Here is a 72,089-nt window from a genome sequence, read left to right as displayed (position 1 = left end):
GTGCCTCATATCATATAACAGGAAACAAGGTATTATTTATTAGCCTAAAGGAGAGCGATCTCAAATTGAACATAGAATTTGGAGATGATGGGAGGTATAGTACCAAAGGAATTGGTGTTTCCACCTTTAAGAGGGAGTTAGGCTCCCATATTCATCTGAAAGATGTTATGTATATACCTGAGATGAAGAAAATTTTGATTTATGTAGTTTTATTGGAGGACAGAGGTTATGATGTGTTGTTTAGTAAGGGAAAATATTTATGAAGCATGTTTTTACTGGACAAGTGAAACAAAAAGGATTTACAGTGGAAAAACTCTACAAGGTAGAGGCATATTTCACCATGCATGCAATGATATGATCCATGTGGATATTAGTGGCCACCTACCAATTCCACTTGGACCCCCACCATTGTTTCTTTAAGTCTTTTAGTTTCCTTAATTGTAGCACAGTTTACTATTTTTAGCAGTTTTTCGGGTTCTAAACTTCCCGAGCCATTTTGAGGCCCTAAACGATGTTTTTTTGGTAATCTAACATTAATAGTTTTGCAAAAAAATCATGTTTTCCTTAGTAGCCCTCAAAGAGATCTTTCCAATGGGGTATCATGTGCATCAAACGGAGATAATATGACCAATTCATGACCCCGGGAAGTTGGTTGTACAACTAACCCCAACAAGGCCCATAAACTCTTGGTGTTACATCTCCTAGGGTTAGGGTTTTGGTTGTTTAGGGTTTGCTCTTATTGTTCAATAATAAAAAATTCCCCTGAGCCTCATTCTAAGGTAGTTTAGAGGCATGTAGCCTTCACATCTCTTCTTAAGGATAAGCTACTGTTGCTCGAGCTAGTTTATTTCCATTTTTATTACTAGGCATATTTCAGTATTTTACATTATAAACTGAAGTATTATTTCTACTGCATCTCTGTATTTATGGTTATATCTATAATTTCTTGCATTCCTGTTTAAATCTGGATCAGTGGTATCAAAGCGGTCTTCTCCTTCTCTGTTTCTCTTTGCATGTCCCTAACGAGGTCGGGATATAAGGAGTTAGGGCTTCAACTAGTCGAACCTTTGTAGGACTAGCCTCGCAGATCTCGACGACCTCCCATGTTGCATGAAAAGAAAGACAAGGGGGCAGGAGATCCTATCAAAATCTTGCTCAAAGAGGCCCTCGAGTGACAAAGGAACATGATGATGGACAACTTTTCCCAAATCCTTCAACAGCAACCCAAGGGCGACACATCTACTTCCAGTAGCTACTCTGGAAGTGCCACACCCTGTAAGGTACAAGTTAACTTTGACATTCCCACATTTGAGGGTCAGATAGATGTAGATGCTATAGATATATAGTTAAATCTACTAGAAGGGTATTTTTTTGTTCATTATTTTTTCGAATGGGAAAATATTTCTTTTGCTCTTCTCAAAGCCGCCCTCCACATCTAGGACTGGTGGGAAACCTACCGCGAGCTGAAGGATGAAATTATGACCTCATTGTTTTCAGCCGCACCTGCTTGGAATTCATTCCGGGATGCCATCAAGGAGCAGTACTACCCTGTCAGAAGCTATGAGGATAAATACATAAAGTGGACCATGTTGTGGTAGGGAAGGGACCAAGATGTGCTGGAGTTTACCAATATTTTTCATACCCTTCACACAAAGTTTGGTATCAAGGATACTGAGCAGCATTTGGTACCTAAATACCGCAGCTGCCTACATAAGTACATCTAGGATGAGATGGAGTTCTGGGACATCTCCTTGCTTGGCATGGCATACAGATATGCTGTCAAGGTCGAGCAGAAGTTTAAACAGAAGAAGCGAGACTTTGGATCTGTGAATTCGAAGCAAGGGAAAGGTGCCCCCAAAATGCATAACAAAGGACAAAGCCAAGGCGAGGTGGACTAGGAAAACTTGCCAAAGCCATAAGCAAAGAACAACACCGTGAAGCCGAAGAAGGAAATAGGAAAGTGGTGTGAGTTCCATAAGAGCTCCACTCACAATACAAGTGAGTGTCGGGCCAAGAAGTCACTAGTGGTTGAGCTAAAGGCTTCATAATCAGATGCATGTTCCAACTTTGAGTCAGAACCCAATAGGGAGAATGAAAAAGGGAAGCAGATTATCGACACAGAGCCCAATGCCATTATTGCCACCATGAATATTGTGAAGGAGGAACCCGAAGATCCAGAGGAGGAGGAGTGCCTCTTCCGCTCCTAGATGTGGCTAGAGGGTTCCTCGCTATAGTTCATTGTCAACAATGGGAGCCAAAAGAACCTTGTTGGATAGGTAAATCCCCTCTGCGGACAGAGGTGATCCCACTAGCCTAAAACAGAACTAGCCACAATCAAACCACGCTGCTACGCAAGTTCCTAGTTATGCATCAAAGGTGAATTAAAAAGACCAACCTGGAGTCCAACGCTATGATTGAAGCAGAGTTGATATTCCCGCTCCCTTGCTCCAGCAGATCATAAACGGACACCTGCACATGCAAAGGAAGGGACAGATACCAACATAAAATCTACCAAGGCACAACTATATTTCAGTCAGAAAGGAAATAAATCAACACATCACCATAATAGACAATGGGATTGGAACTATAATAGCAGTCGCTCATTAATTAATAATAAACAGGAAAAGTTACAACCATGGTTCTGACGTTGAACCTCTCTTGGCTGGGCGAGTAACTATATGTGTCTTGCAATGCATCTCCTCTCCGGCAGCATGACCTCTCTAGCATTCACTAGCATTCCTCCAAGAACTCAAGAACTCAACATCTAGCACTCCATGACTAATGACTCTCACTCTAGCTTGTCAAATGCATAAGGACAAGCTTATATAGATGAATAAGGGAGGAGGATACGATGAACCGGGACACCTATTGTGGATTAACATTATCCCCAAAAGCCATTAAGGATGGAGATAGGATAGAGCTCGACATAAGACTGATTTTTTATCCTCAAAAAGCTCCATGTAATGAATGAAACAACAGTCGGACGTGCGTTAAGGCAAAAAGCATGACCAAACTTGGTTGGTGCGACTGCTGCTCTAAGACAGAGCGCCAATGATCGCGCCTTCTTTTGAGGATCTCCATGATTGGCGCGGGTAAGATACTGTGGACATGCGCCAATGGAAAAAGAGCACTTTTCAGGGATAATCTGTAGAAGGTGTCTTCAGGGAACATGAAGTACATACTCAGGGGAACATAATACGAGTGTTTTCAGACTTTGTCACTTCTTATAACTCCCGGGATGAGTCCTCCAAGGTACAACAAGAGGAGTAACAGGGATGGTGACAAATTACTGTGTAATAGATGCCCCCTAAAGCATGAAGTCCGAGAGGTGGAGAGGGGTGAAATGCTTTACAAGAACACATAAGAACACATAAGAACACATATAGTTACTGCCGCCGAGGATCTGTGTTAAGAGACATGACTGATAGTTCAATTACATGATGTACGTGGTATGGTCGCAGCCATCCATAAAAGAGTACATAAATAATCTAGATCCATAGTATGGACGCAACCATCTGGTTAGGATCAATGAATTGACTCAGGTATGGTCGCAGCCATCCAGTGAATGAGTCAAGTATCAAGAATCACGCCTAGATTACAACAGACACAATCTAGGGTCTTGCGCTCCATCTCGTCTTGAACAAGAGTACAAGTTCAAGCATGTGAATATATGAGCTGAAGTCGAACATGCATGAACATCGTCTGATTACCAGTCAATAGTGGAAACTGTTAACAGACGCGAGAGGTACCACCAATAATGACAATGGTCCTCAAGGTACTATAGGTACAATCTACAGTGCGTGAATTAATGATCTGAAGTCGAACGCCCGTAGAATCATTCGATCGGAGGCCAATGATGAAAACCTCACGTTGAACACGAAGAACCCGCCATTGAGGCATGCAGGCTCCAAGGCACCGGGAAGGAGTCTCTAGATCAACTTCCTGGATAATGAGTTGAAGTCGACAGGAAGTGACCTTGATCGAAGGTGGGCCATAATGTTTCCCACATCATCGACACGAGACAGAGAGATAATGTTGTGAATCAAGATTATGCGAACTATCAGAGGGAGGTTGTTTCTTTGCAGAGGTCAACTTCTCTTGAACATATCGGCGGCACATTAATGGAATTGGCAGTATTCGACATCAATGTATCAAAGGTCATGATGACGAGGCAATGAGTGGATGAGAGGTCAAATAAGGTACCCAAGTCCATGGAAGCAAGTGAAAGATATGAGATGAGATATCCCCACCCCTGACACGAAAGCAGAAAAGTGCCATGTTCAAGAGCGACATACTGCCGTCACGGTAATAATTATGGTTCAAAAATTTTCTTTTCCCTCGCCATTTCTGGCGAGTACCCCAGTTATTTTTATCAAGCTTGATGGGGATAGCATATGCTTGTGTTGTGACAAAATCCGATGTCATTAAGTTTTAACGAGTGTGACAAAGGAGTAACTCGACATCTTTTCATGTTTAGAGAGTTTGAAAAGACAGCAGAAAAGGAAACTCCAGGGATGTCCATTTTCGTAAAGTTGTGTCTCTCGGGCCCGAAAAAGTATAAAATAATACCCGAAAGAACCGCCCGATCATTATGATCGAGGAGTACTTTTCATAATTAGTGATTTCGACCTGAAAAAGTAAAAAAGTGGTCAAAACCACGTCGTTTTGTAACCATTAACGAGTTTGAAATGACAAAAACCCGGTAATCTTTTTATGTTTTAACGGTCGACGAAAAGAACTTAAAACGACTGCCCCTTATCAACATTTACCGAGTCAAGAGGAGCGACTCGGCAATCTTTTCCTCTTTTAAATGGTCAGAAAAGAGCTGAAAGCAGACCTCCATTTTTATTTTCTTTAACGAGTCAAAAAGGAAAAATACTCGGCAATCTTTTCATATTTTACGAGTCGGAAAAGAGCGTAAAGATGACTCGTCCTGAAGGAACGAGTGGTATAAAGGGTAGCGACTGGTTCCGGTAATGGTGGAACTTGCTCGAAACATGTAAAGGTTAAGAGGCTGGCTAATAAAACCACTCATTGCTGCGGTTCCTCAAGAAAGGAGAAACAACCAAGTGAAAGCATATGATCGGCCAAAGAGATGGTGGCGATGGAATGTGTTGGGTCCCTATAATACTAGTGATTACCCCATTACTATTGTAGTTATACCCCTTATTTATATTGATGTACCCATGTAGTGCCCATATTGTTACTATTGTGCCACATAGAAGCCCACTATTGTTATTGTTGTGCCTACAATATTATTGTTATGTAGGCTTTGATTGTATTGGGACCACTTAGACTCCTATATATAGAAAGGAGGTATTTTCATTTGTATCATTCAAGAATTGTTCATTTATGTAATGTAAAGGAGGTTGCCCCCTCGAAGAGGCTGAATTCTAAGTCGTGGATCTCTCTTTTCTATCTTTTTGTGAGCTGGTTTCATAACATTTGGTATCAGAGCTTTGGATTCTAGGGTTTCGCTGCTCCAAACAGGTCATCGTGGCATTTTCGCTATAACTTTTTTTCTGTGACGTTTCAGAAGTCGCAAAAAAAAACCCATTTGAGAAGAATTGGCGCTGAACCTTGGGTCTGAATTTCAGAACTTTTCTCGCGATATTTTCGGAGATATGATCTGAGGAAGTTGGTCTTTTTGCAGACTCCTGAATTACATTCAAAACAGGTGACCTGGGGAAAATCGTCATAACTCTCTCTCTGAGGATCGGATTGAAATTTCGTAAAAAGGTACATAAAGAGGACGGACTGTAGTTTCTTGTGGGTGAGTTTCAGATTCAAAGGTTGAAACAGTGACTCGTGGCACGTCGTACAAGTTCGCTCTACTGAACCAGTCTAAAAGCAAGTCACTGTGGGAGATTTCACATAACTCTTCCTTGGAGAATCCAATTTGGCTCAGACTTGTGGCATTGGAAAGAGGACACAGAAGGCTACTACAGATAGCAATTTCAGAACTGGATGATCCGAAATTACAGAGATACATCAGATTCAATATCAGGCTTCTATAAAGTGAAAAAAGGTGTGTAGTTTTTTTTTAAATTTTTGTGTAAGCTTGGTTTAACGGAATTCAAAGGGCATAGTAAAGCATTATTATCGGTAACTGATGCCCCGAGGAAAGAAAATGCAAACACCTAGTAAGGAACCTGAAAGCTCTAGCATGACTCATGAAGAAGAGGAAGAAATGCTACATGATATATCAAAATTACAAGAACAAGTGCAACAAATGTCACGCTCACAAAAGCTAACAGAAGCTAAGATAAGTGGCGTGGAATCTAAGATAAATGGCGTGGAATCTAAGGTAAATGGCGTGGAATCTAAGATAAAGGGCATGGAAGCTAAGATGGATGGCATGGAAGCTAAGATTGACGCTAAATTTGATGGCATGGATGATAAGATGGATGAATTGAAGAAGTTGCTACAAGAAAGGGTCACTAATGGTGAAAAGGTAGTAAAGGAAACTCATGATGAGAACAAAAGAAATGTTAATCATGATTCCATAGACTCTAATGTTGGATCGAAGACTCACCATGTTCCAAAAATCGATATGAGGAAGTTTGATGGCAAGGATCCCGCCACATGGATATTACAGATGGAGCAATTCTTCGATCTCAATAATGTGCAAAACACACAAAAGGTACGTATGGCAACTTTATATTTGGAACCAAATCAGTTTGTATGGTATCAATGGCTTTGTTCTCGTAAACAATTTATCACTTGGGCAATTTTTACGGAAGAATTGATAGCACATTATGAGGATACAAAAAGCAACACTTTTTTTAGCCAATTGATAAGTCTCAAACAAAAGGGTTCAATAATGGAGCACATTGAGGAGTTCCAAAAATTGAACATAAGGGTAAAAGATATTCCAGAGGAGCATAGGATTGATGTGTTCATAGGGTCTTTAAAGGATAATATCCAACATGATGTGCGCCTTTGGGAACCTGATTCATTAGAGAAGGCATTCAGGTTAGCAAGAAAAATGGAAAGCAAAATTATGGCAACTAGGAAGCATACCATTCACAACTATAAAGATGGAAGTGTTGTTGCCCATAGTCTTCCACAACCTACAAGGTTGACACCACAACAATTGGAAGAAAAAAGAGCAAAAGGGCTTTGTTACAATTGTGATAGCAAATACACAAAAGGTCATAAGTGTGCTGAGAAGAAATTATTCTACATAGATTGTGAAGAGGAAGAAGAAAAGGAGCAAGAAAGGTCAAAAGAAGAGGATATATTCCAGGAACAAAGCCTAGATGAAGAACAAATAAATCCGACCATATCTTGTAATGCATTGGCGGGAATTACCACTCCTCAAACCATCAAGATAGAAGGACAAATCAAGAAGAAAAAGGTAATAGTGTTGATTGATTCAGGAAGCACCCACAATTTTATTCATTGTAGGGTAGCAAAAGAATTGAATTGCTTCCTATATCCAGCACCAGAGTGTCAAGTGATGATTGCAAATGGAGGAACAATAAATTGCTCTGGAAAGTGCCATAATATCAAGCTATCCATGGGAGAATATGTATTGACTAGCCCAATGCTTTCCATTCCAATGGGAGGTGCTGATGTTGTACTAGGAGTCCAATGGCTACAATCCTTGGGTACAATAGCTTTTAATTTTCAAGAACTTTTCATGAAATTTTCTATGGAAGGAAAGGAAGTTGAATTAAGGGGTATTGCAGGGAAACCAGGAAAGATAATCAGCTCTAATGGTATGACAAAGCTTCTAAAAAAGGAGCAAAGAGGTGTAATTGCACAATTATGTTCGCTAGATGTTTCCACATTGGAATCATCTATTTCTCCAGATCTCCAAAAAGTCCTGGACAATCATTCCAAGGTATTTGAGACTCCCAAAGGTCTCCCACCTATGCGTGATCATGATCATGCTATTCATCTGATTCCAGGAAGTGTTCCTCCAAACATCAGGCCGTACAGATATCCCTATGTCCAAAAAAGTGAAATTGAACGTATGGTTGCAGAAATGCTAGAGGCTGGTATAATTCAACCGAGTCAAAGTTCTTTCTCTGCTCCAGTAGTATTGGTGCACAAGAAGGATGGATCATGGCGCATGTGTCCGGATTATAGGGAGCTCAACAAGCTCACTATTAAAGATAAGTTCCCCATTCCTGTCATTGATGAATTACTGGATGAATTGCATGGATCAATTTACTTCACCAAGTTGGATCTTCGTTCAGGATATCATCAAATCAGAATGAAGATTGAAGACATTCCGAAAACGGCATTTAGAACTCATGAGGGTCATTATGAATTTTTGGTCATGCCTTTTGGCCTTACCAATGCACCTTCAACATTTCAAGGTTTGATGAATTCAATTTTCAAACCATTCCTTAGAAAATTTGTGTTAGTATTTTTTGATGATATACTAATCTACAGCAAGTCTTGGAAGGATCATGTTGAACATGTTGACAGGGTGCTACAACTATTGGAGGAGAAACAATTATATGCAAAAAGATCCAAATGTTTCTTTGGAGTCCAGGAGGTGGAATATTTGGGTCATATTGTATCTCATGAAGGAGTTAAGGTAGACCCTAGCAAAATTAAAGCCATTAAGGAATGGAAAATCCCCACATCCATAAAGCATCTGCGAGGATTTCTTGGGTTGACAGGGTATTATCGCAAGTTTGTTAAGAATTATGGGAGAATAGCAGCACCTCTAACAACATTATTGAAGAAAGATGCATTTTCATGGACTCCGGAAGCAACAAAGGCCTTTGAACATCTTAAAGAGGCAATGTGCCAAGCACCGGTCTTAGCTACACCGGACTTCACAAAAACCTTTATTGTGGAATGTGATGCTTCAGGAAATGGAATTGGTGCTGTTCTAATGCAAGATGAAAGACCCATTGCTTTTGAAAGTCGTCCAATCAAGGGAAAGTTTTTAAGCAAAGCTATTTATGAGAAGGAAATGTTGGCAATACTCCATGCACTTAAGAAATGGCGACCCTACCTAATGGGAAGACACTTCAAGGTAAAAACGGATCATGATAGCCTTAAATACTTTTTAGAACAAAGATTATCCTCTGAAGAGCAACAAAAGTGGGTCACAAAGATGTTGGGTTATGACTTTGAAATCATCTACAAAAAAGGGAAGCAAAATGTGGTGGCAGATGCACTCTCAAGAAAGGATGAGGATGTGGAAGCATTGTTGTGCGCCATTTCTATTATCCAACCAGATTGGATAAACGAAGCAAGGGAGGAATGGAAGAATGACGAAGAAGTGTGGGCACTTATTCGAAAGCTACAACAAGATTCCAGTACGTCTGATACATTTAGCTGGAAAAATGATTCGTTATGGTACAAAGATCGCTTATACCTCTGTAAGAATTCCCAGCTAAAACAAAAGATTCTTATGGAATTGCACACTTCTCCCTTAGGAGGGCACTCAGGATTTTTAAAAACTTACCACAGGGTTAAGAAGGAATTTTTTTGGGATGGCCTTAAATCAGATATTCAAAAGTTTGTGGCAGAATGTTTGGTTTGCCAGCAAAATAAAGTTGAAACAATTAAGACACCGGGTCTATTACAACCTTTATCCATTCCAAGCCAACGTTGGGAGGAGGTTTCAATGGATTTTATCACAGGTTTACCCAAGTCTGAGGGAAAGAGTGTCATCATGGTGGTAGTTGACAGACTTACCAAGTATGCACACTTTTGTGCATTATCACATCCATTTAAAGCCAGTACAGTTTCTACTGCATTTATGGAAACAATTCAAAAGCTACATGGAAACCCAAAGATTATTGTAAGTGACAGAGATCCCATTTTCACTGGAAATTTTTGGACAGAATTATTTTCTTGTCTTGGTACTCAGTTAGCTCATAGCTCATCTTATCATCCTCAATCTGATGGGCAAACTGAGATAGTAAACAAATGTTTGGAAGGATATCTTCGTTGCTTTGTATCTGATAAACAGACACAATGGGTCAAATGGTTGCCTCTGGCTGAATGGTGGTATAACACTTCCTTTCATACAGCAACAAAAATGACCCCATTTATGGCACTTTATGGGTATCAACCACCATCCATCACATCATATTTAAGAGAAAATTCTAAGGTTCAGGCAGTGGAACATCACATCGAACATCAACAACAAGTCCTCCAACTCTTAAAGGATAACCTTGTGTTGGCACAGAATAGAATGAAACAACAGGCAGATCAACATCGCAGTGAAAGAAGTTTTGATGTAGGTGATTGGGTATTCCTACGGCTACAACCATATAAGCAAATGTCCCTCAAGCAAGCTAAGAAGGATAATAAATTATCACCAAAGTATTATGGTCCGTACAAGGTGTTGCAAAAGATTGGTACTATGGCATACAAATTGGAGCTTCCTGCAGCTTCTCGATTGCACCCAGTTTTCCATGTTTCATGTTTAAAGAAGGTTATAGGCGACAAGCTCCCAGTTCAAACAATATTGCCAGAACTTGACGAGGAAGGAAAAATTATATTGGAACCGGAAGCAGTCACAGAAACAAGAACTCGACAGCTACGAAATCGATCAATTTCAGAGTATCTTATCAAGTGGAAGAACTTATCCGCTGAAGATTCCACATGGGAGGATGAGAATTTTATGCAGAAGTATCCAGAACTACTTAAGCGTTGAGGACAACACTTTTTTGAAGGAGAGGGGCATGTTGGGTCCCTATAATACTAGTGATTACCCCATTACTATTGTAGTTATACCCCTTATTTATATTGTTGTACCCATGTAGTGCCCATATTGTTACTATTGTGCCACATAGAATCCCACTATTGTTATTGTTGTGCCCTACAATATTATTGTTATGTAGGCTTTGATTGTATTGGGACCACTTAGACTCCTATATATAGAAAGGAGGTATTTTCATTTGTATCATTCAAGAATTGTTCATTTATGTAATGTGAAGGAGGTTGCCCCCTCGAAGAGGCTGAATTCTAAGTCGTGGATCTCTCTTTTCTATCTTTTTGTGAGCTGGTTTCATAACAGAATGAAACAACCAAGGCTCATCTAGCAGAATTTAGCAGATAAAAGGCAATCACGAGATGCAAATCAGGTATGGGTTCATTTTTACACAAGATTGAACCATGGATAACTTTGCTTGTTAAATTTTTTGTTGCATGCCCCCAGCATGATAATACAAAATCGAGGTTATATATGCCCCCCAAGCTTCATGGCATTCACGGAGTGGATGGAATGAAGGTTTACGTGGAAAGACTCGATTTTGAAGGAGGATGCATGCCCCCCCCCCGGGCCTCAGTCACACACCCGAGTCAGCTGCCGTCATTAGAATGATGGGGTGGATGCTGGGGCATTTCCTGTGGAAATAAGACCATTTAGGAATGGTAGATGACTATATGTGAAGTGTGAACCGGGGAATGAAAGTTGGTCTACGACCTTGATCGTCCTTCCTTCATGCGGAAAACACATCACTCTGAAGAGTGATGACACAATTGCACGTATGCGATAAATATAGTCTCGTCCAAGGAGTAAATTGTAATCTAATAGACCTTGGACTACCATGACGCCCATTTTAATGGTCTTCCCTTCTAATGTGATAGGTACATTGGGAAGAATTCCTAAAGGTCGAGTGGTTTCTCGATAGAAACCTGTAAGGTTTCTCATCTCAGGCAGAAGCAGTGGGGAACCAAGTGCTTCCCAAGCTGTTGAAGAAAGGATAATCACAGGAGATCCCTCATCAATGGTTGTACCGGCCATAACCATACGGTAGACTTGGACTATAATTCGAAATGGTATGGAGGCTGGTAACCGAGGATTGACTAGTTGATCCCAATTGAAGGAAACAACTAGGTTGCTTGGAGGTGGGACTGGATAGACAGCCGGATATGATTCTGATGGACTTTCTTCCTGGTGTGAAGGAATGAAAGGGATGCTCACTTGATCATTAGAGTCTATGTTGATGAATAGAATTTGAATGGTGGGATCTTCATTCTTTGCAGTGATAACATCATTTGAGGAGGTAACTTCTGAAGGCAAAACCGGGTCACTTGTAAGCTGGACCTTTTGACTTTTGTCTGGTTTGGATTCAGGTGTAAGATCATCTAAGGATGGAACTTCTGTAGGAAAAACCGAGTCACTTGTAAGCTGGACCTTTTGAAAGACCAGGTCAACTGTAATCTGTAACTGTAGACTTTCATTTGGTTTGGACTCAGGTAGTTCATCTTTGATGATAGAGTGGTGCGTAGATGATGAATGTAAATCAACACTCGTTCCGACCAGGAACTAGTCTGGAACAGGCGGAGCGCAGCTAGGTTCAGGAAGAGAAGGCTGGACCAAAGAGGAATCATGCTTGATCACTTGGTTAGTGGAGAGATGATCTGCAGTTGCAAAAAGACGCTGATATCCAGCGGGTAGTTGGGGTAAGGGAGCTGACAGACTTTCCAAAAGACGGGAGGCTTCATCCATAAGTGGACAAAGGCGAAGGAGATGATTACCTTCACAAAGTCGACAAGGGAAACAAACCTTCCCTTTTCTCTTACCAACTGACAAGGTATCGTCGATTTGCGACGACAAGGGGTGAGTCGGGTCACGGGACCACATATCTAGGATCTTGGGAATACCAGGGCAATCAGAAAGAAAATGGTCCTCCTTGCATAATCGACAAGGAGACTTAGCCTTCCGCGGAAGAGCAGAAGGTGGTTCCACTTCAAATATTTTCGTGGTAGATGCGACCTTTCCTTTAGGATCTTCTTCTTCTTAGCCACCTGGTTACTGGAATCCAAGATTTCACCAGGCGAAGTAGAAGCTGAGGACGCAGCAATGGGCGAAGAAGGGAAGGGGTCCACCTTAGAATCAACATGGTTTTGTTCGAGTGGAGGAGGTGGTGGCAGAACATGAGTTATTACACTTGAGACCACCGAGTTTGAAAACAACCATACGGGTAAACCAATGGTCAACCCAGGCAAAGACAATGTTGCGATATACTGAACACCGACATTTCCAACAGAAGGAAATGGACGAGGGTTCCCATCAGGAGGAACACCTTGGCTGGTGGGTGCCGGGAAGGTTGCCATCGAACGAGAAATAATCCTGCTCAAGCTAACACAAACATAATCTAATTGGGTAGATGTTATCGTGGCCAATAAATTTTAAGACACTGAACTTAACCTTTTCATTTTTTAAGAGTTGAGAAAAGGATAAAAGATGACTCTAGTCTCCTTCGAATATTTAATGAGCACGAAGTGACAAGACGCTCACAGGCACCTTTTTGTTTAAGGAGTCCGAAAAGGATCAAAAGTGACTGCTCTGGAATTCTAGGTAGAGGGTGTGCCAAACTTTTCGCAAAACCACTGAATACTTTTTAGGGTACGGGTGGTCAATCTTCGTGAATGCTGTGTTCACTGCATTGCGGATCGTAGGGTGGCTGACACGGCTTCCTATGGATAAAGGCTTTATTCCTATAGGGGTCTCCCAATATATACGCGACGGTACGTGGGAGCACAGTTTGTATTGGCACCTATCGTTTCACCGTGGACGAATCACCCAACCACTCGACGATAAACTACCAGGTTTAAAGACGCCGGAACACGTCTCTAACCTAGACCTCTAGAGTATTTACGTTATGTTCCAATGCGTTGTTATGTTCATTGAGTTTATTTTAAAGTTTATCTTCGATTATGTTTCAGTTTTTTGGTCCTACCGTATGTGATATCTCCAAAACTTCTTAAATGCAAACTATATGCCAAAATTATATCATTTGATTCGATGAATTCTATCTACAGGAGGGTTGAGATTTTTACACAGACGAAATGATCACTCAACAAACAACAAAGATCCTAATGCAGCTAATAACAAGAAATGAAATTTTTTCTTTTTCTTTTTAATAGCAACAAACAACAACAAATGCTAACTAATATGATGCAAAAGGTTTTTTGTTTTTCTTTCCTTTAAGATGGCATGATGCATTTAAACAGATTTTAAGAGATATGCACAATCCAAGTTCACTCAATGAAATAGAACCAACTCTGAAACACCAAAATGAACTATGCAAGCAAGGAAAAACACAAAGACTTTCACTGAACCATGTAATCTAAGTTCGAATGAAGTCAAGTGAAATCCAAAGAGGTTAGAGGTGAATCACTCAGAGTATAGAAGATCAAGCTTTAACAAATCACTGGATAGGTGCAGAACACAACCAACAAATTGACTGGATAATCAAGAGATCAAAACTTCCCACAGAAGGCTAGACATGCAAAGTCACTAGATGTCCTAGGGCTGAGACGAAAATCAATAGAAATAAGCAAACAACTAAAGGGTAAAGGCTAAGACCAGTCAAGCAGAGGTTCAACACACTTCCAGAGGCTGTAAGAGATATAAAGAGAGACTGAAAGAGCTTTCCACCCACACACAGGCAAAATTTACAGGGCTGGCGCGATTGTCAGCCTACAACTTGCGCTACCATAGGATTGGCGCGAGTTGCTTTCAAGCAACATGCGCCAACTGGCGCGACTGTCAGAGTAATAACCGCGCCAATTAAGCTTGCCGGCTAGAAAAATAAATGATACGACCTCAGGTCGGGTTGACAGTGCTCAGATGGGTCAAACAGTAAAGAATAAACTCAAAACTGACTCAGGAAGCTCATTCACTCAAGCAAGCAGAAGAAAATTAACATGCAAGACAAATTCCAAATAGCGCTTCCCCAGTGGAGTCGCCAAATTGTTGGATAGGTAAATCCCCTCTGCGGACAGAGGCGATCCCACTAGCCTAAAACAGAACTAGCCACAATCAAACCACGCTGCTACGCAAGTTCCTAGGTGAATTAAAAAGACCAACCTGGAGTCCAACGCTATGATTGAAGCAGAGTTGATATTCCCGCTCCCTTGCTCCAGCAGATCATAAACGGACACCTGCACATGCAAAGGAAGGGACAGATACCAACATAAAATCTACCAAGGCACAACTATATTTCAGTCAGAAAGGAAATAAATCAACACATCACCATAATAGACAATGGCATTGGAACTATAATAGCAGTCGCTCATTAATTAATAATAAACAGGAAAAGTTACAACCATGGTTCTGACGTTGAACCTCTCCTGGCTGGGCGAGTAACTATATGTGTCTTGCAATGCATCTCCTCTCCGGCAGCATAACCTCTCTAGCATTCACTAGCATTCCTCCAAGAACTCAAGAACTCAACATCTAGCACTCCATGACTAATGACTCTCACTCTAGCTTGTCAAATGCATAAGGACAAGCTTATATAGATGAAGAAGGGAGGAGGATACGATGAACCGGGACACCTATTGTAGATTAACATTATCCCCAAAAGCCATTAAAGATGGAGATAGGATAGAGCTCGACATAAGACTGATTTTTTATCCTCAAAAAGCTCCATGTAATGAAGGAAACAACAGTCGGACGTGCGTTAAGCCAAAAAGCATGACCAAACTTGGTTGGCGCGACTGCTGCTCTAAGACAGAGCGCCAATGATCGCGCCTTCTTTTGAGGATCTCCATGATTGGCGCGGGTAAGATACTGTGGACATGCGCCAATGGAAAAAGAGCACTTTTCAGGGATAATCTGTAGAAGGTGTCTTCAGGGAACATGAAGTACATACTCAGGGGAACATAATACGAGTGTTTTCAGACTTTGTCACTTCTTATAACTCCCGGGATGAGTCCTCCAAGGTACAACAAGAGGAGTAACAGGGATGGTGACAAATTACTGTGTAACAAACCTCATTTAGGTAGAGGTCATGAAGCAACTAGGCTTACCCACCACAACACATCCCCAACCATACATCATCGGGTGGCTTCACCAAGGATGGGATCAGCCAGCAGTGTCACTTTCCATACAACATCAAGCCCTTCATGGATGAGGTATTATGTGGTGTTGCTCCCCTTGATGTTTGTGATGTATTATTAGGCCAACCATACTTGTGGAAACGACATGCTGTGTATGAATCAAGGCCTTGTGTTGTTATTGTTACTTTGGGAAATAAGTTGTACAGGATACCGAAGGTAGCACCGCCTACTACCATCTCTTCGGTCACTACAAAAGAATACAGTAAGTTCATTTCCAAAACCGGGAATTTTTTTTTCCTAATGATATGCCGTCAGGGAAAGAAGAATGTGGTGGCCACAGCCTCCAGACAAGGCCCCTCCGCATGACAACTATAGATGGTCAAGGTCGTGGAGGAGTACGACGACATCTTCACGTCCCCCACATGGGTTCCTCTGCACTTCTAGGTCAAGCACTCCATCGAACAGACCCCAGGTGTGCCACTACCCAATGGACCAATCTATTGGCACTCCATTCTGGACAACGATGAAATCAAGAGGTAGATTCAGAATTTGTTGTAGAAGGGTCACATCTTGCAGAGTTTGTCACCCTGTGGGAGCCTAATCATGTTGGTACATAAGAAGGATGGGACTTGGAGACTCTGTATTGACTATCGAGCAATGAACAAGATCATTATCCAGAATAGGTACCCAATCCCACGGATTGATGGCCTTATAGACCAATTTGAATGGGGAAAATATTTCGTCAAGATCGACTTGAAGTTAGGATATTGCAAGGTACCAATTGAACCCTATGATGTGTGGAAGACGACCTTTAAAGCAAAGGAGGGCCTTTTCAAATGGTTTCTTATGCCTTTTGGGTTGACGAATGCTCCTGCAACCTTCATGAGGCTGATGGATGAAATCTTGTGGTCATTCACCAATTAATTTTTAGTGGTATACTTGGATGACATCTTGATCTTCAGCCAGAGTTGGGAAGAGCACCTCCACCACATCCGACATGTTCTGCAAACACCATGACAACACAAGCTATGTGCCAATTTGGAGAAATGCACTTTTGGCATGACCCAAGTTTAGTATTTGGGATACGTTATTGATGAACGGGGGGTGCATGTGGATCTAGCCAAGGTCCAAGTCATTCGAGATTGGCCATATCCAACCACTCTGACAAAACTCCGCAACTTTCTGGGTCTTGCCCATTTCTACTACAGGTTCATGTTAGGATTTTCTCATATCACTTGGCCCTTGAGTCAAGTCACCAAGGGAGGAGAAAAAGAAAAATTCCTCTGGTTTGAATCTCAACAGAAGGAATTCATAGAGTTGAAACATCGCCTCTGCTTAGCACCAATGCTTGCATTACCAGACTTGCAACAACCATTTGAGATTGAGACAGATTCCTCTGACTATGCTATTAGGGTAGTCCTTACTTAACATGGGCATCTAGTGGCATATCACAGTGAGAGACTTTCAGACACAGTCCTGAAGTATCTCAATTATGACAAAGAGATGTATACCACTATGCAAGCCTGATGACAATGGAAGTATTACATTTTGGGAAACGAAAAGGTCATCCACATAAACCACCAGCCCCTGCAATTCATACAGATGTGAGGGAAGTTGAAAAATGATTGCCATCAAAAGTGGTCCACATACCTGCAACAGTTCCATTTCAATATCAAGTATAAGAAGGGTAGGACCAATAATGTTGTAGATTGTCTCTGTCGACCACCAATCATAGCATCAACCACCGTGCTCAACTCTTGTGGGCACAAGAATTCTGATTGGCCACTTCTCTACAAAAGCGACCTAGAATTTGGCCACACATACCAGACATTCTTGGAGGGTCAACATGTTCTATATCTTCACCTCAAGGATGCCCTGGTATGCCACCTGGGCCACCTTTGTGTTCCTTCAAGTGAGCATGCCAAGATGATTTCGAAAGCACACTACAGTTGGACTGCTAGGAATTTCCAGGTCGAGAAAATGGCGTCATTACCGTAGAAGTATTTCTATTGGCCAAACCTTTTACAGGATGTCGGGAAGTACATGAGATCCTACACTGCCTAGGCCATTTCCAAACGCACCATAAAGAATAAATTCCTCTATACTCTATTGTCTACCCCAAAGTTACCATGGGAATCCATCTCGATGGATTACATTTCAGGCCTTCCTTCTACTAAGCATGGAAATGATTGTGTTTTTGTGGTTGTTGATAGGTTCTCGAAGATGGGCATTATGTCGGCTTCTAAGAAGAATATCATACCAGAAGCCACTGCTAAACTCTTCTTTGAAAAAGTGTGGGTACACGTTGGGATCCCACAGTCTATCATCTTAGATCAGGAAAACATGTTCCTCAGTACATTTTGGTCCAATCTCTGCTCGATTGTGGACACTGAACTCACTAATTCCATAGCCTTCCATCCCTAAACTAATGGCCAGGCAGAGATTGTCAACAGATTGATCGTACACATTTTGCACATGTACAACTCAAATAATCCACGCACATGGAATAAGACCCTCCCCTATGTTCAACAAAGTTATAATCGGGCTCTCCATAGCTCGACTGGCCATAACCCTTTTCCGGTGGGCTTGGGATTCCAGCCACTATGTCCCATTGATGTGGCCATGCCATTTGCAGCTACTCAGGCAGATTCGGCTCATGTTTATCCCGAAATAGATAAGGCAAACAACTTCATTGAGCACATCCAACATATCCATGAGTAGGTACACAAAATTATGGAGAAATCAAATGCCAAGTACAAGCAGCGACATGATCAACATCGAGTGCCACACAAATTTCATATGGGTGACAAATTCGGGTTGCATTTGCAAAAGGAACACCTTATTGGAACTTATCAGAAACTCAAACCACTTTGATATGGTCCTTACACCATTACCAAGGTTGTGGGAGACAATGAATTTGAGCTCAACATTCCCCCATTCCTTGGCCTGCACCCAGTGTTCAATGTGGACCGCCTTCGGCCATAATTTCCACCATTACTAGACACGTCCGACATTTGCAGAACAACTGACACCAACATAGTTAAATCTAGACTGCATGGAACAAGTTGTAACTGATCGGATCATGGACATGCAGATCAAGCACACTTGCCAGCAGAAGATCCAACTATATTGAGTTGTCAAAGTAGGCCAACTCTTCGCTAGGGCAAGTGGCTCACGAGGGACCAAGTTCAACAGAAATTTCCTCATCTCATCAAGGAACTCAACGCAATGGGGAGAATTGCTTCCTAAGGGCAGAGGAATGATTCGGGTGGATATTGGTGGACACCTACCAATTCCACTTGGACCCCCACCATAGTTTATTTCAGTTTTTCAGTTTCCTTAATTGTGGCATAGTTTACTATTTTTAGTAGTTTTTCGGGTCTTAAACTTCAGGAGCCATTTTGAGGCCCTAAAAGACGTTTTCTTGGCAATCTACTGCCAATTATTTTTTATTAAAATTGTCTTTTACGTTGTAGTCCTCATATAGATCCTTCCAACGTGGTATCATGCACGTCAAACAGAGATAATATGACCAAGTCATGACCCCGGGAAGTTGGCTCCCCAAATAACCCCAACAGGGCCCATAAAATCTTATTGTTACATCTCCTCGGGTTAGGTTTTTGATTGTTTATGGTCTACACTTATTTTTCAATAATAAAAAAATTCCCTTCAGCCTCATTGTAAGCCAGCTCAGAGGCATGTAGCTGCCACATCTCTTCTTAGGGATAAGCTACCATCACTCGAGCTAGTTTATTTCTATTTCTGTTACTAGGCATATTCCAGTATTTTACATTAATTAAATGAAGTATTATTTTTGTTGCATCTCTGTATTTATGGTTATATATGTAATTTGTTGCATTCTTATTTAAATCCAGATCATTATACCTTTAGGAGAGAGGTGAGGTCATGTAGGGCCTTAGTCCCAGAGTTGCAAATATTTGGGAAGGGTCCATAGGAGAGTAGAAACAATTGAATTATACTCATCTCATGGATCATTAGCCTTGCTATAGGGGACGATAGTATTCAGTAGGAAGAGAATTAGTGTCATTTGATGCAGTTAGATCTTAGGCAATAGTTGCAAGCTCGTAGAAGTCAAGGACTCAAGAGATTGTTGCAGCTCAAATACATAGATGATTCAATATTTTCAATGCTTCTTGGTTGCAATTTTTGTAGTAGCAACAACAAAAGTGAGAGGGAATTGTCTTACAATACATTCCTACAAGAGCATGATTGGGGTTGTGCAGAACCATTTTATTGCTAATAGGGAGTGCTGAAAATTATAGCAAGAAAAGCATTTATTTGGATTTTCCTTAGTCAAATGGAGAAATTTGATTTTCCACATCAACAGGATGACTTGGATTGCAATTAGCTAGATTGGCATGACCTTGTCTACTAGTGAAGTTTGTAAATTAGATTTTGTAGGCTAGAAGTAGGGTTGTGCATGAGTTGATTGCTAAGATCTAGTAATCTAGGTGAGTTATTATTAGTTGAACTCAGTTAACTGAGCTCTACTCATTAGTTGAGTCAGTTTAAGGTTAGTTGATTAGTTATCATTATTGTTAACTCACTAATCTCTCAGTCAAATAGTTAATTAGCTAAAAATAGGCACGTTCATGCATGGAATTAGTCATGTCAGTTGAAGTTTAGTTGAGTAGTTATGACTATTGTTAACTCACTGATCTCTTAGTTAGCTAATCAATTTACTAAAAGTAGACCCAGTCATGCATGGAATTTGAATTCCCTAGTTGAGTGGAGGGAAAATGTATAGTTGTATTTATTATCGTACACTATTGAGTATACAAAGTTTGTATGTAAAAGATGAGCTAATTTCCTTAGAATTGTGCAAGGAAATAGGAGTGAATGGAGGAATGTAAGTACCAGAGGGACTAGTGTAGGAATGAAATCACAGGAAGTGAAAGTGTAGGTTCAATGTATTCCAGAGTAATCTCAGAAGGAGGAGATAAATATTGCAGTACAGGTTAAATGTCAAGGATTGAAGTTGTCATAGTAATAGATCAATTGTCTCATCTCATATAATACAAATAGAGGAGGGTATTTTCCTAGTTGGGTTCCTTAGTTAAAATATTTTGTTCATTGTGATTGAATGATTTCATGTGTCCCTATTGTATTTTTTCCCTTCCACCGATTGAGTACAAGAAATTTGTCTCTCTTGTGTTTAGTTCAATTTCAATAACAATAGCAAATTTCCTGCAATTTCTACGAATTTGAGTTGTTAAATGATGTTTTTTGGTGTAAAATCTCCCTTACAAAAGTGTTAGACATCACACCTTTTTTATACACTCAATGAAATTTCCAATGGTGCAATAATAACGTCAATAACAAAGTTTATCCAAAAGGCCTTCCTTTAAGAATTTGACCTACCATGTTTAGAAAACATGGTATGAGTGCATTGTGCGCATTTCATGAGGGGATAGATAAGTGGTGACTATGAATAAAGTACATATGGCTTAACTTTGTAATTATATTTGAGAGTTGAAGGAGTGAAAGATTACCGCTAGTTTTCCATTGGTGTATGTGAAGGCCACACCACTAGTCGGAGAGGGGGTTGCATTCTATTCACTTGTATCTTCATCCATAGTAGCAAAGAAATTGGGAGTGTGAGTGAGAGAAAATAATATATTTATTTATTGTTATGTATTAGATGAAAACGCCACATGTGTTAGGATACTCCAGGAGAGTGTCTTCTCCTCTATGCATACATATTTCTATTTTAAATAGGAAAGAGAGAAAAGCATTGGCACCTTCTATTTTCGTTTTCTAGCATAAAGGATTCCCATAGAAAATGTTTCTTTTCATTTTGGTGTTGGGAAACATACTAAGAGTGGTGAGGCTGGGGGGGAATCAATATTTTACTTATCTTTAACTTTTGTTTTCATACAAAAAAAAAATTTTACATTGTTATTCTTAAAGAAACATGTGTATGTACGTGACCTCAAAGAAAGAAGATAATGTATATGCAATTTACTATTTTTTCATGTGTTCCATCAAATGATTGTCATTAACTATTCCATTAGTAAATAAATAAATTTTAGGATGCAGTAAAGATCTGAAAAATCATAGTATATAAGTAACACACATAAAACACTAATATTTTTTTGTGGAAACCAAATGTGGGAGAAAACCATCATTGTCATTATCTTTTTCTTCTTTCTTATTATATAAAGAAAATATTCATCAAACATTTTTACTGATCCATACTCTTACCAGTGTGCAAGAACCCACCTACAAGAGGCTACAACCTCATAATCTTGTTTACCGATACTATTAGAAGGGAGCTCTTACTCCCTCACCTGAGGTTGCAACCCTCAGCTTCTTGTGGACCACTCTTTAGAATGTATTAGATTGGATTGACCTATCAATCATAAAACAACCTGTAGGCTGCCTTTCATCACATTTTCAAATTGGACCCATACCATCATGTTGTAGCACCTACAAAAACCCTCCAAAATTTTTCCTATGCTTTGATTTTGGAGCCTCCCTTCTTAACCATAGTAGGTCATCTCTCACTAATCCTGGTATTCATGCTTCAATTGAGACTTATATTTTCATTTTCTCTTGTGGTTGTTCACTTATATGATTATTCTAAGTCACAAGTTGATCTCCCAACTTGGTCTCACAATAGTTCTGGGCTTTCCCCCAGAAACTGCACAATCCTTGAGGGTAGGGAACATTAATGATAGGAATTCCATAGTCCTGACTACCAGTGATCCTTGAGCTCAGAAACTACACAGTCATGGGAGGAATCCTAACACTTAGCCCAAAAATTGTGCAACCCTGACTAAGCTCAAAAAACACGTATTTCACTAAGACGAAACGTTGCCCAGTTCCCCAGAACTATGTAGCCTTTCCCAACAGTGTGCATAGCATGTTTCCTTGGAAAAAGAAAAAAGGTAAAAAAAACCCCAAAAAATAGGGATCTATTTTTATTATCTGGAAGGAGGCACTTTCACTATTTTTAGAAACTTCTGTCAAGTGTCGCTTTTTCCTTGATTTTAGGGATGCACATCAAAAACAGTCATTTTTCCAAATCTATTTAATCAATGCTTCTACAGATAATTTTCACATTCAATCTTGGAGCCATAGCATTCGTGAGGAGGTCATGGAACATTCGGTGCGATCATCATTGCTTTTTCGGGTGAGTTTTGCTTTTGTTGTTTTTTGCTGCTTTTCTATCAATTTTTGTTGTTTGCCTTATGTGAGTGTTGTTTCACTTGTTTCTCTTCATGTTTGTCGGTGCTTTAACTTGTAGAAGTGTTTCTTTAAGTTTTAGATTACCTTTTCCAAGTGTCACATAAGTTTTCTTGTTTTTGCACCAATGGTCACCGTTGAATTGACTCTCCTCACATACTTTGTTTTCCTTCGATTTGATTAATTGTTTCACTTGTTTCATATGAATTTTCTTTCACCTAGTCATATATGCACTCATCTTCACACTATCTCTCCATCTGCTCTTTTTCCACACTTCCCTTGGGAAGATATGCATTCTCCTTTGTCGGTTTTTAATTTTCCGAGTTGGCACTGCATAATCCTAAGGCTCAAGCAGCAATATTCACCTTTGGACTTTCCCAATACATAATCCAAGCTGGTTCCAACTATGCACTACACAGCTCTAGGACCCAGCCTTCCATTCTTGGCTAGTGAGAGTACGTAATGCACAGTCTCTCCTAGGCCTTTGCCCAGGCTGAACTGCGCATTGTACAGTCTCAACTGTCAAGCTCCCATCTGGATACTAGGACTATGTAGTACAAAATTCCCACAGGCAACCAGTCCCTCCTATCAAAGAAAACTGAGGAATCCTCCCCATCTAGTGTTTGGTTTTCTTCTTTAACTTTCCTTGTAGTTTTTCTCTCAAGACAGACATTTTCTTTCCATGAGTATCCTTTTTTCCCACATGTAAAACGATTGTTGATAACCTATCCAGCAGTCACTGTTACCATGTGATCTAAGAGAGATGCATCAAAGTAAACTATTTAGAGCAGTACTAGGGAAGAAGTTTGAGAAAACATCAGTTGATTTTCCAGTGTATACAGATACTCACCTGTTTATAGAGAAAGGATCATCACTAACATGGGAGTAGATTAATTATGATATTGCAAAGGACTTTGAAGCAAGATTAGAGGACTGACATGTTTATCTCAGCATCCAGTAGTCAAGGCTATACAAGGTTGCACGGAGGTATCAAGCCTCCCATGTGCAAATATAATTAGCTAGATTGTCTCACACATGGATGAGAAAACAATGATATTGATCACTTCAAGTGGGAAGAAGCTTTCCACCATCCCGGAAGAATAATTTTAGCAAATGTATCAGTTTCCCGAGTCCATGGAGTGCATGGACTCACACTTCTATGCCACTGACAACTATGTGGACACAAGGGACATTTTCATATGTTTGCTTAAAGAGCCATGGATGTTTTGACAAATACCCACCCATGTGTAGAAGACAAAGTCCCTTAGGGAGGCTTACCAAATATTGGTTATGTTTACTTGCATAATCCATGGTCAAGAGAGCATAGAAACCTTTCCTGAAGTGTGGGCATTCTTATCGGACCAGTTGGTAAATTATGGGCTACCATTCAACTGGTCATATATGTTGGCTAAACAATTGAAGGCCCATGTATCACTTGCTTGGAATGCACCCAAGGGTTAGCAAGAAAGTTTTAATACGTATTCATACTAACTAGATGCAATCTGTGTAGAACATAAGTTCCCTAGCATGAACTTGACATTGACACCAGAGAGACGTATGTGTACATCCATTGCAAATTTATTTTAGAATGCAGTTATTGAGGAGTAGTGGCACAGTTAACTCACCACTACATTATCGTGCTATACAATCTTATCTTTGAATAAGATTCACCTTGCATTTCATGAGAAGTAATGGATGTGATATTAGACATTGGAGATTGGTATGCCTCACCAGGTGGCACCTTCATTAGGGTGTTTGTTGGAAAGAAGCCTTTGCATGTCTTACCAAGGTATGCCACACAAAAACTAATCATGTATGAAGTAACATACCATCTCACTACAGGGTTGTTAGCAGCACTACACATGAAGAAGAAAGCACCATGGCCCAGTGTTTCTTTGTAGGTTGGATTGTACGAGATAAAGAACTTGAAAGTCGCATATGTCAAGGCTAATGAAATAGTGAAATTCAAATTCATCACTAAAGACTTTAATCCATATGATCCCTACAACATTTGCAAGGACCACTATAAAAGAGTTCACTTTCCGTGGATCAGTAGGGAATTTCATTGGACAGAGGAGGACCCTTGGAGGTACTACTACAATTCCTCCAGACATAATGAGATGGTTAGTTTAGCACGGGCTTGATAGGCTCCTTAACAGACAGCAACAACTCTAAACGAAGCAACAACAGAAAGAAACAATCCCTTGTAGGACAAGGGGAAGAGGAAGATTGTTGAAAGTCTAGAGGGAGAACAAATATGCAAAATGAAAGAAAATCATCTTCCCATGAATGAAATGTTGGCAGCAAAAGCAAAGAGGAAGCAAAGGATGTAGAGAGAAAAGCAGAGAAAGAGAGAAAAGAAAATATTGCGGGAAGAAGAATTGAAGTGGCAAGAGACAAAGAAGAATATGAAAGAAGGAAAAGAGTTGAGTTGGAAGGAAGAAGAAAAGAAGCAGAAGCAAGAAGAAAAACATAGGCAAGGTGCGATGACAAAGGAAACAATGTCAATGTAGATTGAAGAACTCGAATGTAACAATCCTGGTTAAAATTCCGTGTAAAATATATATAAGGACACAAATTACGGGACACGTATTCCAAGATGAATTGTGGGGGAAACATCCTAATGGGTGTTGGTTAAGTTTATTATGGCTAAAGGAAATTGGGAAAGCCAATGGAAAGGGTTTTGGAAAGGCATGAGGAATTTATTGGCATTTTATTTAGGAAAATAATTGAAATTAGGAGAAAAGGAGGGTTAAAGGTCACAAGTTGCATGTGAGGAGTAAAATGAAGGAAAATAAAGAAAATAGAGGCCTTATTAATAAGGCTTATCGGTATTAGTGGGAAGAGCTGATCAGTTCAATTTTGGAGCTCTCTCATTATTCTTTCTCTCTCTCATACTCTTGGACACTTAGAGTTTTCTTGGAGCACTCTTGGAAGGTGTGGCATACTTTGATTTTTGGAGAAGGAAGGGAAAGGAAGAGTAGGAAAGTGCAAGAGGGCATTAGTATCAACAGTTATAATAGGTTTTTCTTGCAGGTATCAAGTTGCATGTGTATTTTCCTCGCTAGTTTCTGCATGCATGGCACATGCATGTGGTTTCTTCGTTATGATTTCTCATTGGCATGGAGGATTTCCTAGATTGATAGTGGATTTTCCTACCCTTACCATTTCTTGGTTAGCCATGGTGACTATCATTTTACTTCCTTGTTTTTTGTTGGTTGGTTCTCATGTTTCCTTAGCTTGGGTTGAGTTATTACTTCTTGGAAGCCTTGGTTGGACAAAATCTTTTAAAGCCCTGTAATGACTTGGGTTGAGTTACTAGTCCAGGAAGACTTGGTTGGACAAATGATCACAAAGCCCTATAAAATATTGGGTTGAGTTACTAGTCCTGGAAGCCTTGGTTCGACAAATGCTTTGGAATCCTAGGAAAAGTTGTGGGTTAAGTTACTAATCCTGGAAGACTTGGTTGGACAAATGCTCTGGAATCTCGTAATAATATCTAGGTTGAGCTACTAGTTCTAGAAGCCTTGGTTGGAATAAATGCTTTGGAAGCCCTGAAAGGCTTGGATGGAGACCAATCTCATGATGTTTTTGGTGATGTTCGACTGTGTGGTAGAATCACTCTTTGATGGGTTGAGATGCATGACCTCTGGAAACCCTAGATGAATTTTCATGGATGTGCTCTATGAGATCCCACATCAATGCTTAGCATATGGCATGAGGGTGAATGGTTGAAGAGATATTTCGCTCAGTCATTCTATGGTTGGGTGGAATGTGGGAGTCCCATCCTGGGTTTGATTTCTACTTCATCAATAAGAGGTTATTTCTCCTTATATCCTTATGAGGATTATGATGGGATATATGTGGTTTATATGTATGTGATTTAAATGATATTTATCTCCCTATGACGTTGTTTATGTATACCTTTTATGACTGAAGCTATGTATGGCTCTCATGATGTTTTTAGTTGTAAATGAATGATCAATGTATCTATGACCTAATGGATGAAATGATAGCTAATGTAATAATGAGACAATTCTTCACAACGAATCTCATATAAGCATGAGACCCCTATGCTTAGATATGTTATTTACACTTGTAGGCTGCATATTTACTATGTGTTTGACAAAATATTTTTCATGGCAAGTAGGAGTAAAGTCAAGGTCTTGGACAAGAATTTTCTTCGATATTGTCATTTCCATGTTACTTTACTAATTTGAAGAGATGGTTCAATTTTGGGCAGTCACTTGGGCTATGGACCTGAAAAAGGGCTCAAATCCTAGAGTCGTTAGCATAGCACTAACAACTTGGGTCTTTGGTCGCTGGAAGGCAAGAACATGAGAGTGACTATAAGGCTACAGTCACATGCATGCCTTGTCATGGGAGAAACTTTGGGTTTAATTCATCTAAATTTTAGGTTAACTTAGGGGTTAGGCACCTAGAGTGGTGGATTAGCTCTTGGGGGTCCGGAAGCACCTGAGAGACATCTCTATGTTGTGTTTCCATAAACTCCATTTCCTTAAGGTTTCCTAGGAGGTTGAATCATATCATAGTAGCCTCTCATCACATGTTTACCTTGGTTGGCCGGTTGCTTGGGTAGATGTGGAAGGAGGGTGTTAGAGAGGTATCACAACGTGGTTGAGCTCTCCTTGGGTTGTGTGTTGATCATGCATTCATGTTGGTTGCATATGTGTTTTGTATGCATGTATTCCATGTTCTTGTTGCATTTCCATTGTGTTGATCATGGTTGTAGTGGTGTTTCCATGTGAAGGTTGAAGGTGTCATCATGGAGTATGTATTCTAATGGGTATGGTTGATTATGTAGTTGGCATGCATGTATGGTCTTCGTTATAGTTATGCATGAATAGTAGGTCAAACATGCCTTGTGAAGTCATGGTATGCAATTTAGGTCATCATGATGCTATTGGTTATTATGATGCTAATGTGTTGGCTGAGATAGAGCACGAGATGCAAATCATTGTAATGAGGCTGGAACATTGGACATTGGGGTAAGAGCAGATCATCATATAGGTATTGTATGTTTGGCATGTAGGTATGTAAGCTAAGGATTGTGATATACATTAGGTTTATGTAGATGTCTTTTGATGTTATGTTTATGTTCACGATAGATGTTAGTTGATTAGTGTAGTTATATGCACATCTGTCAGATAGTCAAGAATTATAGTAATATGTAGTTGTATGCATTGCTATTCTTGTTTTATATTAGATAACCTGATGATTATGTTATGAGTTGTTGATGAGTATGTTATAGGTTAATGTGTTTTTGTTATATGAAAATTAGCTTGATGATTAGGCTATATGTTGTCGATGAACATGATATATAGCTTATGGTTGTTATATGGTAGTAACTTGATGATTCGGGTTATTTCGTTAAGATCTCGATGTGATATGTATGATGCTAAGTTGGATTGGAATATCCAGATGGTTAGGGTTATGACCTTCAGGTATGAGTTGACTTATTGAGTTGCATTGTTTTTTACTAATCTAGATCGATCATACATATGTGATTTCTATCCACAACTGATAAATTCTTATGAGTTTATGATGTGAATGTGTTAGTTAGTTAGTGTTATAGATATCATGATATTATTTATGTTTGAGTTGGCATGTTGTAAAGTTGTATCTTGCTAACTAGATTGATTGTGCAGAAAAGATAGCCTCCCATGAGATACATTAAGGTACAAGCTTTCATATGTCATTTATTTAGTGTTTTAATATTAGATTATGCTGTCTATTTGGTGTTTGATTGTTTTGTGTCTATTATGTCACCTAGTTGATTTATTTAACATGGTATGTTTTCAAGTTGGTTGAATGTTCGATGAATTACATAATATGAGTATGTGTTTATAAGGTTTATTTCCAAAACGATCTTGTTCTAAGAGGATTTTACTAATGCATATGTGTTCAGACAGTTGATATGTACTTGCGTATAGTAGGTGAAAGTTGTAGCATTGTGTTTGAGGACTATGAGTTGACTATGAATTATGGCATGATTGTTAGTCTTGGTAAAGGTTGATTTAAAATTCATAGATATGATTTTCTTGATATTTGGAAAATATGGTTGATATCTATAAACAATTGTAGGGTAACATGTTAGGTATTAACGTGAAAAGGTAAAACTTGATGTGTTTATATAACTAAGAGTTTTGTAATGTGATATTACATAGTAAGCCTCGATTGAAGCAAGGTAAAAAGGGTAAAATAAAGTAATTGGATAAGAATTCCTTTGGCTATGTTTGGAAACCATAATTTGAAACAAATGAGTGCCTTTCCTGCAGGGAGTATTCTTAAGTTTGATTTTGTGTGACATTATGTGGACATGTACTATAGTAATGAACAGGTACTTGAGAGGCATATTAGTCAGTCTCTAGTTCCAGGAGGATTTCTCAAGGAAATTGGAGTCCCTTTAGAGATGGCGTGTATGTGTTCAGTCGCAAGAAATGTCCTTGGCACAACAAGGTAAGGTAACCAATGTACTATCATGTTTATTTACGCACTGACAGTTATGTGTTGATGGTAGTATGATATAGGGGATTCCATGGCAAAGAGATTGTGACGAAATCTTGAAGAAGGCTTAGGTTGAGCTTTCCTTCGGAACCATGGGGATTCAGTCATGGTATTTTTTATCAGTATTGTGATTTCAATATTTTGTGATTTACTGTGCTTGATTGATGGTTTTGTTTATGTCTAGTGTGTGGCCATACCACTTTGTTTGCGGAGTTATATTGTTATTGATTTTCAGGGTTTCCTTCTTCGTTGTTTCTTGTCTCACCTTCTATGTTTTGGGTGTCTTGGGAACTGGTTTGGGAAGAGGAAAGTTGATGGAACTCAGGGAGAGATATGTGGCACCCAATAGGTAATGTAAGAACTCAGATGAAGCTTCGTGCATGAGTAAGTGTAGCGGAAGGTAAGACTGCAATAGTCGGTTGGATTGGTTGGGTACATTGTGGTAAATAGATGATGGTAATATGGACATGAGTAAGGTAACCAGAAAAGGTTAAATATATGGATCTATGGTGGGAGATGTATTGGCTATGTTGGGAAATGTTGTTCTCAATGTTTTGCATGTTGTACATGAATAAAGGGAGTTCTCTTAACCTTGACCTTGATATCTAGTATCTATGTTGTGATCATGATTGCTTTATGCTAATGATTATATGAATATATGTATGTATCTATGTTGTTATTTGACAACTTCATCATGGATCCTGATTGTTTATGTTAATGTTTACATATAGGTATGTATGTGTTTGTGTATCTACATTCTTTTTCGACAAGGTCATTAGGAATCATTCTTGTGGAGGAATGATTGCTTATGTAGACAAATGACATGAGCAAGTTCTTGGTGTTACTAGAAATCAATTGGGAAGAGTAGTAAGGAAAAATATATGAGGAAAATATCGTGTGGATATGAATTGTTATTGTATGTTTGTATTATGCCTATGTTTATGTTATGATAGGTAATGCTAAAGGATGCATCAAAGAAATGAAAGTAGTGTGGTCTCTGACATGTTGGGACAAGCATGGATAAGACACCAGAAGAATGTTTTCTTGGTAGAGAGAGTGTGATTTTGGATGTGAGGTACTATTGTTGTGCTTATGTTGTATATGTTGTAGATGTTGCATCTGGGATGACTTTGCACATGGAATATTGTGCATATGTAGTGTGTGTACATGTTGTTTATGCAATATTATGTACAAAGTGTTAGTACATATAGTATTGTATGAATGTTGTATATTTAATGCTTAGATATACAGTGCGGTGTACATATTTTACTGTGTGCATGATGGATATGCAGTGTTGTATGCATATGGTGCCCTTCATGTGTTGGATATGCGGTGTTGTGTACAAATGATGATATGTACATGTTGGATATGTATTTCTATGTATATGTAGTGTTGCATGCATGTTGTACATGTAGCGTTATGTACATATGGTGTGGTGTGCATGATTATACAAGTGGTGTTGTGTGCATGTGGTGCTATGTAAATGTTGCACAGGTGGCGTTGTGTGTAGGTGCTATTGTGTACATGTCGTGCATGTGGCGCTATGTACATTCGTGTTGTGTACATATCGTGTATGTGGTACTATGTACATGTGGTATTGTGTACATTTCGTACAAGTGGTGTAGTGTACATGTGGCATTGTGTACACGTTGTGTAGGTGGGACCGTCTACATGTGATTTTTTTCACACGTTGTGTAGGTGGTGTAGTGTACAGATGGTACTGTTTACATGTTGTACATATGGTACTTTTGCATTTTTGATATTGTGTCCATGTCATACATGCAGTTGTTGGGCCTTAGTTTTGGTCTTATTTTTGCTCAAAGAAACTTACTTATCCATCTATTTTCCATCCATTTTCCCTTCATTTATCCCATTTTGATGTATATTTGATATCCATTCAGGTATTTAATTTTCATTTTTCAATTTCTAAAGTTCTTATGAAAATTTGGTTTTTTAGTTCAAAATTGGCAGATTCAGAAATTCCCGTAATAGCTCTATGGTTGATATGGTTGCAGGACACTTGGGCATGAATGGAATGCATGGATGAACAGCTAGGGAACTAGGACTAAGCCAACAATGCTTAGTTAGAATAGAACAAGCTTTATTAGGCGCATTTGGTGCTAGTCAATCATGACTAGTCATTCAGAAATCCCATAGAAATAGGGCAGTTCTGAGATTCTATAAGATTGGTCATCTTTCTTGGGATGGGAGTAATGAATTCAACTTAGATAGGTGGATGAGAGTAGATGGATTTGTTTGAGTGAATATAGGTCAGTTTTTTCATGAGACTTCTTATTTAAAGCCAAAACTTTGATGGCTTATGTATTGACTTATTATATACTTTTATGCTATGACATCTTTGGATTGAGGAGTTAATTTGAAGGCTTGTGTTATTATTATTTGTTGTTCAATGCTATGGATGTGTGACTGAATTTAAGTTTCTGATATCACCTCTCAAGTGTGCAAGGCAAGGGTGGAGGGCCCCCATTCCAAGCTAAGTACACTTCCTTGTTAACTAGTTTTATTTCCTTGTAATCTGGTTATTGTAGCACTAGTTTTTCAAAGCTTTAGTTCAGATTTCTTTATGGTTCATGCATATTGATTGATTTCATTAGTTAATAGCTTATTCATCACTTTAATGATTTGGAAAAACAGGTGTTCAAGTTGGGCATCCCTTCTACTAAAATGATGAATCAAAACTAGTTTCTTTTGTTTGCATGCAAGTAGTTTCTTATTGAGATTTTGATATTGAGATGAATGAATTATGATGGAATACCTTATGTGTCTCTTAAGTTAAGAGCTTCTTTCATTAATAATTTATCCATCTTAAGCTTTTGGTTTCAATCTCTGATTCATTAAGTGGTAATTGAGGTGAAAGTGGACTTCTTGAGTCAAGAACCATTTCAATGTTTTTCCTTTTTTTAAATTGATTGAATTAGAGTTATAGAATGTATTACTTTTAGCTTTTGAATAAATTACCTTTCAAGGTTTGATTACATCTGATCTTCACATATAGTGAACTTGCCTCAAAGCATAAACAACCCGGATTGATAAGAAATAATTGTGTTAATTTAGGTACACAAATTAGCTCAACATTTTGGCGTCGTTGCCGGGGAGGCAAATATCGGCATAGTCCATAGAAAGATAAATTTCAAAACAACAAAAACATTAGTTACATTCATTTTTAGTTATGTTTCTTTATGCCTAGATATAGAGATCCTCAAGGTAGATTTATCAAAAATCCCCCACAAATAGAGATAGGATCATCAAACACCCCAGTTACCAGTAATCCAATAATTGAGGAATTGGCAGAAAAACAAAGAACTGGACAAAGATTAACCTTGATTGAGAGGCAAACTTTGTTAGCTTGGGAAGTAAAGCAAAAACAATCTTCAACTTCTGGAAAACAAAAAGAAATTATCAAAGGAAAACAACCTGTCTTTCCATCCATAAATCCTCCTATCTTCCAACAACCTGAAACTCCACTCAAAATTGAAACAAATCAACCAATGGCAGAAGAGGGACATGGATCTGTTATTTTCACTCCTGAACAAAGAGCTGAATATGAAAGACAACAAAGAGAATGGAGAAGAAAGAGAGAGGAGGAGGCAAAACAAGAAAATGATAGAAAGATAGAAAACGATTGGAAAAGACAAGAAGATGGTAATGATCAAGAGACTACCTTTGGCTTTCCAATAGTAGACACAAGTGCAATATTAGGAGAAGAAGTGAAAATGAAAAATATTCCACCTTCTGTATTGCCAAACTTTTATGGAATGTCCACAGAAGATCCTGATGCATTTATGTTTGAATTTGATATTCTATGTAGAACATATGGATATACTGATGACATTCATAAACTTTGTCTTTTCCCTGCAACATTAAAAGCAGTAGCTTTGAAATGGTTTATGGGTTTAGGAGAACAAACAATAGCTTCTTGGGATGATATGAGATCCGTCTTCCTTAAAAAATATCAGGCTTATTGTATATCTAGAGATTCAAAGGAAGATGTTTTTAGAATGACACAACAAGAAGGTGAAAGTTTAGAAGAATATTTGGAAAGATTTGTATATAATCTACAGAAATCTAAACAACACTCTCTAAATCAAGAAACCATTCGAACAATCTTTCTCAAGGGTGTAAGGGATGAATACCTTGACATTTTGAATGTGATGGGTAAAGGAGACATTTCAAACTTACCATTCGATGAAAATGTTGAGTTATGTCAAAAATATTCTAGAGGAAGATCAAGAACAGGAAGAAGAGAAGCAAGTTCAAAAGCAGCAAAGTCAGCTGCAGCAGGGATAACAAGAGCTGAAATAGGAAGTTTATTGGAAAACTTCAAAACAGATCTCTTGAGTACATTAGGGACACAAGTAGATGTGCTAAAGGCAAACAAAAAGAAAGAAGAACAAGAACAAGCTCTAGCAATCTTTTATTCCAAATGTAGAAAGAAACATCCATTGAGAGAATGTCCTTTGGATAGTATTCAGGTTTGTGGTCTTTGTACAGAAAATCATTCCACAAAAACTTGTCTAAGATTGAAAGAATTACAAATGAACTCAATGGAAGAAGTGCCAAGAATAGAAGGTTTCTATTATGTAGCACCACGAAGACCATAGCAACCTAGGATGCCTCAACAAAATCAGCAGCAATTCCCTCAACAAAATTACCCCTATCAAAATCCTTGGACCCCTCTAATGCCATGGCAAGCTTGGCCTCCACAACAATATTCACAACAACCTGTACAAGGTTCGAGAGGATATGGTTATGGAAACTAGCCACCTCAACAGTATGAACAACGATACCAGCAACAATACCAACAACCATTTGCATATCCACAATATCCACAATCCATACCATTTCAACAACAACATTATGCATATCCGTAATCCATCCCATTTCCACAGCAGAATCCACCACTGTTGTTGACCCAACCACAACAGTTACAGCTACCCATAAATCAACCTAGACCAACTCAACTACTAGCCCAACCAATGGCAAATCCAAATAATAAGGTGGACAAATCTGCATACACTGTAGAGGAAGTAGCATGTTTTCCCACATATTCGATTCTTCCTCTTAATGATGTCCATCTAAGGTCTGGAAAAGTGCTTAAAAAGGATTCTCCTCCAATCATAGAAGAACCAACTGAACAAGGAGAATCACCTGAAACATCATAAACTGAGATACAAATTCAGAAAGGAACAAACATTACAACACAAACACCACCTTATCCTGAAAGGTTAGTGGAACAACAAAACAAAATAACCCTTCCTAAATTTGATATCTTAGATGAGTTAAAAAATGCTTATGTAAAAATTCCTCTGTTAAAGGCAATTAAAGAAATACCAATATATGCTAAAACAATAAAGGAATTGTGCATTAGGAAATCAAAGAAAAAGAAGGATCCTACTACAATCCAAGTCATTGGTAAATTAGTAAGCCTCATGTCTACACAAACCATAGTAGAGAAATATATTGATCCTGGTATCCCTATGGTTACTATATCAATAAATAATTTCTCAGTACCAAACACATTAATAGACTTGGGAGCAGCTATAAATGTAATGACAATGGAGACAATGCAAACTTTGCATTTAAACAACATTAGATCAACTTCTACAATCTTAGAACTAGCAGATAGATCTAAAGTTGTTCCTAAAGCAATATTAGAAGATATCATAGTCTCTTGGGATTCATGGGAGTATCCTGTTGACTTCCTTCTCTTGCAACCAAAAACAAACTTGGGAGGACATCCTCTAATCTTAGGCAGACCATGGTTAGCTACCGTTGATGCCTTCATAGGATGCAGATCAGGAAGCATGATTATTTCACATGGAGATGAAAGGAAACATATTGCTCTTTATTCACCTGCACAATCAACTTCTTTAGAATTAGTACTTGAAACTCAAGAAAAACAACAAACTAAATCAGTTTTAAGTATAAATCAATTCTTTGATTTTAGAGAAGAAGAAGAGAATGAAGACTTAATGGATCTTTTCATTTCAGAACCAAGTATTTCAGAGCAGCTTAGAGAAGTTCAATATGAAGCTGCAAGTAACCTTTTGAATCAATGCTTTCAGGAAACTTGTACTATTCAAACTCAGCGGAAATCTTTTATAGACATATTTCTTGTAAACAAAATCTCCAATCCAACAATAAAAACAATTGAGGTATATCCTGGAAAACATCTAAACATTGGAAACGAATTGCAATCAGCACAAGAGCAAGAGGTAATTGCATTATTACAGAAATATTCAAAAGCTTTTGCCTGGGATTATACTGACATGCAAGGAATCCATCCTAGCACATGTATCCACCACATCTATATAGATGATTGAATTAAACCTGTAAGACAACCTCAAAGACGAATGAATCCCATGATGAAAGAAATAGTGAAAGAGGAACTGCAAAAATTGTTAAATGTTGGATTCATCTATCCTATTTCAGATAGTCAATGGGTTTCTCCACTGGTTAGTGTACCAAAGAAAAATGGAAAGTGGAGGGTATGTGTGGACTATCGGGAACTAAACAAAGCTACACTAAAAGATCATTTTCCTTTACCATTCATTGATCAAGTGTTAGACTCATTAGCCAGAAAGAAATTTTTCTCCTTCTTGGATGGGTTTAGCGGATACAACCAGATAAGAATAGTAACAGAAGACCAGGACAAGACAACATCACTTGCCCATGGGGAACCTATGCATATAATGTTTTGCCATTTGGTTTATGCAATGCACCTGCAACTTTCCAACGAGCAGTGCTTGCAATATTTGCTGATCTAATTCATGAATGTGTAGAGGTTTATATGGATGACTTCACAGTTTATGGAAACACATATAATGATTGCCTAAACAACCTTGAGAAAGTTTTGAAATGATGCATTGAAACAAATTTGTCATTAAGCAATGAGAAATGCTATATGATGTTGACAGAAGGAATAGTTCTGGGACACCATATTTCTACTTCAGGAATTAAGGTGGATCCAGCAAAAATCCAAGTCCTAGTAAACATAATGCCTCCTACAACACAGAAAGAGGTAAGAAGCTTCTTAGGCTATGTAGGCTATTATAGACGATTCATTGAAAACTTTAGTAAAATAGTCCAACCACTGTTCAAACTATTAGCAAAAGATATTGAATTTCACTAGAAAAATGACTGTCAAAATGCATTTCAAATTCTGAAAGAGAAATTGTCAGTTGCACCCATTATTCGTGGTCCAAACTGGTCTTTGCCATTTCATATATCAACTGATGCATCTGATACCGCGATAGGTGCCTCTCTTGGACAAAAAGAGAACTTGTTCACTTATGCAATATACTTTATAAGCAAGCATCTAACACCTGCAGAATTGAACTACATAGTCACAGAGAAAGAAATGTTAGCCGTTATACATGCAGTAAACAAATTCAGGCACTATATAACAGGATATCAAGTTTTCATTCATACAAATCATTTAGCAATCAAATACTTGATGAATAAACCCATCACCAATGGAAGAATAACAAGATGGTTACTATTATTGCAAGAATTTAATATCACAATACAAGACCGGCTAGGCAAAGAAAATCAAGTGGCTGACTTTCTGTCCTGCATACATTCACCCAACGATCCAAATCCGGTTGTAGATAACTTTCTAGATGAACACCTGTTTGCCATCACAGTAAAAACACCATGGTTTGCAGACATTGCAAACTATTTATCTTCTGGAAAGTTTCCAACTCAATTCACTAAAAAGCAAAAATACAAAATTGTTAGAGAAATCTCTAGGTATAGTTGGGTAAATGGTGATTTATTTTATACTGGTTCAGACTTGATAATTAGAAAATGTGTGCGAGAAGATGAAATATTAGACATTCTAAGAGCATGTCATGATGAACCATGTGGTGGCCATTTTGCAGATAAACGAATAGCATATAAGGTGCTGCAACTGGGCTATTACTGGCCATCCATCTTCAGAGACTCTAAGAAATATGTCAAGCAATGTGACAGCTGCCAGAGAACAGGGAGACCAATCACAACAGATGAGATGCCGCTGAAGCCACAGGTCCTCATAGAACCATTTGAGCAATGGGCACTTGACTTTGTTGGACCTATCAATCCACCATCAAATGGAAAGAGGTACATCTTAGTATGTACAGATTATGTAACCAAATGGGCCGAGGCTAAAGCAGTAAACAGAGCAACAGAAGATACAGTGGTCACCTTTCTTTTTGAAGAAATCTTTGTCAGATATGGAGTACCTAGACAAATTGTAACAGATCAAGGAACACAGTTTACATCAAAGCTGGTACAAGATCTAACGGAGAAATACAAGATCAAACACAGGAAATCTACACCATATCATCCTCAAGCAAATGGGAAGGTTGAATCAACAAATAAAGTCCTAGAAAATATCATGACAAAAATAGTACAGATGAACAGAAAAGATTGGTCTGAAAAATTAAAAGATGCATTATGGGCCTACAGAATCACATGGAAAACTACAACTAGTTTTAGTCCATACCAGTTAGTATATGGGAAAGAGGCCTTATTGCCTATAGAGTTTCAGATACACATACAGACTAGCAGCTGAGCTAGGACTAGACTTGATAGAAGCACAACAGCGGTGGATCATGGAACTGAATCAGTTGGATGAGCATCATCAACAAGCCATGGAACATACTACACTGGTGCAACAATAAAGAATGAAGTGGCACGACAGATATATCAAAACAAAGACATCTTGCAAAGGAGACTGGGCATTGCTTTTTGACTCCAAATTCAAAGACTTCAAAGCAAAGTTCACAACACACTGGCTAGGCCCATATGAAATTGATGAAATCTTTGACAATGGATCAGTCAAGATCAAGACAACCGACCAGGACTCCACCTCATTTCTAGTGAATGGAAATATGCTCAAAGTTTACAATAGGCCTATCAGTAAAGAAGCATTTATGAAACAACTGATCGAAGATACAGAACTGGAACTCATGGCACACCAGGATCAGCCATCTTCCAGTCTTGTAGTTGAATAAAAAAAAAAAAACCAAAAACAACATAAAAAAAAAAAAAAACATAAAAAAACAAATAATTTGTTTGCAAGTGAAAACCAGGCAACTGGCACTTAGCAAACACGAATTCATAGGGGAAAACCAGGGCAACTTGGACTCTATGAATTCCTTATTCTTGTTCTATTGTTCTCAGATAATTTCAATGCAGGCACTCTCCACCACCAACTGACTTGAGGACAAGTCATATCTTCAACAAGGGGGAGACTTGCATCAGCTCTTTAGCTGGAAAGCTGAAGTATAGAAGGAACTTGTATTGTCAAACATCAGCTCTTTAGCTGGAAAGCTGAAGTATAGAAGGAACTTGTATTGTCAACAGAGGTACCTGACATAACGAATCATTGCCGAGGGACCTGCAAGACCTGCCAATGTCAAAACAACATGTGCATATTTTGTAAGCAGTGCAGAGGGACCTGAAACAAAGAATCATTACAGAGGGACATGACTAACAATTCAAGAACCAGAGCATGAAGAACAAGGAGCAGCAATAAAGTTTACTTTTTGATCCATCTACAACATCTGATCAATTGATTTCATCCCACTTGTACAGCCATCATCTAGGGGAGTATATGTATAGTCATTTTGTGCTTGAAAATTCAAATTTTTCTTAGAAATTTTTAGTTTTTGTTAAGTTGAAATTAGTACCTGAGGATATTCATTATCATTCATATCCTATATTCCTATAACCCTTATACATCATAACCCTATTCCCTTTCATTTCCATACATATTCCCTATTTTCATTAACCCTATTACCCCTAAGTATTTTTATTTAAGAGCTTAGAAAGACGAAATTGGGACAACTTTCAACCTGCACATACAACTCAAGCATTAGTGATGGTGATAATTGTAAATATGACCCAAATGGTCATTTTAAAATTATAAAGATATGCTATACAATTCAAACAAACCTCATGCGCTATATGGAAATCAAAGTTATTATATATCATATCAAACTATATACCATAGTTCAAATAATGTGAATGCGCTATAGTCATCTACATAACCCAAAGCACATATGATACAGGGTTAATACATATGGTATATGAAACAATTGTGCATAACATATAGTATATAATATAAGTTATAAGTGAAGGCATATACAAAGCGCATATGATATGATATATAGTGGACGGCCTCGCACAAACCATATGGCACGACTGTGCATATAAACATTGCGGTGGGGTGTTGAAATGTAATTGCATACATATCATTGCAAGCACATGACGGTGGCAATAATGGTAAACATAACAGCAATGAATAAAACGTTACACCCCAAACAACAAACAGCCTGCACACAGGTACGAGCTCAACACGGTGGCATGGCAAACGGTTGTCATTGGGCAATACACTGCGCAAGGGTTATGCATATGAAACGATGATTTGGCCATCCTCATGACACAGTCGGGCGACTGGTCAAACAGGACGGCCATACCAACCACGCATTGTAAACACCGATGAATATGAAGCGCAGTACAACCATGAAATGGTCATGTACTGACTGAGCTTTGTGCTGTTTAAACCATACTCCTCATTGCCGAATAGCTCAGAGAGATGGTGTTTGGAGTTGCAGCCTAGTGAAAAGGAGGAAGAAGTGAGTTTAGGCGAATTTAAAGAAGGAAATCATCTTGGTTTTAACGTTCAATAATCACCGATTTTCGGGATTCAATCAGGTAATGCAATAGTTGTTTAAGCTCGGCACACAGTGGAGTAGAAGTTATGAATTATCTGTTATTAATGGTTACGATTGCTCTGCCCTTGCCACCAGTCAATTGAACGGTTGAACAGGGATTTGGAGTGCCGGATATTCCTCAAGCGCTCATTGATAACAGGTAACGCTGAAACCACAGCATCAAATCAGTTGATTCACTGCGTAAATCTTGGTATAAACTGCTAGTGAATCGCGCTGCACTTAAATGAGAATGCATTGCATGGTTAACACGTTAGGGTCTGGCATTTTTATGAGGAGTTTTAATGGCGTGCCGTGTTAACAACAACATCTATGAACAGAGGAGGCACGAAATTTGACTGTTATGGTATGTTTATGTTGCATGGCGGTGAGTGTTGATTGAATTGTGCGTGTTGTTGAATGCGCACTGTGCCTTGTTTGCTTCCACACCTTGTTTTGGTTGCGCGTCGTTCCATTAAATTTCAAACAAACAGTCAATCCGATATACCATATGCATGAAACGACATGGTCTTTGTTATGAACCCTTGCTGCGCGTTGTTGTTTTCGTTTGCACCGAAACAGGGGATTGAAATGTCTGAGGGCTGAATGAACAATGCCATGTGAAATTTTTGGTTGCCAAAGGGAGTTTGATTGCCGAGCCATTTAGAACTAAATGCGCTGTGTTTTTGTTTTATCATCTGTGTTTTGAGGCCGAGAGTATGTGTATAATCCTCAACCTTTCATGCTGAGGCCGAGAGCCTTCTTGCAAATGTTTATGATATAGCCAAGCGCATTTTTGTCATTTTTTTTATGATGAGGCCGCAAGCATGTTTTCCAAAATTTTGTGATATAGTTGAAAGCACTTTTGCAAATGTTTTTGATTAGGCCGAGAGCATTTTGGAATTTTTTTTTGATGAGGCCGAGAGCCATATGCATGCGAAACACTCAGTTTTCTTGGTTGTACATACACAGTAAAACAATGGTTTGATTTTGGCAACAATATAAGGCGATGAGCATACATGGACATTGTTTGCATATGTATTTTGTTTTCAAGAACAGAGATCAGCATATTGACAGGGGTATACAGGTGTTTGTTTGCATTGAACAGGGAACTAAAACAGTGCTGTTGCAGAGAGAAGAGTAAAACAGAGGTTAAGGAAGTCAGAATTAAGTTGATTGAGAGGAGGAAGGTAAGCTTCTTTGCTTTCAAAATTTCATTTTGAAAACAAACAATAGTTATATTTTTATTGTCAAGATGAAATTAGTAACAGCAGAGGAATTCATTCACTGGTTTTCAGAAACAATGTCAGTCAGAGTAGAGCCAAAATTTCAGATAGAGAGCCAGGGGAAGGAAACTATAGAAAAACTTTACCAGGCGGGGATGATAAGTTTTTTACAAAAATTTGATGGCCACTCTGAACAAATAACCAGGGACTTTATAAAAAACTTCAGTCAAGACCAGACATGGGTAGGAGATGTCATTATTCCTGTAACCCAGAAATATCTTTCCCAAGCTTTATATCTACCCATGATAGGTGAGAAGTATTACAAAGGCTTGCACTTCAAGGAGAAATCTTGGACTTTCTTTCTTGAGAAGAACCGGAAAGGGACATTTGATAGAAAAAAAGGGATACCCAAGGAATGGTTTAATGAACCATGGGGTGAGTTGGTTTTCGTCATCCAGAAGTTTTTGACTTGTGATAGAGGATACAGTGTTGCCCACTTGTATCATGTCAGACTTCTGCAGCATATTAAAGGAGAGGATAGGATTAACTTGCCTTATTTCCTATATAGGAGCCTTTTGAGATTGATTGAAACAATAAAACATGAACACAGGCCTAAAGCAGGACAGATTTACCACCAAGGATTGATCAAAATCCTAGTTGAGTATCAGGTGAGGTCACAGGGCATAGTGTGGAGAGAGTTCATGTCTAAAAATCAATTCATTGAACAGGTTAATGAAGTATAGGATAAAACAGAGCAGGAAAACAGAGGATTGATGAACTCACCCTTGTATCCCAGAACAAGAGCTAAACAACATAATAACATGGCGATGCAAGAAAATGAAACATCTGTTATGTCTATTCCTAGAAAATTTAGGAATAAAAGTCCCATTGATTTAGACAAGGAAGTAGAAACATATTCCCCAAGACAACAACAAGAAAATGATATTGCACAAGAATTATTTGAGAAGCATTCTTCATATGATGATGCAGCAGCAGCATCACTAATGAAAACAACGCAAGATTTTGAGAGAGAAATCAATTTGGGAAGAATCAGGGACTTAACTGACCAATTGGAAATTAGCAAAATCTTGGAGAAACAATTAAAAGAGGAAAACAAGGCAAATAAGAAAGATAGTGCTAAATTTGTTAAGGAAAATGAAAAGTTAAATGAAGAATTGGGGAGACTGAAAATGGAAAATGATCTACTTTCTAAGCAAGCATTTAAATGGCTAAAGGAAAAGAACATGTGGCAGGCAAAGTATGAAAAACAAAAGGTCAAAGAAGCTTTGTTCAGGGAAAGACATGACACAGGTTTGGATTGTTTGGTCAGGGCAGCACAACAAGAAGCATCTACAGGTACAGCATCTACTACAGAGAGAAAAAGGTCAACGAGGAGTAAGAAAGCATGGAGACATGCTTGATGATAAGCAAGGGAGAGATGTTGGTCCTTAGCTTTGGTCTTATTTTTGCTCAAAGAAACTTACTTATCCATCTATTTTCCATCCATTTTCCCTTCATTTATCCCATTTTGATGTATATTTGATATCCATTCAGGTATTTAATTTTAATCTTTCAATTTCTAAAGTTTTTATGAAAATTTGGTTTTTTAGTGCAAAATTGGCAGATTCAGAAATTCCCGTAATAGATCTATGGTTGATATGGTTGCAGGAAACTTGGGCATGAATGGAATGCATGGATGAACAGCTTGGGAACTAGGACTAAGCCAACAATGCTTAGTTCGAACAGAACAAGATTTATTAGGCCCATTTGGTGCTAGTCAATCATGACTAGTCATTCAGAAATCCCATAGAAATAGGGCAGTTTTGAGATTCTATAAGATTGGTCATCTTTCTTGGGATGGGAGTAATTAATTCGACTTGGATAGGTGGATAAGAGTAGATGGGTTTTTTTGAGTGAATATAGGTCAGTTTTTTCATGAGACTTCTTATTTAAAGCCAAAACTTTGATGGCTTATGTATTGACTTATTATATACTTTTATGTTGTGACATCTTTGGATTGAGGAGTTAATTTGAAGACTTGTGTTATTATTATTTTGTTGTTCAATGCTATGGATGTGTGACTGAATTTAAGCTTCTGATATCACCTCTCAAGTGTGCAAGGCAAGGGTGGAGGGCCCCCATTCCAAGCTAAGTACACTTCCTTGTTAACTAGTTTTATTTCCTTGTAATCTGGTTATTGTAGAACTAGTTTTTCAAAGCTTTATTTCAGATTGCTTTATGGTTCATGCATAGTGATTGATTTCATTAGTTAATAGCTTATTCATCACTTTATTGAGTTGGAAAAACAGGTGTTCAAGTTGGGCATCCCTTCTACTAAAATGATGAATCAAAACTAGTTTCTTTTGTTTGCATGCAAGTAGTTTCTTATTGAGATTTTGATATTGAGATGAATGAATTATGATGGAATACCTTATGTGTCTCTTAAGTTAAGAGCTTATTTCATTAATAATTTATCCATCTTAAGCTTTTGGTTTCAATCTCTGATTCATTAAGTGGTAATTGAGGTGAAAGTGGACTTCTTGAGTCAAGAACCATTTCAATGTTTTTCCTCTTTTTAAACTGATTGAATTAGAGTTATAGAATGTATTACTTTTAGCTTTTGAATAACTTATCTTTCAAGGTTTGATTACATCGGATCTTCACATATAGTGAACATGCCTCAAAGAATAAACAACCCGGATTGATAAGAAATAATTGTGTTAATTTAGGTACACAAATTAGCTCAACAGCAGTTTTGAGGACATGTGGTACTAGGTATGTGCATTGTGTAGGTGGATGTATTGTGTGGTGTTGTACATAAGTTATAGATGTATTGTTTTATGTTGTACGCTAGGTGTAGGTGTATGTATTATGCTATGCACTTGATCTAGATATTGGAGGGAGGCCCCCAAGATCTAAAAAATTGAAATGGATCTTAGGGGGAGAACCTCGAGATTTCAAAACTTGAACTGGAAGAGTAAAAGTGGAGAAAACCCAGTAAAAAAACCACAAAAAAACTTTTTGTTTATTAAAACAGATAATAGTGTAAAGGCTACATTGTGGTAGACAATCTGTCCTTTTACAAAATGTGACTTGTTACTTATAGCCTTTTCAGTTACAATACCATGGGTAAATTCCATGGGTGAACGAATACCATGGGTGAATGTCATAATACCATGGGAAAATACCATGTGTGAATGAATACCATGGGTGGATGACACTTACAATACCATGGGTGGATGCTACTTGCAATACCATGGGTAAATTTCATGGGTGGATGAATACCATGGGTTGATGCCAGTTTCTATTCTGATCATTCCTCCCTCCTTAAGAACCAATGGTCCACATTGTGTGAAGTTCCCTCCTATGAAAGCTTTGTTAAATATGAAGAGCCACTTAAGAGAAGGGTTTTATGTGGTTAACAAATAACCATGATGAATGAAGATCGAAGGATAGAGATACCCTGTAATGCTTGTGACCAACTATGATACTGATAGTGTGTAGCCTAGAAAATGGACTTCAATGAAATGTGGGTTTGTGGATCACCCATAACCATGATGTTGATTTATGATGAAGTAACAGGTGCCTACATAGCCTGGTGTGGGAGGGCACATCTCCAAAGGGAACCCACTCTAAATGATGCTCTAGATTTAAAATGGACATAACTCAGTCAATATAACTCAGAATATTTATTGTAACATGCTTTTGGAAAATATAATGAACAGTATGCATCTTCCCATGTGTTGGAATCCTTATCTTAACACTCGAGAATCTCAGATTCACACTGCAATAGTTTTGACGTCATCAAAATTGTGAAAAAATAGCTGATTTGAAATCAGCGATATCTCCCACATCCGAACTCCGATTCAAAACAATTTTCTTTTAAATTGGGTGATTTTTCCAGAGGAGATTAGATCTACAATAATTGTTCTAAAATTATGCACAAAAACTTCAAAAAATGATAGGAGATTCACCGTCCATGAATTGTCATCTGAAAATTTTTGCAACACAACTGATTTTAAATTAGCGATATCTCCCTCATACAGACTCTAGTTCAGCCATTTTTGTTTTTAAATTTGAGTATTTTTTCACAAAGAATCCAGATCTAAAATTTATTTTTGTAAATTTTGCACCAAAATTTTCATATCTAATATCCAAACTCACCGCTAAAAACAAAATTCCACAAAAAGATAAAATACAAATTCTTCCCGCTGTGGAGGTCGTAGCACGTGCATGAAGTTTGTTCAAGATTGCTGCAAAAATTTGAAACTGAGATATACGTCAAACCCTCATTCCCATGGAAACGTAACCTGAATCTGATACCACTGATTTAGATCTTAGGGGGAGATCCCCAAGATCTAAAAAATTGAAATGGATCTTGGGGGGGGGGGGAGGGGCGGGGGGCAAGATCTGAAAATTTGAAATGGAAGAAGAAAAGTGGAGAACACCTAGTAAACAAAACAACATTTTTTTTAATTAAAATAGATAATGTTGTAAAGGCTACATTGTGGCGAATAATCTTTCCTTTTGCAAAATGTGATTTTTTACTTATAGCCTTTTTGGTTACAATACCACAGGTAAATTTCATGGGTGAATAAATACCATGGTGGATGTCACAATACCATGGGAAAATGCCATGGGTGAATGAAGTCATGGGTGGATGTCACAATACCATGGCCAAATGGCATGGGTGAATGAATACCATGGTTCGACGCCACTTACAATATATGGGTGGATAGATACCATGGGTGGATGCTACTTACAATACGTTGGGTAAATTCCATGGGTTGATGCCATTTTCTAGTCAGATGAGCACTAGATGTAGGCATATCTATTCTATTATATACACTAGGTGTAGGTGTATGTGTTGTATTTCAAGTGTAGGTGTATGTATTGTGTTATGCACTAGATGTAGGTGTATGTATTATATTGTATACACTGGGTTTATGGGTGTGTGTTGTATGTCAGATGTAGGTGCATGTATTGCATGGAGTTGTATGTCGTATGTGGTCATATGTGTGTGATGCACACTATGTATATGTGCACCTGGTAGAGGAGAAGGCACTGGGTGTTTATTGAGTGTGGCAATTGATCCGATGTTCATACGAAATAAGAACAAAGGCAGAAGTAATGATCGATTAAAGGATACGTATCAATATATTATTTCAGTTTTATTATGGACGTGATTTATGATTTTGATGGTTATGTTTTGAGCTAACCTGATGTGATATTTCTATACATGTTGATTTGGTCAAATATGCTAGTTTTACTTGTTGTGATGGGAAGCGAACATGATTACAACTATACCTTGTTAATGAGCTACCAATGAGGTATGATTTGAATTTATTTGAATTTATTTTTAATGTAATGTAAATTATGTGCTTGGTATAGGAATATATGAACATTCTCGGCTAGGTGATTGAAAGCAACTGCAAGAATTTGCAACAACAAAAGGAATTGGAAAATGTTGCAGTATGCTAGTAAACCATTCAAGAACATGGCCATTATGGGACATTAGTACCCAATAGTGTCCATTGATTTCCATGAGCATGTTATGACTGTTATGATGGTTTTTAGGCAGGGATACGCCTTTCTTTTTGTGTCTTTCGATGTGAGGAAGACTTTGCAAGGGATGGACTTCCCGAGATAGGGGCTCTAGCGGAAATTGGAAGGTGATTGCCTCCATGGAAGGATTTGACCAGATTGCCCGAGGGACTATGTCGCAGAAAAGGGAAGATAGGGGATGGATTTGTTTTGGTCATTTGAATTGCTTGATCGAATCAGATGCACATTGGGAGTGCACCCTGGAACAATGAGCTAGTAGCTGTTCATTGAGAGGACAAGTGGTGTGGGATTATAGCACTAGACATTGGATGGAGCTTTGACTGTGGATGTCGATTCTAGACTTCCTGGGAAGTAGGTGAATCCTGGTATTAATTTGACAGTGGAGTTGTGAAGCTCTGGATTCCCTTGTTGTGGATGCAGGAATCGTATCCTTTTATTTGCTGGTTGAGAAAATGCGCATATGTGTATATGTGTGTATTATTGTAAATACAGTATCGAGATGGATTTACAAAGCTCCATAGACAACATGGTTATTTGCTGGTTGAATCAAATGTGTATGTGTATATGTGGTTATTGTAAATATCATAATGAGATGTGTTATAAAGCTTCATTAAATTGTATGTTTGTCATGTTTCAATAGTGGTCACTGTAAATACTGCAACGATCTGTGTTATAAAGTTGTGTGGGCGGTACGTTTTGTTTTCAGTGGTGTTTTTGGTTATATGTGTTATTGAACACTGAGGATAGTGTTCCCCTGAGGGGGAGGTTTCTGTAACAAATATACCTAAAATTCCATGTAAATATATATAAGGCCACAGATGATGGGACACATATTCCAAGTTGAATGGTAGGGAAACATCCTAGTGGGTGTTGATTCAGTTTATTATGGATAAAGGAAATTGGCAAAGCCGATGACAAAGGTTTTGGAAAGGCATGAGGCATTAATTGGAATTTTATTTATGAAAATAATGGAAATTGGGAGAAAAGGAAGGTGAAAGGTCACAGGTTTCATGTGAGGAGGAAAATGAAGGAAAATAAAGAAAATATAGGCTTCATTAGTAAAAGTGCTTCTAAGGATCAGTGGGAAGACTTGACAGTTCAGTTTTGGAGTTATCTCATTATTCCCTCTCTCTCATACTCTTGGATACTTCGATTTTTCTTGGATCACTCTTGGAGGGTGTTGCATACTTGGATTTTTGGAGCAAGAAAGAACAAGACGAGCAGGAAAGCACAAGAGTTCATAAATATCAACAGTTACAATAGGTTTTTCTTGTAGGTATCAAGCTGCATGTATGTTTTCCTCATTATTTTTTGCATGCATGGCACATGCATGTGGTTTCTTGGTTATGATTTGTCACTGGCATGAAGGATTTCTTGGATTGAGAGTGGATTTTCCAATCCATAGTTATTGTGGGTTTACTTCCTTGTTTTGTTTTGCTTGGTTCTCATGTTTCCTTACCTTGGTTCGAGTTATTAGTTCCTAGAAACCTTGGTTGGACAATTGCTCTGGAAGCCTTGTAACAACTTGGGTTGAGTTACTAGTCCTAGAAGCCCTATAACATCTTCAATTGAGTTACTAGTCTTAGAAGCCTTGGTCGGACAAACATTTGGGAAGCCTTAGGTGGGTTGAGTTAGTAGCCCTGGAAGCCCTAGTTGGGAAAATGCTCTGGAAGACTGAGAAAAGTTGTGGATTGAGTTAGTAGTCTAAGAAGCCCTGGTTGGATAAATTCTTTGGAAGCCCAAAATAAGTTGTGCGTTGAATTACTAGTCCTAGAGACCTTAGTTGGAATAAATGCTCTCAGGGACATGGAAGGCTTGGATGGAGACCAATATAAGGATGGTTTTGGTGATTTCCGATCAGGTGGTGGAATTATGGTTTGATGGGTTGAGATGGATGACGTCTGGAAGCCCTAGATGAGTTTTGATTAACGTGTTCTATGAAATCCCACATTCATGATTCCAATATGGCATGGGGGTGAATGGATGAAGAGACAGTTGGCTCGGCCATTCTACAGTTAGGTGGAATGTGGGAGTCCCATCCTGGGTTTGGTTTTTACTTCTTCAATAAGAGGTTATTTCTCCATGTATCCTTATGAGTATTATGATGGATTATATGTGGTGTATATGGTTGTGATTTCCTTGATATTTTTGTCCCTATGATGCTAGTTATCTATATGTTTTATGACAACAACTATGTATGGCTCTCATGATGTTTTTACCTGTAAATGAATTATCAATGTATCTATGACCTAATGGATGAAATGGAAGCTAATGTGATAAGGAGACAATGCTTCATAGAAAGTATCAGATAAGTATGGGACCCCTATGCTTATACCTATTATTTACACTTATAACTTGCATATTTACTAAGTGTTTAACAAAATGAATGCCACGTCTAGTAAGGGTCTAGTTAAGGTCTTCAACAAGAATTTTCTTTAGTACTTCCATTTCCATGTTATTTTAATGATTTTAACAGATGCTCAAATTATGGGCAGTGACCTAGGCCCTAGGCTTGAAAAAGCGGCTCAAATCCTAAAGTCGCTAACATAGCACTAACAATTTGGGTCTCTGGTAGGAAATACTATGAGAGTGGCTATACGACTATAATCACATGCATGCCTTATCATGGGAGTGACTTCAGGTATAATTGTTTTAAATGCTAGGTTAACTCAAGGGTTGGGCATCTAGAGTGGTGGATTAGTTCCTGGGGTCCTTACGTGCTTGAGGGAGGTATGTGTGTTGTGTTTCCATCGATTCCATTTCATTATGGTTACCTAGGAGGTTGAATCATATCATAGTAGACTCTCATCACACGTTTACCATGACTCGCTGATTTCTTAGGTAGATTTGAGAGGAGGGTGTTACAAGCAACAAGAATAACTAGCAGCTGAGGAGGAAGGTGAATTGATGTAGGATCGGGAGCTTTCTCAATAGATTGAGAAATTAATCGAGGTGGGAGACATGGATATGGAATAGAAGTTGGAACGTGGAGATGTTGACCTGATGCCGAGAGCACCATAGGTCATCCATCAACCTCCACGATCTCTAGCAACAGATCCAGCTTCGAGAAAGCAAGGAGATGTTCTTCTCCTAGGTGATGATCCAGTATTGGATGTGTAAAATCTATCATTCGATGAGTTCGAAAAGAGGATTGTACAAGCATGGAAAAATAAATTTCCTCGATTATCACACATCACTTGCATTCATTAGAAAAATGTTGATAGTGTGAGACACTAGGAGGTATCCAAATGGAATTACAGAAGCCAACTTGGCCTATGCAAGAGCAGTAAGATCAAATGTTCAGTATTTGATGACCAAGAATGAGAAACTAGAACAAAACTTGTAGGTTTCCAAGCAATATGTAGAATGAATATAAGAAGTAACACAGAATGTAGTTTCTGTATTGGAGGAGATGAGAGCAACATTACTTGTTGAAGTATCAACACTTGGAGAAAGCATGTGGAAGCTTTATGATAGGTTTGTCACTGTACATAAAGTAGTTGTTCGTTTTCATGGCTTATAATAGCAAAGAATTATTTTTTTTTAAACTCCCAAAAATATACAAGCTACAATTTCCTATGTGTAAGAGTGGACAATGAATTACAAAGGGGACTCATTGGACTTAGTGAAGAAAAAGAAGCCATAGGTAGAGCTTGAGAAAGAAGGTTCAAATGTTAATTTAGAACAATAAATAATTAGCCTCATTCATTAGTAGAATTCAAGCCTCATTTGTATGGTTTTATAGTAGTTTGGATGTCTTGGTGACAACACACTAGATATCATCTGTCGATTCCCTCACCAAAACGAATCTTAAGAACCAAGTCCACCAAGAGGTAGAAGAGTGCTTGGAGAACCTGAGACATAATGGCACCATGGAAGACTTGGTGCTGAATAAACATAAGATATAGAATCGCATTGGTGGTCCTATTATTAAAGTCATAAACATGTGTCTCATGCTTCAAAATGAGTTGGACACAGGTTCCAAGACATTGCACCCTGATTCCATGAAGGCTAGACTCCGCTTCCAACAAGAAAGCATTAATAAGTTTCGAGACACCATCACATAATAGCAAGCTTGGCCCCAATATGTGACTGAGAAGAAGAAAGTGGAGGTTGGTGAGCTAGACTTCTTAGCTTTTAGAAGAGTCATCACATCAGAAAAGGATTGGACTATTGTTTCCTTTGTGCCAATCTGATTGGCTTCCTTTTGCTTCATGAAAACACTCACGTTGAGCATTAAAAAATCCTTCATCTCTGAAAAAGAAATTCAGAGGGAGAAGGGTTATCCTGACCTCCTTGTGCCCACATAAATGTTTCTAGCTTTTCTATACAGGGGAGGCGAGACAGAGATTGGGATCGTTAGATCCAGTTAATTTCTTCCAGGCAGAGTGCAGAGGCACTTGTGTTGCCTTGATGTTGAACGATATTCATTTTGGTGGTTTTGGCTTGAGGAAGGATTATATTTTCACCATTGGTGGTTCTCTCTTGAGCTAATATCTATTGCAAATATTGATACATGTTGCCACTGATATTGGAATTTGGTTCGTGTTACTTCAATGGTTGTTGGTATCGTGCGTTAAGGTGGGTCTTCAGAAGACCTCGTTGCTCAATAATGGAGTGTATAATGAGTATTTTCTCGATGAATATGAGGAAGATGGAGATGATTTAAAAAAAGAACATTGTTCCCAAGTGTGCAGAGATTCAAAATGCCATTTGCCTCGGTATGAAACTCTATTGAATTGGAATTCTTATCTTTCACTTCCTCTAAACACAAAGCTTCGTTCATTTCATTAGGATTCTTAAGAATCAGAATTCCATTACTAGAGAGCATAATACTGATTACATTTGAGTCCTTTTATTATCCTTGATGTTACTTTACCTTGGACTTCTTGACTTATTAGTCTACATATTTTATCTTTATGCTTGGACCTTCGGAAAACATGTCTAATGTTATAGCGTGATAAGTACGGTTGCTTATTTTTGTCTCCTTTGGATTAGGTTAAGTTTGAATGGTTTTATTTTGATTTATTGGTTGGTTTACAACCTTGATATTTGTTTAAATTCGCTAAATTTAAAAAAAATAAAAAATAAAAATAATGTTAGATCTATGTTGCGGTGACCTCTTGTTTACGAGTATTCTTGTTTTAACTATTGACATTAAAACATGGCGATTTGTATGTTTCATTTTACGACTTTAGATACAAATCACTTTATCTACCTTTAAGGATGATTTCCCCAATTGTGTTTATTTAATATCTAAAGTCAACATTGCATTGAATTGAATCTAACTTGAGGATGGATCAATGACCCCTCTGCTTAGAACATCATGGTTCTCCAGAAAACACTTTGACATATATATTTATAAATTTTGACTTGTACGTATGTTTTCTAAGTGATTTGAATACTACCCATGTGATTATATACATGCATTCTTATGTATGACTCTTAATTATATAGAAAATTCCAATATAACATAGCTAGTCAAGGAATTAGCTAATTGTTAGAACCTCTTGGTATATGTTAATAATCATTTAACAAAAAAAGTATTTCAAGAATATGTACTATTGAATGTTTAAAAATATATATATACATTAGTCAGTTGCAAGGCCACTACTCGAGAACCCAACTTGGAAGCTAACCTAGAAATGTTGAGAATAAGAGCCTTGCACAAGAGCTCAATCATAACATCCTCAATTTTTCTAGTTATAGGACCTAGGTATATGGCACATAAAATCACCAATTCATATATGGGTAAGAATATCAGCCATGAAGTGGAATCAAGCTCTTGGGTACTAGTTTTGTTGTCATTTATGAAGACTAAATAGATTGAGGTCAATGTTGAGATTTGAAAATCAAGTACCAATTAAGATAAGAATCTAACCAAGATTTTCTATATGGATATGATTTTAAAAAACCACGCCACACAAAAAAATAATCGATAATGTATATAACATTTCCAAAAATAATGGCCTATGTAAAGTCATTTTTGATATAGAGTAAATTCCATGGCTTTGGTTTTCGATTTCCATCATGTTTAACTATGTCATAAGTGATCCAGATCTTGGTAGGAGGCCCCCAAGATCTAAAAAATTGAAATGGATCTTGGGGGGAGAGGCCACCAAGATCTAGAAAACTGAAATGCCAAAAGAAAAATAGGAGAATGCCCAATAAACAAAACCACAAATAATTTTTTTATTAAAATGAATAATAAATGTAAAAGCTACATTGTGGCAGACAAACTGTCCTTTTACAAAATGAGACTTGTTACTTATAGTATTTTTCTATTATGATACAGTGGGTAAATTCCATGTGTGAATGAATACCATGGGTGGATGTCACTTACAATACTATGGGTAGCTAAATACCATGGGTAGATGCCACTTACAATAGCATGGTTAAATTCCATGGGTGGATGAATACCATCGGTTGATGTCATTTTCCATTAAGATCATTCCTCCCTCCTTAAGAAGCAGTGGTCCCCATTGTGTGAAGTTCCCTCATGTGAAGCCTTTGTTGAATATGAAGAGCCACTAAAGAGAAGGATTTTATGTGGTTAACCCATAACCATGATGAACGGAGATCTGAGGATAGAGATACCTTGTAATGATTGTGACCAATTGTGATACTGATAGTGTTCGGCCTAGCAAATGTACTTTGATGAAGTGTGGGTTTTTGGATGATCCATAACCATGATGAGCAAAGATCCAATGATAGAGATAACCTGTAATGCTTGTGACCAACTGTGATACTGACAGTGTGCGGCCTAGCAAATGGACTTTGATGAAGTGTGGGTTTTTGGATGACCCATAACCATGACAAACAAAGATCCGAGAATAGAGATACATTGTAATGATTGTGACCAACTGTGATACTAATAGTGTGCAGCCTAGCAAATGGACTTCCATGACAAGGATTTTGTGCAGTTGACCCATAACTGTGATTTTGGTTATTGATGAAGTAACAGGTGCCTATATAGCTTGGGGTGGGAGGGCATGTCTCCAAAGGACCCAAGCCGAATGCTTCTATGTTAAAAATAATGAATGTGAAGCAGATGCCTACTAAAGTAGGGTGGGAGGGAACGTCTCTAAGGGAACCCACTCCGAGTGTTGTTCGAGAATTAAAATGGACATAACTTGGTAAATATAACTCAAAATATTTATTATAGCTTGTTTTTGAAAACAAAAGGACCATTTTGCATCTTCCCATGTGTTGGAAATCCTTATCTGGACACTCTAGAAACTGAGATTCGCGCTGTAACTTTTCTGTCGTCACAAAAGTTCTGAAAACATAGATGATTATAAATTATCAATATCTACCACATCAGAACTCCAATTCAACCCGTTTTCTTTTGAAATTGAGCAATTTTTCGAGAGGAGCTCAGATCTGCAATCACTTTTCTGAAATTCAGCACCAAAATTTCAAAAACAAATATAGGAGAGCCACCTTCAGAAACATTTCTGCAAAAATAACTGATTTTAAATCAATGATATCTCCCTCATCCAGACAGCGATTTGGCTGTTTTTTTTTTTAGTTTGGGTATTTTTTTGCAATAAATCCAGATATGTTATTTGTTTTTGTAAATTTTGGACCAAATATATCAGATCTTATCTACAAACTTGCCGGCCAGAAACATTCATGCAAAAAAGTGAAAAAAGAAAAATTCTTCCTGCTTGGTCCAAGAAAATGCTCTATTCAGGATGTAGCACATGCTTGAAGTTTGTTGAATATTTATGTAAAATTTGAAACTGAGATATGCATCCAACCCTCATTCCCATGGAATCATAACCTGCTCTGACACCACTGATCCAGATCTTGGTAGGAGGCCCCCAAGGTCTAAAAAGTTGAAATGGATCTTGGGGGAGGAGGCCACCAAGAGATAGAAAATTGAAATGGCAGAAGAAAAATAGGAGAATGCCCAATAAACAAAACCACAATGTTTTTTTGTATTAAAATAGAGAATAACTATAAAATCTACATTGTGGCGGACAAATTGTCCTTTTACAAAATGTGACTTGTTACTTATACTCTTTTTCGGTTACAATACCATGGGTAAATTCCTTGGGTGAATGAATACCTTGGGTGGATGTCACAATACCATGGGAAAATACCATGGCTGAATGAATACCATGGGTGGATGTCACTTACAATACCATGGGTGGATATATACCATAGGTGGATGCCACTTAGAATACCATGGGTAAATTCCATGAGTAGATGATTAACATGGGTGGATGAATACCATGGGTTTATGTCATTTTCCATTAGGATCAATAACTCCCTCTTTTCGACACACATTTCACAATGAAGGAACTATCCAAAAGAGGTTATAAAATTCCTATAACTACCTTATCATGGCCCTAATCATAGACCAAAACAAATTCACCTTCCATCCTACACATGAGGTCCAACAAATTTATCATACTAACATTTAAAAAACTTCTTATAAGTCTCATTGGCCATCATTGCATCTTGACATTGTTCAACAATATGGGTCAAATGCAATAGATGTTTTTCCCTTATAGGAGTGCCAAGAAAGAGTTCTATTACAAGTTTTAGATATGGAATCTCATATTCAATTGTTTTGACTACCTCCATTGCATAAACAAGTTGAAATAATATGAAACTAGAAGCAATCTTTATTTAGGTTTGATAAGTTCATAATCCCAAAGCGAATAAGGTACCAATTAGTTTTGTGCTTCCAGAATATTGTTTAGATCATGTTTTTTAAGATATAATCTCAGGTTTAATTGGTGTGACTACCTCCATTTCATAAACAAGTTGAAATAATATGAACCTAGTGGTAGTCATTGCTTAGGTTAGATAAGGTCATAATCCTAAAGTACATAAGGTACCAACTATTTTGTGCTCTAGATCACGTTTTTGAAGATATGATCAACAACTTCAACTTCTCCACAAATCATAGGATGGTAAGGTATTGATTGTTAATGAAGGAAACCTAGGTTTCTTGTTGTTTTAAATTCATATTGAATCACTATATTATTTTCATCTAATCTGGTACCTTTATAGTGTAAAAATCATCACATATGACTTATAGGTTCGTTTAAACTATTGTGTCATAGTTTAGAGAATTGGGGAAAAAACATTTTAGAACCAATTTTTTTGAAATCGTAGCAAGAAAAGGATTCATTTGACTTGTGCCTTAGTCAAATGGAGAAATTTGATTTTCCTCATGAACATGATGACTTGGATTGTGATTAGCTAGAGTGACATGGCCTTGTCTACTAGTTAAGTTAGTATATTCAAATTTGTAGGCCAGAAATAGAGTTGTGCATGAGTTGACTTCCAAGATATAGAATTATAGTTTAGTTATTGTTAGTTGAACTCATTTAACTAAGCTCTAGTCATTAGTCATGTCAGTGGAAGGTCAGTTGAGTAGTTATGACTATTGTTAACTCACTGATCTCTTAGTTAGCTAATCAATTTACAAGAAATGGACCTAATCATGCATGGAATTTGAATTGCCTAGTTCAGTGGAGGGAAAGGGCATAATTGTATTTATTATTGTATACTATTGAGTGTACAAAGTTGGTATGTAGAACATGACCTAATTTCCTTATAATTTTGGAAAAAACAGGAGTGAGTGGTGGAACACGAGTGGAGGTAGAGTGAGTGAGGGCTTAGTCTTTTCCGAGTAGTCTCAGGAGGAGGAGATCAATATTACAGTGTAGTTTGAGCTTCAAGTATTGGAGTTGTCATTGTAATAGATCAACTGTCTCATCTAATATAATATAAACATAGGAGGTGTTTTTCGTAGTTGAGTTCCCCAGTAAAAATACTATGTTCACTATGATTGAATGATTACATGTGTTTCTATTGTATGTTTTCCTTTCCGCATATTAAGTAGAAGAAATTTGTGTCTCTTGATTTAATTTTGAATACATTAGTAGTTGCAAATTTATATTAATTTCTATAAGGTATCAGATATTCAGAAGACTACATAGAAACCTTATTCTATATCTTCTCTCAAATAAATTTCAATTTGCAGAGTTTTTGGTGTAGATTCTCCTTATTGTAGGAAAAATGTTTTTCAAGAGATTGAGGTTGGAGTATGCATTGGAGGGCACCTTGAATTTTGTGCTTGGAAAGATAGGATGCAAGTTGTCTTGGATGACAATGGAGTATGGGAATATACACAAACTGGTATTCTAAAACTAGTTGCATCAAATGCATAAGCACTTGCTCAGTGGAAGAAAGACACATCAAGAGTCAGGAGGATTATTCTAGAGGGTGTCAAAGATCATATGGTTTCAAACTCGCATTGAAATGAGAGTCATTTTTCAATGTGGAAAATAATCACAACTATATTCTAGAGCAGCAGTTATGCTAGGAAATTGGCATTGAAAGATAAACTTAGGAGCATTCACATGTAGAAAAATGAAACACTTTTTCAATACCTATTTAGATTCACTCAAGTTCAAGATGAAATTGGAGGAGTAGGAGAAAATGTTCGATGATTAGAAATTATGAGCTTAGCACACCTTTTCCTTCTAAAATCCTGACATAGCTATTAGGATTCATTTAATGGAAGAGACAAGATATTAGATTGGGAGAGACTCTGGTTTGATTTGGTGCGTGAGAAGATCAGAAGAAACACTAGAGATGGTGTCACATCCATTGCATATGAGTAAGAAGAGTGTGCTCTAGTTGGAAAAGGAAAGAAGGTAGGAGGCAGGAAGGCCCAAGGGGAGGTAGAATCTAGCCAGAACAATGCAAACAAGATTGACCTTGACAAAATAAAATGTTTTGATTGCCATGAATATGGACAATATGAAACCAACTGTCCATATAAGAAATTTAGCAAGGAGCTTGCAGGAGGAGTAGGAGGAGATGCTTTGGAATCTCAATTCAAGTTAGGTTTCACCCTCTCTTCTTGCATGGAAAGAACACTAAGAGGGAGTCAGTGGTACCTAGATTCTGGTGCCTCATATCATATAATAGGAAACAAGGTATTATTTATTAGCCTAGAGGAGAGCGATCTTGAATTGAACATAGAATTTGGAGATGATGGGACGTATAGTACCAAAGGAATTGGTGTCTCCACCTTTAAGAGGGAGTCAAGCTCCCATATTCATCTGAAAGATGTTATGTATGTACGTGAGATGAGGAAAATTTTGATTTATATAGTTGTATTGGAGGACAAAGGTAATGGGTGTTGTTTGGTAAGGGAAAATATTTTTGAAGCATGTTTTTACTGGACAAGTGAAACAAAAAGGATTTAGAGTGAAAAAACTCTACAAGGTAGATGCATACTTCACCATGCATGCAATCATATTATCCATGTGGATATTAGTGGCCACCTGCCAATTCCACTTGGACCCCCACCATTTTTTCTTTTAGTTTTTCAGTTTCCTTAATTGTAGCACAGTTTACTATTTTTAGCAGTTTTTTGGGTTCTAAACTTCTGAAGCCATTTTGAGGCCCTAAACGACGTTTTTTTGGAAATCTACCGCCAATACTTTTTCAAAAAGATCATGTTTTCCTTAGTAGTCCTCAAATATATTCTTCTAATGGGGTATCATGTACATCAAACGGAGATAATATGACCAATTCATGACCCTGGGAAGTTGGCTGTCCAACTAACCCCAACAAGGCCCCTAAACTCTTGGTGTTACATCTGCTCGGGTTAGGGTTTTGGTTGTTTAGGGTTTGCCCTTATTGCTTAATAATAAAAAATTCCCCTAAGCCTCATTGCAAGGTAGTTCAGAGGCATGTATCCTTCACATCTCTTCTCAGGGATAAGCTACCATCGCTCAAGCTAGTTTATTTCCATTTTTATTACTAGGCATATTTCAGTATTTTACATTAATAAAATGAACTATTATTTCTACTGCATCTCTATATTTATGGTTATATCTATAATTTCTTGCATTCCTATTTAAATCTGGATCAGTGGTATCAAAGCGGTCTGCTCTTTCTCTGTTTCTATTTGCATGTCCCTAACGAGGTCGGGATATAAGGAGTTAGGGCTTGAACTAGTCGAACCTTTGTAGGACTAGCCTCGCAGATCCCAATGGCCTCCCATGTCAGATGAAAAGAAAGACAAGGGGGCAGGAGATCCTATCAAATTTTGCTCAAAGAGGCCCTCGAGTGACAAAGGAACGCGATGATGGACAACTTTGCCCAAATCCTTCAACGGCCACCCAAGGGTGACACATCTACTTCCAGTAGCTACTCTGGAAGTGCCACACCCTTTAAGGTACAAGAACTTTGACATTCCCACATTTGAGGGTCAGATAGACACAGATGCTATAGATAAATGGTTAAATCTACTAGAAGGGTATTCTTTTGTTCATGATTTTTCCGAATGGGAAAATATTTCTTTTTCTCTTCTCAAAGCCGCCCTCCACTTCAAGGAATGGTGGGAAACCTACCACTAGCAGAAGGATGAAATTACGACCTCACTATTTTCAACCGCACCTGCTTGGAATTCATTCCAGGATGCCATCACGGAGCAGTACTACCCTATTGGAAGCTATGAGGATAAATACATAAAGTGGAACATGTTGTGGTAGGGAAGGGACCAAGATGTGCTGGAGTTTACCAATATTTTTCATACCCTTCGCACAAAGTTTGGTATCAAGGAGACTGAGCAACATTTGGTACCTAAATACTGCGGCTGCTTACATAAGTACATCTAGGATGAGATGGAGTTCTGGGACATCTCCTCACTCGGCATGGCGTACCGATATGCTGTCAACGTTGAGTAGAAGTTTAAATAGAGGACGCGAGACTTTGGATTTGTGAATTTGAAGCAAGGGAAAGGTGCCCCCAAACTGCATAAAAAAGGACAAAGCCAAGGCGAGGTGGCCCAGGAAAACCTGCCAAAGCCGCAAGCAAAGAACAACATCGTGAAGTCCAAGAAGGACACAGGAAAGTGGTGTGAGTTCCATAAGAGCTCCACTCACAATACAAGTGAGTGTCAGGCCAAGAAGTCACTAGTGGCTGAGATAAAAGCTTCATAATCAGATGCATGTTCCAATTTCGAGTCAGGACTCAATAGGGAGAATGAAAAAGGGAATCAGATTATTGACACAGAGCCCAACACCACCATTGCCACCACAAATATTGTGAAGGAGGAACCCAAAGATCCAGAGGAGGAGGAGTGCCTCTTCCACTCCCAGATGTGGGTAAAGGGTTCCCTGCTATAGTTGATTGTCGACAATGGGAGCCAAAAGAACCTCATTTAGGTAGAGTTTGTGAAGCGACTAGGCTTACCGATCACAAAACATCCCCAACCATACACCATCGAGTGGCTTCACCAGGGATGGGATCTTTGCGTGCGCCAGCAGTGTCACTTTCCATACAACATCAAGCCCTTAATGGATGAGGTATTATGTGGTGTTGCTCCCCTTGATGTTTGTGATGTATTATTAGGCCAACCATACTTGTGGAAACGACATGCTGTGTATGAATCAAGGCCTCGTGTTGTTGTTTTTACTTTGGGAAATAAGTTGTACAGGATACCGAAGGTAGCACCGCCTACTACCATCTCTTTGGTTATTCCAAAAGAATACACTAAGTTCATTTCTAAAATCGGGAAATTTTTTCCTAATGATATGCCCTTAGAGAAAGAAGAATGTGGTGGCCAAAACCTCTAGACAGGGCCCCTCCGCATGACAACTATAAATGGTCAAGGTCATGGAGGAGTACGAGGACATCTTCACGTCCCCCACATGGGTTCCTCTGCACTTCTAGGTCAAACACTCCATCGAACTGAACCGAAGTGTGCCGCTACCCAATTGACCAATCTATCAGTGCTCCATTCTGGAGAACGATGAAATCAAGAGGTAGATTTAGGAGTTGTTGTAGAAGGGTCACATCCGACAAAGTTTGTCACCCTGTGGGAGCCCAATCGTGTTGGTACATAAGAAGGACGGGACTTGGAGACTCTCTATTGACTATTGGGAAATGGACAAGATCATTATCTGGAATAGGTATCTGATCCCACGGATTGATGGCCTTATAGACCAATTTGAAGGGGGGAAATATTTCATCAAGATTGACTTGAAGTTAGGAAATCACAAGGTGCCAATTGAACCCTCTAATGTGTGGAAGACTACCTTTAAAGCCAAGGAGGGCCTTTTCAAATGGTTGGTTATGCCTTTCGGGTTGACGAATGCTCCTGCAACCTTCATGAGGCTGATGGATGAAATCTTGTGGTCATTCACCAACTAATTTGTAGTAGTATACTTGGATGACATCTTGATCTTCAGCCAGAGTTGGGAAGAGCACCTCCACCACATCTGACATGTTCTGCAAACACCACAACAACACAAGCTATGTGCCAATTTGGAGAAATGCACTTTTGGCATAACCTAAGTTTAGTATCTGGGATACATTATTGATGAACGGGGGGTGCATGTGGATCCATCCAAGGTCCAAGTCATTCAGGATTGGCCATCTCCAACCACTCTGACAGAGCTCCGCAACTTTCTGGGTCTTGCCCATTTCCACCACAGGTTCATGTTAAGATTTTCTCATATCACTTGGCCCTTGAATCAAGTCACCAAGGGAGGAGCGAAAGAAAAATTCTTCTGGTTTGAATCTCAACAGAAGGAATTCACAGAGTTGAAACATCGCCTCTGCTCAGCACCAATGCTTGCATTACCAAACTTGCAACAACCATTTGAGATTGAGACAGATTCCTCTAACTATGCTATTGGGGCAGTCCTTACTCAACACGGGCATCTAGTGGCATATCACAGTGAGAGACTTTCAGACACAGTCCTGAAGTATCCCACTTATGACAAAGAGATGTATACCACTATGCAAGCCTGATGAAAATGGAAGTATTACATTTTGCGAAACAAAAAGGTCATCCACATAGACCACCAGCCCCTATAGTTGATACAGATGCAAGGGAAGTTGAAAAATGATCGCCATGAGAATTGGTCCACATACCTGCAACATTTCCATTTCAATATCAAGTATAAGAAGGGGAGGACCAATAATTTTGTAGATTGTCTCTGTCGACCACCAATCATAGCGTTAACTGTCGTGCTCAACTCTTGTGGGCACGAGACTTCTGATTGGCCACTTCTCTACAAAAGCGACCCAGAATTTGGCCACACGTACTAGACATTCTTGGAGGGTCAGCGTGTTCTATATTTTCACCTCAAGTATGCCTTGTTATGCCACCTAGGCCACCTTTATGTTCCTTCAAGTAAGCTTGCCAAGATGATTTAGAAAGCACACTACAGTTGTGCTGCTGGGAATTTTCGGGTCAAGAAAATGGTGTCATTATTGTAGAAGTATTTCTACTAGCCGAATCTTTGACAAGATTTCAGAAAGTACATCAGATCCTGGCCAAACCAACCATAAAGAAGAAATTCCTCTATACTCTGATGCCTACCCCTAGGTTACCATGGGTATCCATCTCCATGGATTACATGTCGGGCCTACTACGCATGGAAATGACTGTGTTTTTGTGGTTGTCGACAGGTTCTCAAAGATGGCCATTATGTTGACTTGTAAGAAGAATATCACAGCAAAATTCACTGCTAAACTCTTCTTTGAACAAGTGTGGGTACACTTTGGGATCCCACAGTCTATCATCTTAGATCAGGACAACATGTTCCTTAGTACATTTTCATCTAGTCTCTACTCGATGCTGGACACCGAACTCACTAAGTCCACAGCCTTCCATCCCTAAACTGATAGCCAGGCAGAGATTGTCAATAGGATGATCGTACATATTCTGCACATGTACAACTCAAATAATCCATGCACATGGGATAAGACTCTCCCCTATGTTTAGCAGAGTTATAATCGGGCTCTCCATAGCTTGACTAGCCAAAGCCCTTTTCAGGTGGGCTTGGGATTCCAGCCACTATGTCCCATTGATGTGGCCATGCCATTTGCAGCTACTCAGGCAGATTCGGCTCATGTTTAGCCTGAAACAGATAAGGCAAACAACTTCATTGAGCACATCCAACATATCCGCGAGCAGGTCCAAAACATTATGGAGAAATTAAATGCCAAGTATAAGTAGCGACATGATCAACATCGAGTGCCACACAAATTTCATGTGGGTGACAAATTCTGGTTGCATTTGCAAAAGGAATGCCTTACTGGAATCTATCAGAAACTCAAACCACTTTGATATGGTCCTTACACCATTACCAAGGTTGTGGGAGACAATGCATTTGAGCTCAGCATTCCCCCATTCCTTGGCCTACACCCAGTGTTCAATGTGGACCACCTTCGGCCATAATTTCCACCATTACTAGACACATCCGACATTTGCAGAACAACTAACACCAACATAGCTAAATCCAGATTGCATGGAACAAGCTGTAACTGATCGGATCACAGACATGCAGATCAAGCACACTTGCCAGCAGAAGATCCAACTATATCGAGTTGTTAAAGCAGGCCAACTCTTCGCTAGGGCAAGTGGCTCATGAGGGACCAAGTTCAGCAGAAATTTCCTCATCTCATGGAAGAACTCAATGCAATAGGGAGCATTGCTTCCTAATGGGGGAGGAATGATCCAAGTGGATATTGGTGGACACCTGCCAATTCCACTTGGACCCCCACCATAATTTCTTTCAGTTTTTCAGTTTCCTTAATTGTGGCATAGTTTACTATTTTTAGTAGTTTTTTGTGTCTTAAACTTCAAGAGCCATTTTGAGGCCCTAAAAGACATTTTTTTCGCAATCTACTGCCAATAATTTTTTATTAAAATTTCCTTTTCCATCATAGTCCTCATAGAGATCCTTCCAATGGGGTATCATGCACATCAAATGGAGATAATATGACCAAGTCATGACCCCGGGAAGTTGGATCTCCAACTAACCCCAATGGGGCCCATAAACTCTTAGTGTTACCTTCCCTCGGGTTAGGTTTTTGATTGTTTATGGTTTGCTCTTATTGTTCAATAATAATAAAAAGGCCCTTGAGCCTCATTGTAAGGTAGCTCAGATGCATGTAGCCACCACATCTCTTCTTAGGGATAAGCTACCATCGCTCGAGCTAGTTTATTTCTATTTCTATTACTAGGCATATTCTAGTATTTTACATTAATTAAATGAAGTATTATTTCTGTTGCATCTCTGTATTTATGGTTATATCTATAATTTGTTGCGTTCTTATTTAAATCTGGATCATTATACCTTTAGGAGAGAGATGGGGTGATGTAGGGCCTTAGTCCTAGAGTTACAAATATTTCGTAAGGGTCCATAGGAGAGTAGAAACAATTGAATTATACTCATCTCATGGATCATTAGCCTTGCTATAGGGGAACGATAGTATTTAGTAGGAAAAGAATTAGTGTCATTTGATGTAGTCAGATCTTAGGCAATAGTTGCAAGCTAGTAGAAGTCAAAGACTGAGGAGACTATTGTAGCTCAAATGCATAGATGATTCGGTATTTTCGATGCTTCTTGGTTGCAATTTTTGTAGTAGCAACAACAAAAGTGAGAGGGAATTGTCTTACAATACATTCCTACAAGAGCATGATTAGGGTTGTGCAGAACCATTTTATTGCTAATAGGGAGTGCTGAAAATTATAGCAAGAAAAGGCTTTATTTGGATTTTCCTTAGTCAAATGGAGAAATTTGATTTTCCACATCAACAGGATGAATTGGATTGCAATTAGCTAGAGTGGCATGACCTTGTCTACTAGTGAAGTTAGTAAATTAGATTTTGTAAGCTAGAAGTAGGGTTGTGCATGAGTTGATTGCTAAGATCTAGTAATCTAGTTGAGTTATTGTTAGTTGAACTCAGTTAACTGAGCTCTACTCATTAGTTGAGTTAGTTTAAGGTTAGTTGATTAGTTATCATTATTGTTAACTCATTGATCTCTCAGTCAAATAGTTAATTAGCTAAAAATAGACACGTTCATGCATTGAGTTAGTCATGTCAGTTGAAGTTTAGTTGAGTAGTTATGACTATTGTTAACTCACTAATCTCTTAGTTAGCTAATCAATTTACTAAAAATAGACCCAGTCATGCATGGAATTTGAATTTCCTAGTTGAGTGGAGGGAAAAGGTATAACTACATTTATTATCGTACACTATTGAGTGTACAAAGTTTGTATGTAGAAGACGAGCTAATTTCCTTAGAATCACGCAAGGAAATAGGAGTGAATGTAGGAACGTGAGTACCGGAAGGGTGAGTGTAGGAATGAAATCACAGGAAGTGTGAGTGCAGGCTCAGTATATTCCAGAGTAATCTCAGAAGGAGGAGATAAGTATTGTAGTATAGGTTGAGCATCAAGGATTGAAGTTCTCATTGTAATAGATCAATTATCTCATCTCATATAATACAAATAGAGGAGGGTATTTTCCTAGTTGGGTTCCTTAGTTAAAATACTTTGTTCATTGTAATTGAATGATTTCATGTGTCCCTATTGTATGTTTTCCCTTCTGCTGATTGAGTAGAAGAAATTTGTCTCTCTTGAGTTCAGTTCAATTTCATTAACAGTAGAAAATTTCCTACAATTTCTACGAATTTGAGTTATTAAATGATGTTTTTTTGTGTAAAACTTCCCTTACATAAGTGTTAGACATCACACCATTTTTATACACTCAATGAAATTTCCAATGGTGCAATAATAACATCAATAACAAAGTTTATCCAAAAGGCCTTCCTTTACGAATTTGACTACCATGTTTAGAAAACATGGTATGAGTGCATTGTGCGCCATTCATGAGGGGCTAGATAAGTGGTGACTATGAATAAAGTACATATGGCTTAACTTTGTACTTATATTTGAGAGTTGAAGGAGTGAAAGATTACCGCTAATTTTCCATTGGTCTATGTGAAGACCACACCACTAGTTGGAGAGGGGGTTGCATTCTATTCACTTGTATCTTCATCCATAGTAGCAAAGAAATTGGGAGTGTGAGTGAGAGAAAATAATATATTTATTTATTGTTATGTATTAGATGAAAAAGCCACATGTGTTTGGAAACTCCAAGAGAGTGTCTTCTCCTCTATGCATACATATTTCTATTTTAAATAGGAAAGAGAGCAAAGCATTAGCCCCTTCTATTTTGGTTTTCTAGCATAAAAGATACCCGTAGAAAATGTTTCTTTTCATTTTGGTGTTGGGAAAAATACTGAGAGTGGCGAGTTTGGGGGGAATCAATATTTTACTTATCTTTAACTTTTATTTTCATATACAAAAAAATTTACATTGTTATTCTTAAAGAAACATGTGTATGTACGTGACCTCAAAGAAAGAAAATAATGTATATGCAATTTACTATTTTTTCATGTGTTCCATCAAATGATTGTCATTAACTATTCCATTAGTTAATAAATAAATTTTTAGGATGCAGTAAAGATCTGCAAAATCATAGTATATAAGTAACACACATAAAACACTAATAGTTTTTATGGAAACCCAATGTGGGAGAAAACCATCATTGTCATTATCTTTTTCTTCTTTCTTATTATATAAAGAAAATATTCATCAAACATTTGTACTGATCCATACTCTTACCAGTGCACAAGAACCCACCTACAAGAGGCTACAACCTCATAATCTTGTTTACCGATACTATCAGAAGGGAGCTCTTACTCCCTCACCTAAGGTTGCAACCCTCAGCTTCTTGTGGACCACTCTTTAGAATGTATTAGATTGGATCGACCTATCAATCATAAAACAACCTGTAGGTTGCCTTTCATCACATTTTCAAATTGGACCCATACCATCATGTTGTAGCACCTACAAACACCCTCCAAAATTTTTCCTATGTTTTGATTTTGGAGCCTCCCTTCTTAACCATAGCAGGTCATCTCTCACTAATCCTGGTATTCATGCTTCAATTGAGACTTATATTTTCATTTTCTCTTATGGTTATTCACTTAGATGATTATTCTAAGTCACAAGTTGATCTCGCAACTTGGTCTCACAATAGTTCTGGGCTTTCCCCCAGAAACTGCACAATCCTTGAGGGTAGGAAACATTAATGACAAGAATTGCACAGTCCTAACTCCCAGTGATCCCTGAGCTTAGATACTGCACACTCATGGGAGGAATCCTAACACTTAGCCCAAAAATTGTGCAACCCTGACTAAGCTCAAAAAATACGTAGTGCACTAAGTCAAAACGTTGCCCAGTTCCCCAGAGCTATGTAGCCTTTCCCAATAGTGTGCATAGCATGTTTCCTCGGAAAAAGAAAAAAGGTAAAAAAAATCCTCAAAAAATAGGGATCTATTTTTATTATCCTGAAGGAGGCACTTTCACTATTTTTAGAAACTTTTGCCAAGTGTCGCTTTTTCCTCGATTTTAGGCATGCACATAAAAAATAGTAATTTTTCCAAATCTATTTAATCGATGCTTCTACAGATAATTTTCACATTCGATCTTGGAGCTATAGTATTCGTGAGGAGGTCAAGGAACATTTGGTGCGATTGTCATTGCTTTTTTGGGTGAGTTTTGCTTTTGTCGTTTTTCGCTGCTTTTCTATCACTTTTTGTTGTTTGCCTTATGTGAGTGTTGTTTCACTTGTTTCTCTATATGTTTGTTGGTGTTTTAACCTGTAGAAGTGTTTCTTTAAGTTTTAGATTACCTTTTCCAAGTGTCACATAAGTTTTCTTGTTTTTTCACCAATGGTGGTCGTTGCATTGACTCTCCTCACATACTCTGTTTTCCTTCCATTTGATTAATTGTTTCACTTGTTTCATATGAATTTTCTTTCACGTAGTCATATATGCACTCATCTTCACACTATCTCTCCATCTGCTCTTTTTCCACACTTCCCTTAGCAAGATATGCATTCTCCTTTGTCGGTTTTTTATTTTTTGAGCTGGAATTGTGCAATCCTAAGGCTCAAGCAATAATATTCGCCTCTGGATTTTCCCAATACGTAATCCAAGCTGGGTCCAACTATGCACTACATAGCTCTAGGACCCAGCCTGCCATTCTTGGCTAGTGAGACTACGTAATGCACAGCCTTTCCTAGGCCTTTTCCCAGGCTGAACTACGCATTGTGCAGTCTCAACTGTTAAGCTCCCATCTGGATACTGGGACTATGTAGTACAAAATTCCAACAAGCAGCCAATCCCTCCTATCAAAGAAAACGGAGGAATCCTCCCCATCTAGTGTTTGGTTTTCTTCTTGAACTTTCCTTGTAGTTTTTTTCTCAAGACTGACATTTGCTTTCCATGAGTATCCTTTTTCCCCACATGTAAAACGATTGTTGCTAAACTCTCCAACAATCACTGTTACCATGTGATCTAAGAGAGATGCATCAAACTAAACCATTTAGAGTAGTACTAGGGAAGAAGTTTTGAAAACATCAGTTGATTTTCTAGTGTATACAGATACTCACCTGTTTATAGAGAAAGGATCATCACTAACATGACAGTAGATTAATTATGATATTGCAAAGGACTTTGAAGCAACATTAGAGGACCGACATGTTTATCTCAGCATTTGGTAGTCAAGGCTATATAAGGTTGCACGAAGGTATCAAGCCTCCCATGTGTAGATATCATTAGCTAGATTGTCTCACACATGGATGATAAAACAATGATATTGATCACTTTGAGTGGGAAGAAGCTTTCCACCATCCCAGAAGAATAATTTCAGCAAAAGTATCACTTTCCTGAGTCCATCGAGTGCATGGAATCACGCTTCTATGCCACTAACAACTATGTGTTCACAAGGGACATTTTCGTATGTTGGCTTAAAGAGCCACCGAAATTTTGAGAGATACCCACCCATCTATACAAGACAAAGTGCCTAAGTGAGGCTTACCAAATCTTGGTTATGTTTACTTGCACAATCCATGGTCAAGAGAGCACAAAAACCTTTCCTGAAGGGCAGACATTCTTATCGGACCAGTTGGTGAATTATGGGCTGCCATTCAACTGGTCATATATGTTGGCTAAACAATTGAAGGCCCATGTATCACATGCTTGGAATCCACCCAAGGGTGAGAGAGCAAGTTTTAATATGTATTCATACTAACTGGATGTAATCTGTGTAGAACATAAGTTCCCTAGCATGAACTGGACATTGACACCAGAGAGACTTACGTGTACATCCATTGCAAATTTATTTTAGAATGCAGTTATTGAGGAGTAGTGGCATAGTTAACTGACCACTTCATTATCACTCTATACAATCTTATCTTTGAATAAGATCCACCTTGCATTTCACGAGAAGTAATGGACGTGATATTAGACATTGGAGATTGGTATGCCTCACCAGGTGGCACCCTCATTAGGGTATTTGGTGGAAAGAAGCCTTTGCATGTCTTACCAAGGTATGCCACTAAAAAACTGATCATGTACAAAGTAACATACCATCTCACTACAGGGTTGTTAGCAGCACTACACATGAATAAGAAAGCACCATGTCACACTCTTTCTTTGTATATTGGATTATACGAGATAAAGAACTTTAAAGTCGCAGATGTCGAGGCAAGTGAAATAGTGAAATTCAAATTCGACAGTAAAGACTTTAATCCGTGGATCAGTAGGGAATTTCATTGGATAGAGGAGGACCCTTGGAGGTACTACTACAATTCCTCCAGACACAATAAGCCTATTAGTTTAGCATGGGCTTGATAGGCTCCTTCACATATAGCAACAACTCTAGGAGAAGCAACAACAGAAAGAAACAATCCCTTGCAGGACAAGGGAAAGAGGAAGATTGTTGAAAGTCTAGAGGGAGAACAAATATGAAAAATGAAAGAAAATCCTCTTCTCATGAATGCAATGTTGGCAGCAGAAGCAAAGAGGAGGCAAAGGATGTAGAAAGCAAAGTAGAGAAAGAGAGAAAAGAAAAGATTGGGGAAGAAGAACTTAAGTGGCAAGAGACAAAGAAGAAAATGAAGGAAGGGAACGAGTTGAGTTGGAAGGAAGAAGAAAAGAAGTAGAAGCCAGAAGAAAAACATAGGCAAGGTGTGATGACAAAGGAAACAATGTCAATGCAGATTGAAGAACTGGAATGTAACAATCCTGGTTAAAATTTTGTGTAAAATATATATAAGGACACAGATTACGGGACACATATTCCAAGATGAATTGTGGGGGAAGCATCCTAATCAGTGTTGATTAAGTTTATTATTGCTAAAGGTAATTGGCAAAGCTAATGGAAAAGGTTTTGGAAAGGCATGAGGAATTTATTGGCATTTTATTTAGGAAAATAATTGAAATTAGGAGAAAAGGAGGGTTAAAGGTCACAGGTTGCATATGAGGAGTAGAATGAAGGAAAATAATGGAAAATAAAGAAACTAGAGGCCTTATTAATAAGGCTTATGGGTATTAGTGGGAAGAGTTGATCAGTTCAATTTTGGAGCTCTCTTGTTATTCTTTCTCTCTCTCATACTCTTGGACACTTAGAGTTTTCTTGGAGCACTCTTGGAAGGTGTGGCATACTTGGATTTTTGGAGAAGGAGGGGAAAGGAAGAGTAGGAAAGTGCAAGAGGGCATTGGTATGAATAGTTATAGTAGGTTTTGCTTGTAGGTATCAAGTTTCATGTGTATTTTCCTCGCTAGTTTCGGCATGCATGGCACATGCATGTGGTTTCTTGGTTATGATTTCTCACTAGCATGGAGGATTTCCTAGATTGATAGTGGATTTTCCTACCCTTGCCATTTCTTGGTTAGCCATGGTGACTATCAATTTACTTCCTTGTTTTTTTTTGGTTGGTTCTCATGTTTCCTTAGCTTGGGTTGAGTTATTACTTCCTGGAAGCCTTGGTTGGACAAATACTTTCGAAGCCCTGTAATGACTTGGGTTGAGTTACTAGTCCTGGAAGACTTGGTTGGACAAATGATCTCAAAGCATGATAAAATATTGGGTTGAGTTACTAGTCCTCGAAGCCTTGGTTCGACAAATGCTTTGGAATCCTAGGAAAGGTTGTGGGTTGAGTTACTAATCCTGGAAGCCTTGGTTGGAAAAATGCTCTAGAATCTCATAATAAGATCTGGGTTGAGCTACTAGTTCTGGAAGCCTTCATTGGAATAAATGCTTTGGAAGCCCTAAAAGGCTTGGATGGAGACCAATCTCATGATTTTTTTGGTGATGTCCGACTACGTGGTAGAAGCACTCTTTTATGGGTTGAGATGCATGACCTCTGGAATCCCTAGATCAATTTTCATGAATGTGCTCTATGAGATCCCACATTCATGCTTAGAATATGGCATGAGGGTGAATGGTTGAAGAGATATTTCGCTCAGCTATTCTATGGTTTGGTGGAACATGGGAGTCCCATCCCGGGTTTGATTTCTACTTCATCAATAAGAGGTTATTTCTCCTTATATCCTTATGAGGATTATGATGGAATATATGTGGTTTATATGTATGTGATCTAAATGATATTTATCTCCCTATGATGTTGTTTATGTATATTTTTTATGACCGAAGCTATGTACAACTCTCATGATGTTTTTAGTTGTAAATGAATGATCAATGTATCTATGACCTAATGGATGAAATGATAGCTAATGTAATAACGAGACAATGTGTTATAGACATTTTTGTGCCTTACAGCATTGAGCATGAAATGTCCATAATCTAAGGGATCCAAAGTCCCTAAACATGTTGTTCCTACCCCTAGAGGAACAAGGCTAACAAACCACAGCAATTCACAGAAGTTCTCCACCAGAAACTGCTCAAAAACAAGTCAATTCAGGATCATTTCAGTGACTACACTAGCTGTTTGTGCTGAATGTCAAAGCCAACACTGGCTACCTACGCTGAATGTCAAAGGCAACACTGGCTACCTGCGCTGAGCGAGAGTGGACATGTGGCAAGTTCATTTCTCAAGGTGTCAGAACCCAGGAAGCTTCCAAAATGACACTTGCCTCAAGGAATTCGACTGGTGATGAGTAAGAGGTTCCAAATCTCCAGGTGGAAGCAAGAACCTCCAAGTGGAATCAAGAACTGACAGAGGGAGAGGAGACTAGTCAGATCTCAAGCTGACTCATCCTCTCTCCAAACATCTATATATGGATCTCTCCTCCATGAGATCTAGAGGCTGGAATTTTGTTATTGCAAAGAATTGCTGTTGGTTTGAGATTGGAATCATTGGGTGCTTAATGCTTTGAAAGGGGGTGAAGATAGGAATTCCATTT

Source organism: Pinus tabuliformis, chromosome 2_2 (assembly GCF_031772625.1).
Source record: "Pinus tabuliformis cultivar Carrire ecotype Pingquan chromosome 2_2, CPIR1, whole genome shotgun sequence".
In the NCBI taxonomy this organism is placed as follows: domain Eukaryota; kingdom Viridiplantae; phylum Streptophyta; class Pinopsida; order Pinales; family Pinaceae; genus Pinus; species Pinus tabuliformis.
This window is presented reverse-complemented; position numbering follows the sequence as displayed.